We start from the raw sequence: 68,238 nt of genomic DNA on the forward strand, positions 1-68,238 counted from the left end.
TTCTGTGACATGGGAAAATCAAGAGATGTCAACCAAAACACCAGGAAAAGAACTGTGGAGCTCCATAAGTGTGGCTCAATTTTGAATACAATTTGGTGCCATTTACAATTAAGAAATACAGATAGTTTCTCTCTTTACTCTTAAAGTTAACAAATATGTTTTTTATATTTATCAATCTAAAAAAATAAACATTTAGTCTGATTTGATGTTACAATTAAAAAAGTGTTTGTGTTTTGATCTGAAGAGTAAATATCTGGTTTCAACTGTATATTTGATGATTGTCAGCACAAAGAGGGAGAGAGAGGAACAGAGAGGGAGAGAGGAACAGAGAGAGAGAGAGAGGAGAATGAGGACAGAACAGAGATGAACAAGAGCAGGTGAGACACACATGTTAGTCAAACCACATGCATACTACCCTTTAGGGCTAAGCCCGGGACACACCCTGTCTTTGTGGCTAGAAAAATGCTTGTGAAGCATGGGAGTGTATAAATCGAATTGAAACATCTTGCTTTGATCATAGTACAATATTTGACTACCATACAAAAGTAAGACTATTTGAAAAATTAAAAATTTTCATATTGTCCTCTCTCATTTTCCTAATTAAAAAAAAACCCTGAGAACCCATTAAGAGAAACTTGTTTGTTCTTAACATGAATATTACACTGAATTTAAATGTGAATATGTTTTTTTTATGTATGTATGTATGTGTGTGTGCGTGCGTGTGTGTGTGTGTGTGTGTGTGTGTGTATATATATATATATACACACACACACCTTTTGTTTATGTCATATATTATGTCATGTATACCTACCATATGACACAAACAGTTTATGTCATAATTACATTAGAAAAGTAGTTATTTCAAAAACGACCTTAAATGAGGCAAGCCTGTAATTCTACAACAATTTTAAAATTTATCATCAAAGTGATTAAGTTTATAAAAAAAGTTCATAACATTTTTAAATAAATTTTATAAAAATGTTATTGCACTGTATTTTTGTGTCTTTGTGTGGAATAACAATCACCATTGTCAAAAAATAGTTTATTCACAATTACAGGTTGCTTATGTTATTTTATATTATATGTGCTAATTCACATATTGTGTGTTAATTATTATTAATATAATTAATTGTTATTTCATGCATTTAAAAATAACAGAAAAAATAACAGAAATCTGTAATTATTTTATATTGTAAAACATATAGAAAATAATTACAGATCTTTTTTTAGGATGCATCTAAAAGAACAATTGGTAATTGGAAATGTGATAATAAAGTACAATGAAATTTTTTGGTAGATTGACATTTGGTACTTATTCTGTCCTCTCATATTTTGTTTTCCTGCTGGAGTAATGCTCCACAGTAAACTTTCCTTTTTAGATAAATTAATTAATGATAACTCCAGAGGCTGAGATGCAATAACAGACATGAGTGATGCAAACTGATTTATAGTGAACCTTCAATTTCCTTTGATTATTTTAATAGCATAATGATTTTATATGAAATAATAATCTTATTTTTTAAATAATATCTTAATTGTTATTATCTTAATTATTAAGATTAATACTTTTTTTAAACAAATTAAGATCCTAAAAAGGAGTACCAGATATCAGTTCTGCTGGTAGGTTGATGCCCTACAGCTCTGTCCAGCTCTCCTTGTGTTATGGCTCACCTGTTAGTATCTCCTCCATGCTCTGTCAGAGACACAGACTGTGGAGGTAGCTGGACTACCTGTGCAACTTGAATGGGCTGCAGTTACCATGTCATGCTACCAACAGGGACAAGAACACTAGATAAAAGCAAAACTAGAGAAAAATCAGTCAGGGGGAATAAGGACAGTGCAGCTGTCTGTAGCCACCATCTGCAAAACTCTTTCCCTTATGGGAATTCTCTTGTTGCATCTGCAGTGCACCTGTTGTATCTTTCACCTGCACCAAAGAAGATGAATTGGAGTCATAATGGTTTATAGTTCCTAATTGGACAGATTGATAATGATGAATTTAAGCTAATTGTCCTTAAGCTCTTCGACAGGGGCATATACATATATATACACATATATTTACATTAGGGGTGGAGCCGGACCCAAATACTGTATTAGGAAAGGCACGTGTTACGTTCTAAGTCTAGGTGTGCATTGAACGCAACAAGAAATTGGCCCCACTCACGCACCACCCAGGAAAGAACACAAACAGTAGTATCTTTCAAAGTGCTAAGCAGCCAATTATTTGCTTCAGTAGTGAGCAATGCCAAAAATAACAAACAAAACTCCCTAATGGTCCCTATGCTTTCCTACACAAATGAAAACCAACCAAAAAAACAATTCACTTACCTAACTTTCTAAAAGAAAAACAGGAGAAAACTTAATCAACAAAAATGGCTTCTCACGCATACTAGGCTGCTGCAGTGAACAATATATACACAAGGTGAAAAAAAAATACACAATTGCTACTTTAAAAATCTATTTACAGCTATTTACAAGATTAAGGTTCTAATGCCAGACACACACACACACACACACAAGAGGTTATACTTGCAAATCAATGGGCAAAGAAACAACGAATCAAAAACACACGCTCTTTGTTGGATGATGGAGGCTAGGAGAGAGGGGGACCAGGTGGCTGTCATCTGGTGGTTAAATACTGGAGGTGATCAACCAATTATTCAAGGGCGTAGATTTGGTTTTGGCATTGGTGGGGACGGATGATTCAACCACCGAACCCTGCCCTGTTTCTTTTTTTTCCCTTTTCGTCTTTGCTTCTTGATAAAAAAAAAAAAAGGAGAAATATACTTGCCTACATATGCTATTCTACATGCTTTTAAATACATTCATGAGATATACTACACCAACATCTCTTATACATTAGCACTAAGGGAGCACTGAATGACCTGGTGGTTTTTGTCCATAAAACTACTCATCTAAGATGACCACAAAGTAACAGATCTCTTAGCAAAATTATGCAAGATTTTAGGCACACTATTGCCCCTATCAAGTCAGTGAGCTGGGATGTTTTACTCTAAACATGAACTACTGTTACAGCAACAGACATGGACTACTGGTGTCCCACACAGCAACTCAATGTCCACTATGTGAAGGAGCCAAACACATGCCTTCTCCTCTAATTAACTGAGATAAACTGCTGGCATATTTGTTTTACATCTATACTGTCCAGTCTCTCCTGGTGGACATGGCAACACGTTATTCATGGTTACATACAATTTTAGACTGATGTGGGCCAAAGCCTAAAACGATGTGCCGGGAGTTTGCTGTTCTCCCCGGTTCAGATATTTGAAGTTTGCACAGCTACATTCTCGCCTGAAAATTTTTAAACGTTTATTTTGCAACCCAGAAAGAGTAATAAGAGGGGCACTGAAATTCGGGATTGTCCGAGAAAAAACGGGAAGGTTGGCATGTATTGCCTTGCATAGCCTGTAACGTTATTATGATGGACAGATTTTATGAGTGAACTTGACTTTAAGTGACTTACAGGTTTCTTTGAAAAATACTTTCTTATATCCAGGTGTGGATAATAGCAAACACTGAAATACATTTTTTGCACGCAGCAATGAAGTTTGTTCACTCAAATTTAGCTTTTCTTCGCTCAAAATAAAATTCTCCTCAAAATGCAACACTTGCAACTGCAATTTTTTTTTTACGTGCGCTCAAATTTGTTTTTACGTGCGCTCTGAATAGCAGCACAAAAATAACGCTATACTCCTCCCCCCTCTTCCCAGTGCAAAGCACAAGGCTCGCGTGCGGAGTGAAGCGGGAAAAAAAGTGTAAGAGAAAGGGTGAGAGAAAGGGTGAGAGAAAGAAAAAAAACAACAACCCCACGGCTCACGTCGTTCACTTCAAAGAGTTTCGTTCGCGACCGACACATCACTACGGCAAACTAAGTGAGAAGACAGTGCTGCCATCTGGACTAGATATCTGTCAAAAATTTAAACTTACAGTAACGTGAAGACAGTATATTGATCAGGGCATTTATTCCAGATAGTTTAACTACACAGCTGTGACAATGATGCCGGGTCCTGGGGCAGACACTTTGAAGGCTCCAGGATGTGTACACACCCATCATTGAAAGAGTGTTCACTGGCCTGTAGGTGTAAATAGACTGTGGAGTCCTTTGTTGTGCCATGGTCATGACAGTTTGCATATTAATGATCAAGGAACTAACCTCCGAGCCCATTGTTCCTTCAGTGGCGCTAGTTTCAGTCATTATACAAATGTACTGTTTATAAGATTGGGGAAACCTACAGTCAGCTGAGACTGAAGAAGTCACTTGGATGAGTGACAAAACGTTTCTCCCACTGAAAACGCTACGTCCAGATGAACAGAATCACCTTTTGGGGACATAGCTTCTCACATTTCTCTCTCCCTCTCTCTCTCTCTCTTTCTCTCTTTGTGGAACAAACACATGCAGCAGCATGACTGAGAGTGAGAAGAGGAGGTAGACCCTAGCCAGTGATGCTATACTCTCCTGGCTGTGCCTGATGAAGCCCAGAAATGATGAGCAGAGAAAAAGACTTGTAAATCCAATATTTAGATTGCAGTTGCTTGGCCAGGATGAATTGGTAAATGATAAATGGCCTGTATTTGTATAGCGCTTTACTTAGTCCCTAAGGACCCCAAAGCGCTTTACACTATATTCAGTCATTCACCCATTCACACGCACAATCACACACTGGTGATGGCAAGCTACATTGTAGCCACAGCTGCCCTGGGGCGCACTGACAGTCCAGTAGGTAATTAAAATTCAGGTGCAAATCTTTGATCTAATCCATTCTTCAAGATGATCTTTCTGCTGATCTGAGGTCTGGAGAAAAGTTCTTTATAACAGAAGCACCACTTTCTATATTATTCCAGTGATTCCTGAGATTAGGGACAAAACAGGTTTTAATTTTCTAAAATATATTTTTGGATTTTTCAAAAACATATTTACATATAATTGTTACACAAAGTTTTGGCTGTCTCACCATGTTTTGGTACAATCTCCCAGGTGTAACATTTTTTAATAATTTATGTTTTTGCTGGAGAAGTGCAAGGTTTTTCTGAACACCGTCAGACACAAAGAAATGCAAAAATATATATTTTAAATTAAGTTGTTTCAGCTATTTTGACTATTAGCAGCTTCTCTATTCTATTGTTTATGCACATATGTTTTCAAAGTAATTATACCACATTTAAAAGTAAGATTGTTTTGGCTTTTTATTATTAGAGTTACAGTCATACATATTTTCAGAAGCTTGTATTTAATCTGTATAAGAAACAGTCATATTAAGCAGGATGCAAATTACACATTTATTGAGAAAATTACATATTTTTATTGGAAGATCATGAGGGAGGAAACTATATGGTTCTCCACAAGAGAAAAATAAACAAAAACTCCATATTATGGAGTTGACAAGGTGCTGACGGTGGTGACGCAAATCTGACGGTGGTGACACACTAGTAGAAAACAAGATATTATTTCTTTCAAAATGACAATTAAACCTTAACAACCTTTGTAATATCACAAGACACATCATAACAATTCTGTTTTTGCACATGTCAAGTTCTACATCTTAATAGTTCACCAGCAAGTAGCTGCCTACTACTCCTTGATTCCTAAAGTTCTCTGTGGTTGTGTGTTTAGACCCTGCTGGACTTTCTCTCCTTTTGTCTCTCTGTGCTTGTTTCCAAAACCTTCTCTTCTGACTTTTTTCTCTTCCTTTCAGATCACTGGTGTTCTTTATTTTTCTCTTTTTCCCTCTATTTCTCCATCTGTCCCTTTCCTTTATGAGAACCTCTTTCTTCAACTCAGGCTGGCTGTTAATTTTTTCTCTCTTTCTTTTTTGATCATCCCTGTTCCTTCTCTTTCGTTCCTCTACTGACAGGTTCCCCTTTGCTATTTTAGCCTGAAATGTACCATTTTGTAATTACTATCATTTTTCTGAACCTTATGCTTTTTCACAGATTAAGGATGGATATTCACAACACAATTATGCATTAAGCAATAGGAATGCTATCCGGCCATTAAGTTTGATGTCATTAGCCATTTCCAGGTCCAAACTCCGCTGCAGATCCCAAAGTCGAAGGAACTCTGTGGCATCACTGAGAGTTACAAACTGTCTAAATTCTTTCATCTTTAATAAAATGATCAGTGTGGCTCTACCAGGTGTAACATCCAGGCATCCATGAAAGCAGAATATATGAAATTTAACAGAGTTAGAAGTTAGATTGCTTGTTTCCACCTGAACATGATACACCAGCTCTGCTACCACTTCCAACATAAATGGAGACAGAAAACTAAACAGCAGTGACGTTTGTAGGGTTACTGAAGTTGGGCTAGCTGGTATATAGTGATGTGCTACGTGATCGCTAGCAACACAGCTGTGTTAGCATAACATAAACACAGTGAAGCTGGAGGATGAATGCTAACTTTTTTCCACTTGATAAAGGTTTACGTGAGGGTTCCCGATGGTTAGGCTGACAGTGATCACTGGCTGTTTTTAGGGGCTTGTTCAGATGTAATAGAACAAGATAAAAAGCATTAAAACATTTTAACAGCACAACAGGCTTAATAAACACAGAGTAGTTTGGGCCCGGAAGCAGGATTCATACATCATCACTTAAAGAACAGCTCTCGGGGCACAGCTAGCACAGTAGATGCCACATGATCGAAAGGTTGGGTGTTCAAATCCAACGAACAGAGGCTATCCTGGATTGGTAGCTGCCCACTGCATCACTCAGTGAATGGGTCAAATGCAGAGGACTAAGCATTTTCCCACAGGATTAATAATGTATACATAAACAATGCACGGCATCTGTAATCATGACTTGCCGGCAAAAAAAGGTTGGCTGTTTGTCTGTGTTGTTGTTGTTCATGGGAGTCGGGCTGTGAGCTGGAAAGCTACAGCCAACTCAGTGTATTTGTGGCAGCAACCGGAGTACTGTATTTTTCAGACTATAAGGTGTACTTAAAACCCTTTAATTTTCTCAAAACTCGACAGTATGCCTTATAATCCGGTGCGCTTTATGTATGAATTCTGGTTGTGCTTAAGCCGCACCGCTTGATGGATTGTTGGAACATTACGGCTAACAATCGGGAGCCTAGCGGCGTGCTATGTACTGTGCTTCAACAATTATTACTGTATTGTGTGTGTATAAGGACCCCAAATGGCACCTGTTAAGAGACATGCTTACGAAGTGGATTTCAAACTCAAGGCTATCAGTCACGCAGTAGAACATGGGAAGAGAGCAACTGTGAGAGATCAACATTTATGAATCAATGGTGTGTTGAAATGTTTCGTCGTTCAGACAAAATTTACCAGTCAGACTATAATTTACCAGTCAAGATGTGTTTATTTTCCTCTCACACACTAAGTAAACAACCTAACCCTAGTTGAAGAAACCTAGGGTTAGGCTGAGCGGAGAAAAACTCCTCAGTAGTCCTGCTTCTCATGTAATGGTCTCCCCACTGTTGAGAGTGTGGTGAATACGGTACTGCCTATATCTATTAGGGTACCTAACTGAAGGTAAGTGTAATGTTTCACTGAAAAATAAAATTTTGTGCATTTGGCTTTGTAAAGATGGTAAATAACCTGAATATTAGCATAAAAAACAACTGTTGTTCACTGACATCTGAGCTGAGTGCAGCAACAATAAACTCATTATAAATAACTTGGTTTTTGTTTTTTTGTTTTTTTCAAACAGGATCTTTCTACTTCCTCTAATGGAGCACTTAACAGTGTTTGTTCTCCTCACTGGTATCTCGTGCTGCCGTGGTTAATGAATATGTGAAAATCTAAGAGCTTTCCAACCCACATCCTGTCCAACATTAATAAGGAAATGTACAGTTGTCTAGATATTTTTCAAAGATCTCTAAATAACAGTAACTTTAGGACAAGTTGTGCAATCTGACGCATTTTTTTTACATTATTATTTAAACAAATACACCTGAACATGAATTGCTTTTTATTCACTGTCTTTATTGTCTGGATATATCACAAATGCTCCAAAAGAGTGTTTGGATTACTGTAGAGTCCTCTAGTTTCATAGACAAGACCAGAACAATAAAGATTTATTTTTTTCTGTAGTAGAATAAATAAGAAAAAAAAAACCAAGTAAATCTGTGACAACATCTGCTCAAAAAGACAATTTAGTCACTGTATCTTGAAGTTTATTGGGGTTTTTTTTTATTTTGTTTTATTAAAAGCTAATGTTAATGCACTTCAGCTGTTTGGATTTAAATGAAACTGATGTCAGTCTGATTCATTCACTTTTAATGATTAACCCTACTGTCAACAACAAAAACAAAAGCATCTGAAACCTGTCAGAGTAGAGTGCGGACACTTTGGCAGAAAACAATTTTAAAAAATTTATCCAAAGTAGCAAGAAAATAAACTATTCAACCTGACTGATGCTAGGATGATAGAGGCTTGGGCTGTATATCAAGAGTTTGGTTAATAACATGAAGTCATTATTAGTTGCTGTTATATCAGCTGTTATGCTGATGCATAGTGTGCTGATCCCACTGTGTTAGGATCGATATGCGGGTAGAAACACAATTGGGCTTTACATTTGCTCTGAAGAGGGCAGGACAGTGACATCAATAGAGTAGGAAGAATCTCTGAACAGCGCAGAGAGGGTGAAGATGCTCTCTGATCACTCGAGGCTACAATGATTGCAGGTTTCTTCTTGCTGCTGCTACTTGTGGGTAAGCTGAGATCATTCGAATTTAATGCAGATGACAATTTGGACCATTTTAAATAAAATGTTGTATTATATTTTATTCAGCAACACTGTTTTTACTTGGAATAGATAAAACGTATTTCAGCAGAGGGGCTGCTTGGCTCTATAAGTAGCCAGTAAATACATCCTGTTTACTAAATTAAATTCCACATTTAATCAGTTTACTAAAACCAGCATCTTAGACTGAAAAATGAATAAATATTGGTGAATAAGTTGCCTGCCTTCTGATAACCCCGATAGATATTTTCTGTAAAATTTCTGCTGCAACCTCAATACAGGGATAATGAAAACGGTCTATTGGACAACACAAAGCACATAAATACCAACATTTTCAATAGCTCACCTTATGATATGTGCAGATTAGCAGTAGGAGTGTGAATGTTGTCTTTTTCCCTGTGTGCATAGACTACCGCAGTCTGGCGACTTGTGTATGATGCACACTGACTCTGGCACTATGTCAGCTGGTGTAGCCTCCAGCCCCACCAACATCCTGAACTAGATGTGTAAGAAAATAGATGCATGTTTAATTTGGTATGAAATCTTACATCAGTTGGAGTAAACCAGCTTAAGGAGTAGTTTCACTATAAATTTTAGGGACATTTTTTTTTTTAAAGAAACTGAAAATGCAACCGAAAAGAAAAGAAAAAGTCCTGCTGGAGCACAGCTTGCACTGAGATGAAAACAAACAAATATTCTGTTTATTCACATTAGTGGAACAATAGGAACAGAAGCCAGGGCAATAAAATCGGACCTTGGAAATTTGGTTAATAGCTGGGAGCCAGAGGTTATGGCTGGTCCAAGCACAGGAAGGAATAGTTGTTCCTGTAAGCTGCTGTAAGGTCCTATGTTGTGATCTTCACTGTGACAGCAAAGCATTTTATGCCTCAGGAAGCAAACCATCTCAAATGTTTTGAGACAAATATTGTCCTGTTTTTTGTCTAATATGGGATTCTAGCTGATAAACAGTCTTGGCTTTGCTATGTTGTATTTTATGTTCCATGGTGCACCAAATATTTTCATTCGGTGAAAAGTGTGGTCTGCATGGTTGCCAGTTCACCACCTGGATTCGTCTATCATTCTATTATGAAAGATGATATAGATAGAATATGTAAACTTTTGAATATGTGATTGTGTTGCTGAAATATGTAAGGCTTTTCCTTGTAAAGCCATCATCTGGGAGCAAATGTTTATTTAAAAACTGTACATACATTTCTGGATATTTTATACCTTTAGGCATAAATTACTGTACTCTTCCATGCCAGGTGAAAATGGCTCCAGTTCAGAGCTACAAGATGATCAACAGATGATCAATGAAACCACTATCAGAGGTAAAGAGTAAAGACAGTCTATCTATATATCTGTCTGTCTGTCTCTGTGCAAACGTCTGAACCACCCCTTAGTTTGACTGCTTTTTCACTCATTTTCAGTCCAGTCTTTGGACCTAACTATTTTATGAGAAATGTTCTCTTGTTTCTGTGAGCCCACTTACTACTGATCTATGACAAGGCCAATAAAGAGGCAACTTGCGTCTCACAAAAACACAGGATAACACAGTTGAGGACATCAAAAAAAAAAAAAAAATGTTTTCACCAAACAAAGGAATTCTTAAAGAGCTATTAGGCAAAGACATATGTCAGCATGGTGTGCAGTGTGTACTTAAAATCTGAAAAATTTGAAAATGAAACTGATCCTTCAGTCCATTCTGCCATTTTGCCAAAGCCCATCAGAATGGTTTTAGTGGAAGATTGGCTTTGTTATGGTTTATGGCTGTATTTCAGTGAATGGTGTTAGGGATCTTGTCAAAACTGATAGAAGTATGAAGAGTACTGTTAGTCCTGATCAATGCAATGCAATCTGAATAGGCAACAGCTTCATTTTTCAACATGGCAATGATGCCGAATATCCTGCCAGTGCTGAAAAAGCACAACTGGATATTAAAAAACAAAACAAAAAGGGATATTATCAGTCATGGATTTTTGCCTTTCATGAGCCCAAATCACCAATTTATTGAGATAGTATGGGATCATCTTGAAAGAGAATGGACTGAAAGGCAGCAAACCTTCAGAATGCTTTGAATGTCCCCCAAGACGCCCTGATAACTATTTCTGAAGACTACTTGAGGAAATTGCATTAACACTTGCCTAAGAGAGTCCAGATTGTGTTGAAGAATAAAGGTGGTCATACCAAATATTGACTTTCAAGCTTCTTAGAATTTGTTTTGTCTCATATACTGTAATCTCACACATGTTTGTAGTTGTTTCAATAGTATCTCCACCCATTACCCACTTTTTTTTAGCAAAATATAAAGAAAAGATGGTGACTCAAGACTTTTGCACAGTACTAAGCATGACAATAAGTGATGTAGTATTCACTCAGGATCTAATAATCAGCAATACTAAAATATAAAATAATTTTATGTAATGGAGAAAATAATGAAAATCAATGTCTGTAAATATCAATCTATTTAAAATATTTTTATTAAAGGATTGATTAAATAAAACTTAATCATGACCTTTTAGTGAACAAAAGGCCTCTGGATATATCAGGGTTTGATTAAAAGGTTCTGAGGTATTACTTCATCTGTTGCAAATACGCCAAAAGCTAATAAGCAATAATGATGTCTGGTGAGCAACAGACTTCTGAAGTTTGTTTTTTTTGTTGTTGTTGAAAATCAGAAATGGGAGTTTCTTTGTGTTTTTCATCTCATAAAAGAAATCGCTGATATAGAATGTGTTTTGATGTCATTTCAGATAATGAAGTGGAGAAACTCTGTAATTTTCAGGCGATTGTACGCCGCCTGAACCTGAGCAAAGACAGTCTTAAGTACACTATGAGCCGGCCCATTATAAACAACAGCCATCATACAGATGTGTTGCTTGAAATGAAACTCTATGCCATCCTGGATATGGTACATTGTTTAAGCTACGTGCATGTGTGTGTTTTTCTTCGAATGATAATGAATATTTTCATTGCCAAATAGTTTGTGTATGTTTCTTAATGGCAAAAAAACCCATCTGCCAAAGAGGAGATAATCATTTAAACCATCATGTAGTCCTGCTGGAGCCTATCCCAGATACCATAGGCATTAGCAGGGTACAGCCTGGACAGGTTACCAATCTGACAACCATTCCCACTCAAATCTATGGGCAATTTAGAATCACCAATTAACTGAATTAACTAAACAAGAAGCTGGAGTCGGGTTGAAAAGCAGCTTGCAGATAAGCAGCAACAGTGTACAGGTTAAAGAAAATTTTATAGCTTACCCAATATGAGATTCAATTGAATTCACTTTTATTTACACAGCACCAAATCACAACAACAGTTGCCTCAAGGCGGTTTGTATTTTAAGGTAGACCCTACATTAATAATTCACAGAGATGTATTTGCTGATGCTTTAGCTGAATTGTGAAGCTACCTAAATGAACATTGTTATTTTTTTCAGAGAGAAATTGACCAGACCTTAATTTCTTACATTTGGGTTTATTTGGTGAGTTTTCTCTTAGAACTACAATTTTTTTCATTGTTTTGTTGAAATTTAAATTGCTTGAAATTACATCTTTCGATTTTTTTTCTTGATTTGATCACTTTCCTCCCATTGCCCTGTGTAGGAATGGACAAATGAGTACATTAAGTGGGACCCAAATCAATTCTGTGGAATTAAGGATATGACAATTCCTACTGCATATTTGTGGATGCCCGATATAACTATTGTAGAGATGTAAGTTTGACATATATAAGCATAAACTCACACTCAAAGACCCACTCAGTCTCTCCACTTGATTATGTTGAGGTGGGTTGTAATTAAGATGTGGCTGTTCAGTGCATCATGTGATTTGATTCTTGCAGGAAGCCAAAAGTCAAAAGTAGCATTTTTAGTGCTTACAGTCTGTCAATGCTCATAACACGGGAGGAGTGACCAAAAGAGAAGAAAAGAACTAAATGTCATGTATTTGTTTTGTCTTTTTCTGATGCTGCCATTGGTAACATAATCAATTCTCATTTCTTCTCACACAGGACAGAGAAGGATAAAGCCTCTCCGAGTCCTTATCTCTGCGTCAACCACAATGGTGTGATCGAATACAGGAATGACCAGGTGGTGGTGAGCACCTGCAAGCTGCACGTGTACAAATTCCCCTTTGACTTTCAGAAGTGCAACATATCCTTCAAGTCTATTATGTACTCTGGTGAGGACATAACAGGTTCTGTTAATGTATGCTGTTCATAAACACACACTACCACATGCCAGAACATATATTCTTTCCTTCTTGATCTTCTCGCAGTAATTTTTTATGTTCGACTTCAGATGCAGAAATAAAGTTACAGCCCGACAACAGCAATAAAACAGTCACGGAGTGGTCTCGTGACTTTATGCAGACACAGTATGAGTGGCTCTTTGTCAACATGTCAGTCACCAACAGAACTGTCAATGAGTTTGACTTCAATCAGCTTATGGTTGTCTACACTGTAAGTATTTTTGGTAACAGAAACACAGAACACATGAAAGCTGTTCTGTTACCCATTACCCTGGTTTTTGTTTAGAATAGGATGACTCTGGATATCAAGAAGAGAAAGCAAATGAAGACAGAGGCAAGGATTAAATGGTAGAAGTTGAAGAAAGAAGAATGTTGCATAGAGTTCAGGGAGGAGTGGAGACAGTGGGAGAGAAGAGAGTTGTAAAATGAGTGCGAAAGTGCAGATGAAGCAGTGAAAAAATATGAAGCTCTTTCTGCATCTTTACATGTATGAAGTAGGATGATTAACCACCTTATTTCACAGATTACCATGAAGAGGAGGTCTGTCCTCTACATTGCTAATTTCTTGCTGCCAGTCTTCTTCTTCTTGGTTCTGGATATGGCCTCCTTCCTTGTATCAGACAGTGGAGGTGAGAAACTTGGCTTCAAAATCACTGTGCTGCTTGCTGTCACGGTGATGCAGCTTCTTCTCAATGAGATCTTGCCCAGCTCTTCAAACAGAATTCCACTTATAGGTAAAGAAGTGTGGTGTATTTGACTGCATTTAATGAATAAATCATGCTACTGAGTGATCAAGTAATTTATCCACATTAATGCTGGCTGCTTTCCTCAGCTGTCTACTGCATTGGGGGGTTTTCTCTGATGCTGCTCAGCCTCTTGGAGACAATTTTGGTGATGCATCTGCTTGACAAAGACTCTGCAGCCCAAGATAATGAGACAGATGGAATCCAAGGTGTGCTTGATAATAGCAATCACTCTACAAATATTTGGATTTAAACTCTATCGACCACTTTTGCAGATTTGTGTTTAGTGGCAGGTTGTATCCACCAGTTAATTTTAATTGTGTTTGATTTATCTTTGTTTCTCTTACTCCAGACATAAAGAGAAGTAGTCATTGTGCCTCTGTCTCTGGGGTATCTGCTGAGGAAACACCATCTGTGTCTTTGTCTGTATCATCTCTAACCCAAAAGGTTGGAATTCATTTTATTTAATTTCAAAAAAGTATAATATCAAAACTATTGAAAGGGATTATGCTAGCATTATCCTTAACCCTAGCATATATATCAGAAGCAAACACTTTTATTTAATCAACGTGGAAACAAACCAGTGTGTTGAATCAAGAGTTGACCTAAAATCTTGTCAATTACCTTTCTACAAAACCTCCTTTTTTAGGGTAGCAGCAGTAAACTGACAGAGGTGGCCTTTGCTCTGGAAAAAGTGTCAGATGAGCTGCGGGAGACTGGGAAAACAGTGACTCTACTCAGCAGCAACAGGAAGTCTGGCTACTGGACAAGAATGGTTAAAAAAATCAACAAGTATTTTGTGATTTTTTATTTGACAGCAGTCACTGTGTTCTTAGCAATCATGTTTTCAATGTGGATCGATGTTGAAGACTAGCAGGACTAAAGTTTGAAAAACAACATTCAATCATTAACATGAATATGATGTATTAGTCTCTCTTTTATACCTGAAGATTCCATTGGTTACTTGTGGACTTCCTGCTTTGCTAAAAGGTTAAATTTTAGTTATAAAAACCATCACTAAAGTCTCCATTTGGGTCCCTTTGCATGAATTCCAATATATTTGCATTTTATTGGGTGATGAACATAAGTCCACGTTGAACTGACATTAATTCATTGCTTTTATTAGTAAAAAAAAAAGAAAAAAGAAAAAATGAGAGCCTACGGACAAGCATAATATCATATTTGCATTTTTAAACATGCTTTTTTCACTTTAATGTGCTGTCCCAAAGTACTTCTGTTTTTTTCTCCCAGATAACTGCAATTCACAGGGTATTTTGTCTTTTTTGAACCATTCTCTCTAAACCAAACAGATGGCTGTGTGGCAAATTCTAAAATATGTATCCATGTGAAAATATGTTGTAGAAGAAAATTTAATTTAAGGGATTAATAATTTTTTCAGTCACAATTGTTAAAATTATACAACCATATGTAATTGACATAATTATACATTTCAGTCCTAACAGAGTTGTAGTTTGTCTATAGTAATTATAGGCATTTTCACACTGGCTTTTGTTGTTGTTGTTTGTAAAAAAAAAAAAAAAGATCATGTAAACAATATACAAAGTTCATTTGGCAAAGAAAAGAAGAAAAAATGCTACACAAAATAAAGCTAATACATTTCAATATTGCTTTAACTGTTCTGATTCAGTTACATATCGAAAAGGAGTGAGAAGAAGTACACAGTTATTTAATCCCACAGCTTTGCCATAAGTTATCAGCCAATATTTAGTTAGCCTTCTTACTGGTTGTCTTCAAATCACAAATACTACTACTAATAATAGTTGTTAACTCAAAAGACACGACGTCGTACTCTCATTCACAGCGCTTTATTCGTTCCGCCATTTTTCATACGGACCACAACAACAACACTTCGCGGGCAACAGTACTCTCGCGATAAAACAGAAAATAACAAGTTAACAATAGTAATAATATGCTTTTATTCCATTTATTTCTTTCCCGCTTATCCTATTAAAGGTTGCTGGAGCCAAACCTATATCCCTGCTTAGTGATCGAAAAGAAAGTATTTTTACTATCAAATTCCGGTCCATAAGTCTTCATTAATAGGGGTTTTTGACCAACAAAGATCATGCAAAAACTGACAACGAATAAAGGTCTGTTGTTTGATTTAATTGACTGGCTTCGAGTTATCTGGCTAACCTCCACACCGTATGCCCGCTGGACCTGCTAGCCGCTCCTTCCTCGCCAGACTGCTGTTACACTGCGCCTTCTTCACTGTTTTGTCCATGTGAACTGACCATGTGAGATCCTCCACCAGATGTACACCTAGGAAATGGAAGTTGCTCACTCTCTCCACAGCAATGCCGTTGATGGTGATGGGGGTGTGTGCTTTTATACATCTCCAGAAGTCCACTATCAACTCCTTTGTCTTTGTGACGTTGAGGGTAAGCTGGTTCCTTCGGCACCAAAGTGTCAGGGTGCTCTCTTCCTTCCTGTAAGCCAGGGGTGTCCAAACTCCGGCCCGCGGGCCAACTGCGGCCCGCAATCCTTTTTTTTTTTTTTTTTTGTGTCCCATTTGGATATTTAGCCATCAGAATTGTTGTCTTAAGGCCAAGAAAGATGCCAAGCGGATTTATTTTACCAAGTGGATCATCATGGCCTTGCCATATTGGTCCATTTGATTGACCTTTATTATAATTATGAATTTATTTTATTTTCGGTTGCTACAAACGGGACAGACATGACTGGGGGATAGGACAGGGAGAAAGAATGAAAGAAAGAGAGGGAGAGAAAGAAAAACAGAGGGGAGAAGAGACGGTGAGAAAGAGGGGGAAGAAAGAAAAAAAAAAAACAAGACACCTGGATCACGTATATGGAGAAAAAAAAACAGAAGAGAAAGCAAACAACAAAGAGCAACATAAAAAAAACCAGCACCATCACAATAAACTAGCTAGCAGTAGATAACAGTAGATACTAAATATTAAACGATATTGTGCAGCACGCAAGATAGACAGCGCACAATGTGCTTTGAGGCAGCAGCCAAGAAAGGTGTAGTCCACGTCTGTGAACACCCGTGTTTACACCTGTGTGCATACCTGTGTGGATCAGCATGCTTGTATTCCAAAGGTTTTTCCATGTAACGATCTGCTAGGGAGTGTGGGGAGCCATAGCCCCGTCCACCAGGGTATGAAGCAGGTATGGAGGAGATCCAGGCCCCAGATATCCAGAGGCCCCAGAGTACAAGGACCCGAGGAGGACCACCAAAGGGGGGGGAACCGTGCCACCCTCCTGGGAAGAGCTGAGTAGAGCCCCAAACGAGAGGTCACCCCGCAGCTACGGAGCAGAGGCCAGAGGGGGTTGCAGTGGCGTGCCTGCGGGCTCTGCCGGCAGCCAGCTGTGCCAGAGAGGACCGAGCTTCAGGCCCAGAGGCCAGAGGCCTGAGGGCATCCCACCCCCCGGAAGGAGCCCAGCCGGGCCACAGGCGCCCGGCCCTGCCAATCGGCCACCAGGAGTGAGCCGGTACATACATGAGCGCCCAGCCCCAGACGACAAGGACCACCAACACACCAACGTCTGAGGGCATCAAACACCGGCAGGGAGTGTGGTGAGGGGAGACTTTAGAGGGCCTGAGATGTACCCAGAGAGGTTGAGTCTAAGACCCCACCTGACATATAGACACAGACGAACAGGCACACGCGGACACAAACGTGCATTCCCACCCCGTATGCACAACCAAATACTCGGCACTCACCCAACGTGTAGACAGACACAAATAGACACTGCACAGACAGTCGCACTCCCCAAACATACTCTATATCCCAGGTCCAGGTACCCCCGCCCTCAGAGGGGCAAGCCGCACCTAGACCCAGGAGATGTAACCCTTCTCTCTGGGGTGGAGGCAAGCGGACCACCTCCCGCGATCCATTATTGATTGGCCCGCAAGTAATTTTAGAACTAGAATAGAATATGGCCCGCACTTCAACTTTTGCTTGAGTGTATTGCACTTCTTAGTTTTAACACCAGGGGGAGCTACTGTTGATCAAGGCAGTTGCTCCACCAAAAAGGACAATCACAGAAGAAATTTACCCAAAGTTAGTTACTAAACATGGCAGAACCAAAGAAGCGAAAGATAGAAAGTGAATGCAGAAAATTTCAATATTTCTTCAAAGAATTCAAGGGGAAGTGTGTCTGTTTGATCTGCACTGAAATTATGGCAGTTATGAAAGAGTATAATGTACTACGTCATTATGAAACCCAGCATCAGGCCTATGCATCCTACACTGGTGCTGAGCGAGAGCAGAAATTAAAGCAAAGGGTAGCTCTCCTGCGGGGTCAGCAACAGTATTTTCTTCGTGCTCAAAAGGTCCAGGAAAAGGCTCCAATAGCCAGCTATGAGGTCGCCCAACTCATCGCAAGACATGGCAAGCCTTTTTCAGATGGAGAACTCATAGAACACGGCCTCGTTAAAGTCACCGAATTAATGTGCCCGGAAAAAGTGCAGGACTTCAACAACGTCAGTATGTCCAGAAATACAGTTGTGCGACGCATCGAAGACTCGTCAGCCAACATTAAACTGCAACTGTCTGATAAAGCTGTGCTTTTGATTTTTACACCATCGCATGCGATGAGAGCACCGATGCCACAGACACCACACAGCTGCTATTTTTTTGCAGGGTACCCGTGTGTTAATGTGCAGGTACACATGCTTCAAATATCAATAATGCGCATCAATTCTGTCACTACCCTGCTTTTGCACACCACTTTCTTATATGCGCTTTTCTTGTTAACACACAGAGTACACACCGCTGTGCACAGCGCACGCACACGCAAAGTCAGCTGATCTCATCTGATGCAGATTTGCTCCTTGATCAAGTGACATTTGTCCGGATTTTTGGCACGAGTGACGATCAGCACCGCGGCTGGATGGCCCGATTTACACACCCAGCGCAGCTGATACTCCAGAATAATTTACTAAAATTATATGCACTCCTGTTATTAAGTCCAGTTCAGTCTGTTAATGTTGATAACGGTTTCAAACGAACGTTAATAGGTGTGTTGCTAAGCCTAATAACTTAAATAACAAACTTGAAATGTACCCGTCCCATTTTCCCCTTTATTGTTTTTTCTCTGTGCTGTAAATCTTCTGTCTAAGAAGAAATCTGAGGCTGCTGTTCTGAGAATGAGCTACCAAAGCTTTTTCTGAATGAATCAATAAAGATCCATTTATGGAAAGCTGTGATGAAGGCAGTTTTGTCTTTAATTATATTCAACAATATAACATATTCGACCACTTTTAAGTGATTTTTCTAACTTTAATACACTAAAGTTAAGGTTATATACCTCATTTCTAGTAAGTGGCCCAGCCCCTCCTATATTTTTATGTATGTGGCCCTCAGTGAAAAAAGTTTGGACACCCCTGCCCTAGCCTCTTGTGTCACTTAGCAGTTTTGTCTTATTATTGTCTTATTTTTGAAATGTAGGGACTGTGAGCACAAGCAGACGTATTTACTTTAGAAGTGAACATAACCTCATTTTCAGAGTCGTCTCTAACATTTAATGGTTGTGAAATTTGTCAAACATATGCACCATTCTTCAAGGGGTGTGCAAATGATGCCATCTCATATCATATTGCAACTGATTCAACTGTTATTGTATCCTTTCCTGTATAAGACATCTGTTGCTGTTGATAAACCAACATTATATGCTGATGCCTAATGGAAAAGTATTATTTTAATGTCCTTTTAAGATATTTGCCCAGTAACCTAAGTAGAGCCAATAATGTCAGTAATTGACTAAAGTGGATGCATTTATGGTGGTGAAAGTAAATGGCAGCATGAAGGGAACTTGGAAATTGCCATGAAAGATTTTGTGCTTGATGAGGGAAAAAAAACATAGCTGTCTTGCCTTTCTTAAACGTGACCCAGCTGCCTCTTCTGATGGAGCACTTAACTGTGGTCTCTCCCACTTCCCTGTTCTTTCATGTTGCTATTGTGACTGTATGAACTTCTGGAAGCTTTTGCCCACATCTTGAAATCTGTGGCTGAATAGATTTTGAAGTTCTGTATGTGGCTCAGGACCATCGACATGGACACTTTTTACAACCAGTTCCAAAAGTGTTGAGACGTTGTGTAAAATGTTAATAGAATCCAAATTTGGAATTATCTCATAAATCCAACTAATGTTTTTCACAGCTAAAGATAGAAAATATCATGTGTTTAAACTGAGAAACTGTACGATTTTAAGAAAAGAAAACTATTAGGTAATTTTAAAAATGGTGGCACAAACATTGCACAAAAAGTTGGTAGTTTTACTGTGTAATATTACAAAGAAACAGCAGGGGAAAAGTTCTCAAATTGTTAGGTTAACTGGCAAAGGGTCAGTAACAGGTTGAGCAGAGATTCAATCAGCAAGAGCGGTGTCTATAAATTATGGAACAGAATAATGATCTGCAATGTAAAATTGTTAAGACTCTGAATATATAATCTACGCATATTATATCACGGTACCTAATATCAAAGGTCCACTACATTAAAATAGGTATGGTTAACTGGGTATCAATACACTGGCAGAGAAACATTTCCAGACACCACTGGGCTTCATTCACTATTGTTCTTACAAACAAATTCGTTTTCATAGAAAAGCCATCATCAGAAACATGATCTACGTACAATGGCCAGTTTGGTTCTTACAGCTGTGCCTATGTTAATGAATGAGACTCATTCAACTCGATCCACAGGCCTATGCTATCTGCCTACAATTTCCAGTGTGTGCGTCTGATGCCCCAAAGCTGACTCAGAGCTGTAACACCATCAATGGCTGCAGTATGGAACAGATGTGGGTGTGTCCTCATCTCCCAGAGGAGTCCAAATCGTCATCAAACAGCCCTACAGACACAAAAACGTGAAAATATAAACAACCAGACTATCAGCAGTGATTTAACTACTTTAAGACCTCTGTGAAAATCATTTACAGTATATATCACAGAATTTAAGGCTTTTATAATCACAGAGCATACAGAGAAAAGTACTAAACTGAATCAATTTCAGCTTTTGTTTCTCATGATGTATATTGTATTAATAATTACATTTCATTATCTGTGTCTTTACCACACATTTGCCACACAGGTTTAGATACTGTAGGTTCAGTGAATGCTTAAATTGCACTGATTAGAATATACTGAACATTCAAAGCTAAGATTCAGCGCACTGTGTTAGAGGCTGGGATTTGATGACTTCATCATATATACAACCTTTGATCATCGTTTATGTCCAGTTGAGAATGAATCTGTGCACTCACATATTAAATGAACTGAAATCAGCAGTGTGATCTCCAGTCTTGATATAAGGAATGAGAGAACTTACAGCTGTTATTTGAATCAGCCTGTCTCAGTTGTTTTAACTCTAAGTATCACAAAGTAATGTGGTAACATCTGGACTGACGAGTTTACTGTCAGCATTTTAATCACTAGTTTAAAGGCTGTAGGTTGCAGCCATTGCTCTAACACTGTATAAGTGTAACAGGCCTCAGTGCTGGTTCTAATAGTCTGAGCTGCTTCCAGCTTTATTTGTGAAGAGCACAGCAGCTTACTAAACACGTAGCTAGCTCGTACAGCTCCGACGTAAAATTTTCATAAGCTAAGATGACCTTAAAATAACGGGGCGGTGATGCTAGCGTTAGCCATGTTAGCACGTTACCTTCACAGGTGGTCAGACTGCATAAACAGGCACTCAGTCAGAGGTTGAGCTCTCCGTTTCGCTGCAGGGTCCATTCATCCTTCACATATCCGTGTGAGCCGAGTGTAAATCCCGAGGCTGAACGGCCTTTGTACAAGCACACACGCTTCTTAGCAGGCCGAAGATATGAGCTAGAAAAATCCAGGCTGGCAGACAGCCTGTGTCTGACCAACCAATCAGAGAGCTCCTTACATCCCACGTTGTGGCAGGATTTTTAAAATGAAGTTGTTAATCCAACTGCTAATCCACATCTTAATCCCTGAGCGAACAGGAAAGGGAAATGGATTTTGAAATGCACAGAGCTACAGAGAGGTATACAGAAGAACTGTAGTTTGTGAGGAACTTGCGTGTTTCTTTGTTTCCATACAGGACAAATGAACAAAGCTCCTCCAAGTCCTTATCGCACTATCAATGACAAAGGATATGTTGAAGTCCAGAATGACCAGGTGACACTGAAAACTACAACTTGAGGCCAAACATACAGGGAGTGCAGAATTATTAGGCAAGTTGTATTTCTGAGGAATAATTTTATTATTGAACAACAACCATGTTCTCAATGAACCCAAAAAACTCATTAATATCAAAGCTGAATGTTTTTGGAAGTAGTTTTTAGTTTGTTTTTAGTTTTAGCTATTTTAGGGGGATATCTGTGTGTGCAGGTGACTATTACTGTGCATAATTATTAGGCAACTTAACAAAAAACAAATATATACTCATTTCAATTATTTATTTTTACCAGTGAAACCAATATAACATCTCCACATTCACAAATATACATTTCTGACATTCAAAAACAAAACTAAAACAAATCAGCGACCAATATAGCCACCTTTCTTTGCAAGGACACTCAAAAGCCTGCCATCCATGGATTCTGTCAGTGTTTTGATCTGTTCACCATCAACATTGCGTGCAGCAGCAACCACAGCCTCCCAGACACTGTTCAGAGAGGTGTACTGTTTTCCCTCCTTGTAAATCTCACATTTGATGATGGACCACAGGTTCTCAATGGGGTTCAGATCAGGTGAACAAGGAGGCCATGTCATTAGTTTTTCTTCTTTTATACCCTTTCTTGCCAGCCACGCTGTGGAGTACTTGGACGCGTGTGATGGAGCATTGTCCTGCATGAAAATCATGTTTTTCTTGAAGGATGCAGACTTCTTCCTGTACCACTGCTTGAAGAAGGTGTCTTCTAGAAACTGGCAGTAGGACTGGGAGTTGAGCTTGACTCCATCCTCAACCCGAAAAGGCCCCACAAGCTCATCTTTGATGATACCAGCCCAAACCAGTACTCCACCTCCACCTTGCTGGCGTCTGAGTCGGACTGGAGCTCTCTGCCCTTTACCAATCCAGCCACGGGCCCATCCATCTGGCCCATTGTTAGGTTTTGTATTGTTGATTGTCATTTATGCTTAGAAATATCTACTTATATATGCTTAGAGTTTTATAATTAGTTGTAGATTGGTAGAGGTTTGATCCTTGATAGTCTGCAAACTTTGTGTGCATTAGAGAGCACGAGAGAGGTCGTACCTTGTCTTATTGTTTTACGGTAGGATTAACGTAGCTACATCTGTTTTAGTCTAAGTGCTTTTTGTTTAGATGAACTGCTGGACTTCCTCACCGTGTTATCTAGGGTGAACCATCTAGGGTGAACCATCTAGGGTGAGGGGGAGACTACCCTCTTCCTGACCAAGGATGTTTGCTTTTGTGCTTTCATGTTATATGGCCCTTTGATCAGCACTACCCCCCCCCCCCCCCCCCACACACACACACAGAGTATTCTTTGTTCACATGTATACCTATGTAAGATGCTATATGTTAATGACCATATGCATATTCATGTAACCACAATAAAAGGAGTGCTATGGGGAACCTGGCTGAGAGTCTGACGGAGGTCAAGTGGTGGAACGACACTTGGCTCCAGGCAGGTCTCCCTCATGCATGAGTAACAAGAAGAACTTTGCCTACTTCGTGTCTTGCTTGCTGTGTAATTATATTGCCTTCAACGTTCCAGCGAATAGGTTCAAGCTACAAACCTATCACCCATCAAGACTCACTCTCATTTCATCAGTCCATAAAACCTTAGAAAAATCAGTCTTGAGATATTTCTTGGCCCAGTCTTGACATTTCAGCTTGTGTGTCTTGTTCAGTGGTGGTCGTCTTTCAGCCTTTCTTACCTTGGCCATGTCTCTGAGTATTGCACACCTTGTGCTTTTGGGCACTCCAGTGATGTTGCAGCTCTGAAATATGGCCAAACTGGTGGCAAGTGGCATCTTGGCAGCTGCACGCTTGACTTTTCTCAGTTCATGGGCAGTTATTTTGCGCCTTTGTTTTTCCACACGCTTCTTGCGACCCTGTTGACTATTTTGAATGAAACACTTGATTGTTCGATGATCACGCTTCAGAAGCTTTGCAATTTTGAGACTGCTGCATCCCTCTGCAAGATATCTCACTATTTTTGACTTTTCTGAGCCTGTCAAGTCCTTCTTTTGACCCATTTTGCCAAAGGAAAGGACGTTGCCTAATAATTATGCACACCTGATATAGGGTGTTGATGTCATTAGACCACACCCCTTCTCATTACAGAGATGCACATCACCTAATATGCTTAATTGGTAGTAGGCTTTCGAGCCTATACAGCTTGGAGTAAGACAACATGCATGAAGAGGATGATGTGGACAAAATACTCATTTGCCTAATAATTCTGCACTCCCTGTACCTTGCTAACCAGTGTACTCCTCTGGATTATGGGGGTCAGATATGTTTGGGCACAGCAGCCTAGTGTAAGCACACCGTAAAATTAAACATTAAAAAAAAATTATGTGTGGGGTGTATATGTGTGGGGTACATATCAAGTTGAAATAAGAAAAAATAAGACAGACATGTCACGCCTATGGCAGCAGAAATGTGGAGATGTGAGTGAAGGACCCAAAAAATGCAGGCACTGGCTTAGTTGTGATGAGTGAGCTTTATTTACACATGGTGAAAATATAGACAGAAATGGAGAGGCTGAGGACAGAGAAGAAATAACCTAAACTGGGAAAATCTAATAAATGAATCCGAACCCTAAACAGGATTACTTGCAGAGGAACACAGAGTGGAACTTGGGACGATATGCAGAGGTAATACAGACAGACCAGTGACAAGCACAAGAGAACACACACTATAAAAACACATTCGGACAAGGAAACAAGGAAACTGCACACAGGAGGGAGACATGGCTGAACCTAATTAACATGACGAGACAGGGAGGACACAAACTGAACACGCCAACATCAGACATGGACCTTCAAAGTAAAAGAGGAAAGATACACTGACAGAACTCAGAAACACGATACTAACAGAGAACAAAGGGAAGACATGGGCAGATATGACTAGACACTAAACCAAGGAAGCACAGTAACCAAAACCAAAGAACTAGAAAGTCTTAACCAGAATAAACCCAAAATCAAAAGATAATAATAATCAAAATAAAACAACTGAGTCCACAGTCTGTCCTGAGTCTGTGGACAAAACATTATTTTGACATACTCAAGATATATTTATAGAGTTTAGTTTTGCATAAAAAAATCAGCAAGCAAAAGATTCCAAAACATTTTGTATGAAGAGGAAAATCGGATATACAAATTATTTTTTGTTTATTTCAGCTGTGAAATACAAATATTTTTAAATGAGGAATCACTCACATTTGGGGCTATACTCCAGTGGCCACTGAAGGAACTACAATTTTGTGTTGGCTTCTTTTTGCCTCTGCTTGATGTTGCTTGGGTGTACTGTTTATAGCTGACTGACGACTTGTGAACAGCATCTCTCGCAGGCAGGGAGCAGACTCAACATTGGGCGAACGAGGTGATACAGAATGAGCGACCTATGCTGTGGTGTCCTTTCTTTTCCACTTCAGCTCAGGACATTCAGTTGCAGCCAAGTGACAACTCTACAGAAGCGACAGAGTGGTCTCCTCATTTAATGCGGACACAATATGAGTGGCTGTTCATAAACATGACAGTCACTGCCAACAATGCCAGTGATTTAGTTGGCCAAGACAATCTTTGCTCTGATGATGGTCACTAAACGGCTAAATATCAAGGCACAATTGTACACATTTTCAAACATACTTGTGAGGTACAACAAATATCAGCACTAACAGGTAGCGGCAGAGTGTAGATGTTACTTAGATAACTGAGGTGAAGAAGTCGAGAACACAAAGGCAATTTGGAAAACACTTACCTTTGACCCGGTAACAAAGTCTGTCAGGACAGCACGAGTGGGACCAAGCAAATCCAAACAAAGTCCACAACAGAAACCTAGGAACAAACATGGAAAGTGATTTAAGAAGTGAGGAGAACATACACAGGATCTGAACAGATAGACAGACAGTAGACAACAACAAAAAGAAATCACTGTCATTCTCACCTTTTCCAAACAGGGCCTCACTCCCTCTACTGATGGAGCACTTATTACATCTCAAAATGCTGAAAATAAAGATGCAAACATGTAAAAGCATTTACCCACATCCTGATTTTACCCGAGATTGTGAGGAAATGATTTCCCAGATACATTATGAACATCTATCAACTGCAATTACTGCTGTTTTCAAGTTGCTTTACATAAATATCTCAAACACACAGCATGAACATCAGCCTTGAGTGGTTGTTGTGAATTCAAATACTTTTACATTTTAATTTATCATAAGTGCTCTTCAACGGTTGTTTGGATGGTTACTGGAAATTCTGTTATCCTCTTAGAAAAATGCAAGACATGAATGTCTGTTTGTTGCTCGAGCTTGTTATCTGATGTATTACTTTTGAAATTCTACTACTACCTCTACTACTACTACTACTACTAATAATAATAATAATATTAATAATAATTCTTATTTAAGTAGCCACTGCATCACAGAATTTCCATCATCCCCTGCAGTAATTCAGCCAGCTTAAATCAAGGGTGTCAAACTCTATTGCACAGGGGGCCGAAACTCAAGGCGCACTTTAAGTCCAGGCTAGGGATGCACCGATACCACTTTTTTGGAAACGAGTACGAGTACTTGCATTTCAGTACTCGCCGATACCGATACCGAGTACTTAATAAAAACATGATTTAAATTTGCAGGTAACAGCTTTAGTCCTATAATTTAACAAAAAACAAACAAACAAACAAGGGACTAGTTTGGAATTAAGAACATTTATTTAAAATGAAAAGCATGTTGTATGCAACATATTACAGAATAAATAATTATAAAAAAACAAAATTGAATTTTAAATTTGTTCGTCTGTTTCTCTGTTTAGAAGTCTCACTAGCACAGTCACAGCTGGGATGACATCAGAGGCTAGTGCGTCGTAGCTGCTCACTCAGGGAGTTCGTGCACTCGCTTTTGCTCAATGAGGGACTGGAGCATGTAATACGTGCTGTTCCAGCGCATTTGTACGTCCTGCTGCAGTCTCTTTATTGGCTGGTTGAGCTGTCCCTGAATGTCCTCGAGGCGGGAGTAGGCTAAGGCGGAATGTTTAAAATGCCCAACTATTTTCCGTCCCACTGCTATAGCATCAGCTATGCTCCTCTGTGCTAATAAGCGTGGGTAAACTCTTTGTACTCGTTGTTGTGTTGGGATTTTAGGTGCTTGATTAAATTGCTTGTGTTAAATGCGCTACCTTTAGAGCCTCCTCTGGACAATTTCGCTGAGCACAATTTGCAGTCCGCCTTTGTTTTCTCGTCTTCGTTCACTTTGAAATAGTTCCACACAGCTGATATGTCTCGCCTCGCTCTCTCCCCGCTCTGAGCTGCAGCCGGGGCGGGCACTCGGCGCCTATGATTAACCCCTTACATGCCGCTCAAACATAGACAGGTCTCAGACCGTGGTATCGGTCCTCGGTATCGGGGGACTTTTAACGAGTACGAGTACTTTAGAAAATGTGGTATCGAGGCCGATACCCGATACCGGTATCGGTGTATCCCTAGTCCAGGCCAAACAAGATGAACATTTATTGAACACACTAAAACAACGTTTTTTAAACATAAATATGAATAAAAACAGACAAAAATATTATTCCAGAATAAATAAACTTAGAAAAATTAAACTTTAACTTTGACTTTAAATGTTTTGCTCTCCATAAAAATATATCCTGTCAAATTTATGCAAGTTAGAAATATGAACATGCTGCCAAAACCCCAGTAAAAATAAATGAAAATTGTGCTTTTAAGTAAACGGTAAAGTAACAACAAATCAAAACAATGAGTGCAGTGCGCTCAGTTTATCAGAAAACTGCGCATTTGGGAACACTGTTGCGCCGACTTGGTTCAACATTACTTAGCAACGGGGAAAGTGAGGCAAGTGGTGCATTTGTGACTCCCATAGGAGCAGCTTGGCTTCAAATGTCTTCCCACATCATACATGCCATGTCCATGAACTGGCAGGTTTCTTTGCTGAGCTCAAAAACTCTATAAAAGAACTTTTCCCCAACTCAGCCAACGGACCTCTGTATGATAAGGACTCTGAATCTATCTCCTGCACGAAAGAGTGAAATTGACGGTCATTTAAACCTTTAGCTTGGATAAAATTTATGTTTTGCGTTACGTTACTCATTACATGCTCCATTTTTAGGAATTTACCACACAGCGTTTACTTGTGCATGATGCAGTGATATGCTGTTAACTCACCACTTACTCGCATCCTGCCAAGTAGTCCACTTTTTTCACCGCACATTGCCGGCACTCCATCTGTTATAACTCCAACAAGTTTGTCCCAGGGCAGCTTCATGTCGCTACACTTTGACATACGTTTTCAAAAATGTATTTTCCTTTTGTTGTCCCGTGCGTCTATTTAATGTCCAATATTTCCTCTGTAACGAACAAATTGGAGTCCACTCCACGGATTAAGATAGCCAGCTGTGTAAGGTCCATAATGTCTGTACTTTCATCCACAGCAAGAGAGTATGCAATAAAGTCTTTGCTTCTTTCACACAACTGTGTTCTTAAATCAGTGGCCATCTCACAAAATAACAGCAATCGTATTTCTGCTCAGGCTCACTTTTGCCAAAATCTGCATTTTGTCTGGAGACAAGACATCGCACAGCTTCATCATGCAGCTATTTAGAAACTCTCACTCGGTAAATGACTGGGCTGATTTGGCTCTCAATATTTTTTCCAAATTCATGGCAATACAGATCTTAAAACAACACACAATATTTACTTCAAAAATACATGCCAATACACGTGTAAATTTACAAGAACACAGATAAATACCAATTAATAACACCAAAACCATACTCAAGCCTTTTTAAAATTAATCATATCTTTAAAAGATCCCAAGGTAAAGGACTATTATTCTTCTGTTCTAGAGTTTTCCTCCTTCTCAAATCTGCAAAAATGTTCTTGCAAACAGCCACACTGCTGATCATCTTTTGTTCTATGACCACCTTGGCTCTTGTTTTCCAAATGTGGGGGTTGATAATGCACATGACCAGCCAAAAAAGACGACTTTTATTATCATACATTTTTTCCTTAAACAGTCCATACTTAATAGCTTTTATATTTTTGTCAATATCAAAGCCCACTTTAGCCATTTCCTGTCTAATCTCTACCTGTCACGGACCCGGCTCTGGAGGACTCGGGGGTCCGTGAGCAGGATGGACCATTATTGTTATTAGTATTGTTGTTATTTGGGGATGTGTTTTTCTGCACTATGCTGTGTTTGGTGTTCCACTCGTATGTAGAGGCAGGGTGTGTACATGTGTGGCTGGAGGACAGCCACATGCAGGCCTGATGGGTGTGGCCCTGCAGGAGGACTGGCCACACCTGAAGTTCCTGCCACACACCTGTTGGTGATCAGGGCTCGTCGGGGGAGCTACTTAAGAGAGTGTTGGAGCGCCTGCTGGTGTGGGGTCATTAAATGAAGATATCAGTGTCAGTGGCAGGCTTAGTGTTTAACGGCTGCTTCTGTTATTGTCCTGCAGGTGGAACGAGGGACCAGAAGGGCAGCACGCACAGGGTGTGCAGAAACACAACTGCCGGGAGCACGAGCACGGACGTCGGAGGGGAACACACACGGGAGTCTAGGGAGCAAAGGGGATTTATTGTGCATCTGTTACCTTCACTGTAAATAAAGTGCACTGTTTGCATCGCAGAACCATGCGTTTTGGGTCCTCATTCCCCCATATCCCCATGGTCTGCCAGCCAGACCGTGACACTTCTGTTCTATAGCAGGATAACAGGAGGTGTTCCAAGGTTTGGCTCTCTGCTCTGCTAAAATGAAACTTGCTTTCACAACAGCTTCACTTTGTGATTTTGCTCTGGTGAAAAACATCTGCTGAAATGTCAGATTCTTCTTTAGCTCTTCTACTTTCTGTATTTTCTGCTGCGCATTTAGGTTTTTCAGCTTATCCTGTCTCATAGCAATATATGTTTACAGACATGTATTGCTGTAAACATACAGCAATCTACGTGATTGACAGGTCACGTAGATTGCTGTATGTGCCTTATTTAGCAAGGCACTCATCTTCTTGAAGGTGTGTTTGGGGTTGTTATCATGTTGGAATACTATGGCCTCCAAAAGTTGATTCTGTTCATCTGGATGTAGCTTTTTCAGTGGGAGTAATGTTTCATCACTCATCCAAATGACTTCTTCAGTCTCAGCTGACTGCAGGTTTCCCCAACCTTATAAACAGTATATTTGCATAATGGCTGAAACCAGCCCACTGAAGGAACAATGGGCTGGGAGGTCAGTTCCTTAATCTTAATTATGCAAATTCTCATGACCATTGATCAAAGACCACTGATCAATGGTCATCTTATAATGTGATTGCAGCTATTCCCCAATTCTCTGTGAATGGTACTCATGGCCATTGATCAGTGATTTTTGATGTCTTTATATTTACCATAGTGCCACATTTAGACTTTCCTTTCAGAGGATATTATTAAATCAGGTCAGTAGGAGCAAAGCAAAAAATAAAGAAAATAAAAAAATATTATTTTGTTCTCATGGAAAGTTGTCCACAGTGAGCTAAGTGGAGCCAGAAAATGTCTGAACTGATCCATTTTAAAGTTCTGTACATGCCAGTTCCTTAGGGACTGTTCCATCAATACTGATGATTTGATCAACAAAAGGCTGGAAAAGTCGTACTCAAAAGAAAAAAACTGGGGGAACACTTTTTGGCAACAGTTAAGTCACACTGGGTATAAAAAGACCATCTTAGTAAATTGAAATATTTTTCTGTTGATTAAGTTCTATCTGTATCTGTGAGTTGTTATAATTGTCCTTTAATATTCATCATTAAATATGGTTGATTAGTATTAAAAGTTTGGTGCTTCAACTCCATTCACTATGTGATTTGTTCTGTAGTGCTGATATGGCAGTTTGGGGGTTTTTTGCTTTTCCCAGTAGAATTTTGTAGTTAATGAATTTATTTAAACCAGTTTTATGTTGGTGTAACTAGGAGTACTGAGAATAGATAATATGGCCAGGGTAGGATTTTAGGGTTAGGGTCTTTTTTTTTTTTAAGAGGTTATGTAACTGAGATTAAACTCTGGGGGGATATTTATGCTTAAATATTTACTGTTGCCAATGTGAAGAAGGAGAGCAGGGTCCTGACCTGGAGATTGCATCCTCAGAGAGTGACATTATGGTTGATTTATTCCAGTTTATTGTGTATGTAACCCAGAGTAAAATCTGTTTTACTAGAATTTAGTAATTTCCTGCACTTATTTCCTGCCATTGAACGCATCACAAATACATGACTCCAACCACATGACTTTGCTCAGCCAATCGGATGGCATGTAGGTCATAGTAAGCCTGTCCCGGCTTTCTCCCGTCAGATGAGTGGAGGCAAGCCAGGTGACAGAGTTGTTGCAGGTTTGTATTAGCAAACACTTGCTTTTCCGTTTTAATGCATTTTTTTTTTTTTTTTTAAACACCAGCTAACTTATTCGATTTGGACGCTGATTATTGTGAGCCAGAGCCACAGTGCTGTCGTGCACTGAACAGAACGGAATTGGTGAGTTTGAACTTTTAATTGACTGTATTGCTACCAGCTGGTGCTAATTGGCTGCTGCCGGTCCAGACAATTTGATTTTGATTTTTTTATTTGATGATAGTTGTTGAATAACAAATGTTGTGACGCTATATATTATGTATGTAGCAGTTGAAATGTTTTAGTTAAATCCTTATTGGTTAAATATACTGTTTGTTTAATTATTTATAAATTGTGTACCCAGGAACAAGAATAACGTAATGTATTTAGCCTAACTGGCTGACATTTTTTTGTATTCTTGTGATTTCTTATTGGCCTTGTTTATTTAATGCAGGCCAGGTGAACCTTTTTGGGTATGAAAAAGGATGGCGTGAAAAAGGATGGCGAGCCAATGAACGGCTAGGAGCAGGACTCATTCTGCATTGAAGCTTCCACTGGACTGGTAGGAAGCTATCAAAGACGACGCTCTGTCCCGTAATTTCCGAATACACTGATTTCCACAATCATACACACCAGTTTCCCCCGTTTATGGACAATAGCGCTTGGACATCTCTCATGGATATTCAGATAAAACTCATGGACTTCAGTGTGGATCAGTGTTTTCGATGTTAACATGTGTTATTTATGGGGAACTTTTTTTTGAGAATCTATATTGCTTGGTATAAGCCAGAAGAATTTGCTTAGTTGTCTTTGTGCACCCCCACTGGGTTTTTCTATTAATTAAATAGCTACAGCAGGAATGATTATTTAAGCTTTCATTTTCTTTTCTTGTTATTCTTTGCTTTCGGTTAAATACATGGTACCTGCAAAAGCATTTTGTGTTGTGTGTATTTATTACTGCCCATCAGCTCCAGTAGCATTCCTAAATCTTCTGATTAATAATAACCTAATATTTCACTCAATACCTAGCCTGTATTAATTCATTAGCGCTTCATCAGTGTTACATGTATTTAAGGGTATTTCACTTAAAAAGCAAGATGCACTGCCCTGACTGCTGGCTGGAGCAAATGGCCCCAAATGTATCTTTCGCTGCTGCTTCTCTCATTGTCATTTTATTTCTTTCTCATCTGAACTCTAAACTCTGATACATACAGAATCAGCTTTTCTTCATGTTTTCGTGCATTGTGTGGTTGAACTTGGCATAACTTTAGACACTGTCTCTATTGGTTGCGGTGAAGTAATACTGCACAGTGGTAAAATGCTCACCCAGTCTAACCTTTACCGCGACATGCATGAGTACCCCTCGCTGGCATGTTTGCATTTCCGTCGCACTATGATTGGTTCATTTGGTAACTGGTTTAGGATGGAGCAAGCAATAGAAAAAGAATAGGTTTCAGAGCACAACGTACTGCTTTGTATGTTAAAGGGGCTTTTGAGATTTTGGAGAAGTCATTGATTATACTGAAAGTTTCTTGTAATGAGTTATGTGAATCTGATAGATATAATAAATAATTTGCATGGGACTAATTTTGTCTTGTGAATTCTTGTCTTCTGCTTTATTGCTGCAACAAATGGACAAAGAAGGAGAGAGAAAGTATTCCGGTCTGGTTCCCAGTGAAGTGTCAACCTTTGTATCCCTGCCCACCCTCTGCTGCTGTTTGCTAGATTCTTTGGACAATCCGTTTTTACATTTGCCCCACCCTCGTGAGGCATTGACTTAAATGGAGCAAGAAGCATCTTAAGAACCCATAGAGGACAAGGGTGCATACAGATCTCTGTAAGCAACAATGATCGCTGGTTTCTTCTTTCTGCTCATAATCACGGGTAAGCAAACATTATTATATTTTAATTCAGTTATTTCAGCATTTTATTTATATACAAATATATAAATATTAGGGTTGGGACTCAAAAAAATAATCTGATTAATCGCATTTAATCACAGAAGAAAACCTGCCACAAAGTGCAAATGTTTTTTTTTTCATTTAAAAGGGTTTTAGTGGGCAGTAGAATTAAATAATAGACATAAACATGAATATTTTAAACTCAAGCTCTTTTAATTTCTACATTTAAACTGCATTTCAATTCAAAACAGGGAAAGAAAAATAATATCCCTGTCCCACACTAGGCAGACTTAAAAATAAAATGTTATTTTAAGTACTGTAAGTACATTTTCAAAATGGTATTGTCTTTAAATAATAATAATAATAATAATAATAATAATAAGGCTAGGCTAAAACAGTGTGATCATGGAAGAATTTAGTACAAAACATAACAAACCCATTGGACTCAAAATACCCCCTTGCTTGTTTACTATCCATCTCTCTCAGCCAGTTACTTAGGCAAACTAGCATGTTCACATTTTCAGAGCTCAGGGCAGCTCTCCTTTTTGTTACTGTGTGACCTGCAAGTGAGAACAGTCTCTTGCATGGGACATAAATAGCAGGACTAATCAAACGCTTGCGGGCCAGGACAGACACCTGTGGGTGGGTCTCTGCTCAACTGGACTACCACTGCGGTGGGCAGTCTGTCTCGCTGATAGTTGATTCTGCTCTGTACAAACTCAGGGTCCTGTTACACAGGGCTTCCTCATCTAAATCAGAGTCTGGAGACAATGAAGAGAGGAGGCTCTTTGTCTTTGCTGGCTCCTTTGTGGTGGCATCTTTAAAAAGTTCCTGCAGCAAGGCCTCAAGGCTGGTCCAAATCTCTTCTCGCGCTCTCCTTGCAATACACTTTAATTCCTTAAAACGTGGGTCAAGTACAGTGGCTCTTGTGGGTCTTGAGCCACTGATGGTTGAGTGTAGCTAACATTGGGATAGGGAAGGCAGTCTTAAATTTCACCATGTAGTGTGAGTCATCATCAGAGACCTCCATGGTGTCATGCAGGTGGCAGAAAGCAGGTAAAAACACTCCACATGAGACATGTCTCACCTCCAAGAAGTTCAGTCACTAACCTGTAGCAGACAGTTCAAGAAAGTAATTATTAATCTACACAATAACTGCCAACTATAGAGCTTTTTGAAGAAAAAGTAACAGTAAGTTATAGTTTTAATTACCTGAATGGTTACATGAAAGTCATCAGCTTTTTGCGTTTTACCAGCTGTGATGAAGTTATGACTGGCTTGTGCTTTTGTTTGACTAAAGCAGCAAAAACAGCCTCTTGCTGCTTTAGTAGACGAGAAACCATATCCAATTCCACTGTGTGGAAACATCCTTCATGAGTGACTCTGTCTGTTGCCCCAGTGTTACGTTTATGTTTGGCACAAACCTGTTGCTGGAACAGCCAAGATAATTCTACTACAATGGCAAACGCATTGGACACCAGGCACAACTCTTTGTGTGATCTCGTGCACGGGGGAGATAAACGAGACGAGTGCTGTTCCTGTTGCTCAAACCACGGTCACTCTCAGTCAGCTCCCCCGCAGCACTGCTCTTTATTGAGGTTACATGAATATTCACAGGTTCATTAACATACGACATCTTACACAGGCATTCACGTGAACAAAGAGTACCCGTGTGTGGGTCAAGATATGACCCTGTGATTGACTCCCCAAAGCTGGTGTTAGGAGTCCAGCAGACCACCTACACAAAATGCTCTTATACTTAAACAGATACAGAGTAAGTGTCCTCCCATACCATAAATCAGAAAGAGAAGGTACGACCTCTCTCTAGGATGTGTGTGTGTGTGTGTGTGTGTGTGTGTGTGTGTGTGTGTGTGTGTGTGTGTGTGTGTGTGTATGCCAGAGTGCTCTGGAATGCACAGTCTTTGTAGACAACTAAGGATCAGACATCCTATCAATATGCAATAGATTAGATATCTCTAAGCATATATGAGTATATGTTTCTAAGCATACATGACAATCCAACAATTTAAATCTGACACCCAGTCTTGCTTGCTCCTGGTGTAGTTATTTCAAGTTACTTTTCTCAAAATTTTGAGTTAATAACTCAAAATTTCAAGTTGGCTCTGCCAGTCAGTAATCTATGTGAATGACGTAATTTTCTTGTTAGACGGAAGGATCTGGCGCAGAGGAATGTGCACTCAAAGCCAGATTGTGAGCTCACAATGTATAGCAACAAATTGGTGCTTTCAATAGTATGTTTGCTGATATTAACACCATGTGATTCAGCTAATAACACAAGGATTTCATCATTTGTGAAGGTCACACTGAAAATACTCAGCAATTTGTGCATTCATGACTGACTGTAATACTGGTAGCTTAGCTGTAGCATTTGTAACTGACGGCTTCAGTGTCCGAGTAAAAAGGAAATGACGCAATTCACGTAGATTACTGATTTGCAGTGTTAATACAAAATTTCGAGTTATGGATTTTTTTTTTATTATTATTATTATTATTATTATTATTTTTAATTTTTTTATTTATTTTTTTTTAGTGGCGGAAACGGGCTTCCATAGCATGTAAAGTGCAATTAAATGCTTTTTTTTTTTTTTGTTGTTAAATTTTGCCTTCATTAACAGAATTCAGACAAGATTTTATGTATTTACTCTTTTGGAAATCTGAATTGAAGGACTTCAGTTGTTTAAACTGGTATGAAATCTTATATTTTACTAACTGAACCAGTCAAAATATTTAACAGTTGTAATATAGATTTGATCTAGTTTATCTATCTGGTTGAAGAATATTGAATAAAACACAACTAAATCTTTCCGGATGAAACAGTTTGCAGACACTATGGCACAAAACAAACAGACAGACGGACACCTAGTCAACTGTTTATTTGTATTAGCAACGCAATACTAATCAACTGGATTGGTCAAAGGAAATAGGACGCTTGGGCTGAAAAACAGGACTTTGGTTGGTATCTGCCAGCCAAAAGTAAAGCTGATCTAAATACAGCAAGGTGTAGCATGCAGAAGGAAGCCACTGTGGAGAGAAATATAGGAAGTAGAGAGCAGAAATGAGAACGGAAACAGGTGTTGCAAGAGGTCTGGATGCTGGGACTGGGTCAGTTGAGGAACAGCTGAAGTAGACACCACGCTTTTGCAACAAGTAGGGGTGATTAAATTGCAGTTAAACAAAAACAGTGCATTAGAAAAATATGGTAGTTGAAAGATGGCAAAAGCAAGTCGTGTGGTTAATGTGCAATGTATGAAGGTATTTGGAACTGTTGTACTTTTATTTTGTAGTCTATGTGCAAAATGAGCTCTATGTAAAAGTATATTTAATGAGCCATTTTGAATTATTAAACATATTGTGGTGTATTGAAAGCGGCTAGATGTAATGTATCCTCATGACCATAGAACACTGTGTTTGTTGTTGAATTAAAGGGAATTATGTTTACTGTATCTGTTAGCTGGCATAGTTTTACTACTGCCCATCCCACAGTTTGTTTTATGACCTTTGTTTTGTTTTGGAAAGGAAATGTTGCACCACGAGTGAACTTTTTTTTTTTTTGCAGTTTTGATGATCCCCATTTGAAGCACAGTGTCACAAGATGTCCAAATGTGAAATAAATGGCATCAGCTTGTGGATGTGTAAGGGTTGAAGTGACATCTCAAGTACAGTATAAGTCTTTCTGTGAGTTCTTTCGTTAGTGATTCCTCAGGACACTATAATATGTTATTGCTTATATATGTCCAGCGGTTGCTGTTTATTAAAATTCCCAGGTCTGTTTCCAAATCTTGAAATTTTTGGTTTGGTTGTTTGAGCCTTTCCATTTGGCCGAGTCACTTATTTATTTTAATTGTAAGCTGAAAATCTATTTAATTGTTTTTGGGTTTTTTTTTTTGTTTTGTTTTTTTAGGTTTGTTTTTCTCATGTGTTCTTTCAGTTCATCTATAATTATAACCAACACTTATGCACCTAATTTTGTACATATGTATAACTTCTTTTATGTTCTTTCATGTCAGGTGGATATGTCTCCAATGTAGAGCTACCAGATGCTGATAAGCAAAAAAGCAATGGGACAATTACTGGAGGTATTATTAATTTATTCTCTCAAAGCTTATTCGGTGGATTTCAGTTAAATTTGGCTAAAATAAACATGGATATGCAAAAACAGTATGTATATGACACATTTACTGTTTTTCCATTGTCATGTCTACGTCCCTGAGTTTATAAAGTGTATTTTTTTTAACAAAGGAATAAATGGTATTAACATACAAACATGTGACAAAGAAACCTGATACATTAAACCTTAGAAATGAAAGATGTTGTAGATGCTGTATCTTTTATTTTTAAGGTGTAACATAACAAAAAAATAAAAATCATATAGTCCATACCAGGTTCTAACGTTAATTAAACAAAACATCAGATGAACAAAAGCACATGACATTACACCATATTCTGCTAACTATGAGGTCTGCCATAATGTATATCATGCCTTCCTGAGGTGATTGATCTAAAATATAAAACAATTTTATAAAGAGTACGTTACATGTATTCTATGTCCCATTTTTAATATTGACTGATAAGATAAACCTTGCAGACATGGCCTGTTAGTCAACAAAAAGTCCTGTGCATATCAAAAGGTTCTAAATTGGTGCCTACTGCCACTTCTCAGGAATACAGCATTAGTGCAGATGTACATTAGCTTTGATGGATGTAAGCATCCAGTGAGCATGTGGTTTGTTTTGTTGTTGTTGTTGTTGTTGTTGTTGTTTTTAATTGAAAATCATGAATGAAAAGCACAGACGTTGTCTATTATTTTCTAAAATAAATCTCTAATGGAGAATGCATTTTGATATCATTTCAGATAACGAAGATGAAGAGGAGAAAGTCTGTAATTTTCAGGATATTGTCAATCACCTGAATCTGAAAAAAGACGAATTTAAATACACTATGAGCCGGCCCATTATAAACAACAAAAATTATACAGAAGTGTTAATTACAATAAGACTCTATGCCATCTTAGATATGGTAATTTTTTTGGGCATTCTTTTATTATTAATGACAATTAATGTTTTCTGTGTGTGTGTGTGTGTGTGTGTGTGTTCTTGCTCATGAAACACAGTGTCACAGCACTCATCTACAAAAGACCAACTTATTATTATTATTATTATTATTGTTATTATTACTTACTCTGGCTTGTTTTTCTTGCCACGACCCGTTTTCCTGTTTGTAACTTACAGTTTCTTACATCAGTGCTGTTTCATTTTTATTTAGGTATTTTTTGTTTTGTTTTGTTTTAGTTTTTTCTGAGACATTTATTTGACACACAGTACAGAGATATAGGTTGTGAGTTATGACTCCATGCTAATACATGACAGGTATCACTGGATTACTTCTGCTGAAGAAATCTTGAAAAAATTTTAAGCACTACTGTCCATAACTTCCAATCAGACATGATATATGTAGTTAACTGTCTTTGGTTCATGTCTTTATATTATTATCATCATCATTATTATTATTAGTAGTAGTAGTAGTAGTAGTAGTAACAATAATTATATTGCTGCATGAGGAGTTGGCTTGGAGGCAGCTTGCACTTCAGCAGAAACTGTCTATTTACCAGCAAAGGATAACTGCTGAGGCATTAGCTGATAGGAATTAACATTAGCTAACCTGCCTGTTGAGCTTGACATGTGTCTGCCTCAATAAACACTATGTTCAAATTCTTTATTTACAGAGAGAAATTGACCAGACCTTAATTACTTACATTTGGGTTGATTTGGTGAGTTTTCTCTTAAATATATCATAGGTATATATGGTTTTCCCTGTATTGTTAAAATTCTATACTACTATTACTATACTCCCCCCCCCCCCCCCCCCCCCCCAATTATTTTATTTGTTTTTCATCATCTCTTCTCATCTCTTTGCCTTTTTGTACTCTTGAGTGTAGGTTTGGCGCAATGAGTACATTAAATGGAAACAAGATGATTTCTGTGGAATTGAATATATAACAATTCCTACTTCATATCTGTGGATACCAGATATAACTATTGAAGAGATGTAAGTTTGACATATGCAATATGCCCATAAACTCACTCACATATAGTCATTTTATAATCATATTTTAAATATATGCTACTGTAAAAACCATAGGGTGACAGAAAATGTTTTCCTTATTGTAATTCATGAAATAATTTACAAATTGAAGAAGGAAAAATAGCAAAGACATGGTTAGAAATAACCATTTTTACTTAAAATAACTTTATTCAAACAGAGTCAGAGGATTTGAGCAATTATCAGCTGTCTGTTGAATTTATAGGTAATTCATCTCAAGCTGTTTTGAAGCACCTTTCACGAGTTGGATTGGTTAAATAGGCAGTTCACACACTATATTGCCAAAAGTATTAATTTGCCCATCCAAATCACTGAACTCAGTTGATCCAATGACTTCCATTGCCATGTGTGTAAAAATAAATAAATAAATGAAGCAACTAAACAAGCAGACTGTTTCTAATCTGCTCTGATGAACTCAGTGAATTTCACCATGGTACCACAATAGGATGCCACTTGTTCAACAAGTCCAAATTAAACTTGCTTGCTACTAATTAATCCCCAGGTCAACTGTATTATAACAAAGTAGGAACGACTGTAACTAAAATCACATAGGGAGGGGAGGTAAGCAGATGCTGAGGCACGTAGTGCGCAGATGTCACAACCTTTTATGCACATTAAATTGCTACAGACCTCCATACTTCATGTGGCCTTCAGCAAAGCTCAACAGCAGGGCTTTCCAGTGCAGCTTTCCAGTTGCTGCTTCCAGCTCAGCACAAACACATGCAGCTCTCCTGTCGGGTCCCGGCATCCTTTCGAAATGGGAAAGGTATGACCAGGTGATGGAGAATAGCTGTGTGCATCAGCCCCCTCTGACACCACACCCCGAACCCACCCCTCTTTTGAACTTAAAAAAAATATATATATATTTCAACAAAATCTATTACAATTGGATTTTAAATCATATTGGATCATATAATGGAAGACTATTCAGCATACAAAAGCAATGACAAAATATAACACATCTGTCTCTACTGCAATAGATCCTAAGACTGGTTGGAGGATGTGTTTGTGTCAGAAAGGGGGGGATTTTCTTGTAAAACAAAGAAGGGCCTAGCAAAAACTAAGTTTGGGAACCACTGGTTTGGTCAATGGTATCTCTTCACCTCTAGTACTAGCAGGTTTTACTAAGCTAAAATAAGCTATAGCTGCAGACATAATAGTCATTTATAGCATGATGCAAACTGTTTTCCATAGTATGATGATAATACATTGTTTTCATTACAATCATATTCTTTTATACAGGACAGAAAAAGATAAAGCGTCTCCGAGTCCATATCTCAGCATACATCACAATGGTCAGGTTGAGTTCAGGAATGACCAGGTGGTGCTAAGCACCTGCAAGATGCATGTTTACAAATTTCCTTTTGACACCCAGAGCTGCAACCTCTCCTTCAAGTCTATCTTTCATGATGGTGAGTCCATAACAGTTTCTGTTTACATGTCCTTTGTATGGTCTTAAAAGCACAACATTAGATATTTTAACATATACTGCCCGGCCAAAAGGAGGGGCTCTAATTTTCTGTTTCTGCTTCGATGATCTCATGCATAATTTCAGGAAGGTTATCCAATGCCAAAAAACTAATTTTCACCCAAATTTGCACATATTTTGGGCCAACATCTTATTTTGATGATGTTAGAATTGGACAACTGTGTGAAAAGGAATTGGGAATTTCCAAAGAGTCACATGAAACCCTGGAGCTGCTATAGAGAGCCGTACACGTAAGCTGGATCCAGTTCTGTTTAATATTAGTTTTATCTTGTTAAAAACTCCCATTAGAAAGATTGGATGTTGCAAGTAAGCAATAAAATTTGAAATGGGCATTATACAAATGCTGGGATTTAATCAATATTCCACACAACAACTAAACAGAATGAGCATGTTTTTATAACTTTTTAACTTTTAACTTTAGTGATATTACTGTTTTTCTTGTAGTTGAATTAGCTGATCTGCAGTTTTTTACTGAGTTTGGATAAGAACTTCAAAGTCAGGTTAAGTGTCTGAGGTAGTGATGTGTCGGTCGCGAACGAAATGGCTCTTAGTGCCGGATCCTTATCGCAAGCCGTGTTTTTTGGGGTTTTTTTTTTTCCTTCTCTCACCCTCTCTCACACACTTTTTTCCCGCTTCACTCAGCATGTGAGCCTTGTGCTTGCGCTGGGAAGAGGGGGGGGGAGGGGGGGTAGTTACACTCGCAGTAGCACAGGAACAGAGCGGGAGGGAGAGAGAAAGGGAGCCAGGGACAACAACGCAGTGTTGCCAATTTAGTGACTTTGTCGCTATATTTAGCGAGTTTTCAGACCCCTTAGCGACTTTTTTCTAAAAAAAAAGTCGCTAAAAAAAGACGTGAAAGCGTGTATCGCTTTTACTCTCAACAAGCAGCGGGTGCTGTAACGCAGTCAGTTCTTCTTTTACTCTTTTACTCTTATGCTGTTTTGTGGATCACAAGGTGTAAAACTACTTATAAACACACACACACAAAGTAACTCCACCAGAGTGCCTATTTCGGGTCACTTTTGCCGGTCCAAGCCCGGGTAAAGGAGCAGGGTTGGAATTGTGACATTGAAAAAACAATAATTGCTAAAAGAAATTTAGTATATTTACGGTGGCCCCTAGAGACGTGTTTTGTCTCTAGGGGCCACCGCATATATTTATATATAAACATATATAAATAAAACCAGGGGTTTTTTTTTTGTTTTTGTTTTTTGCATTAGTAATTCCTTTTGTGCATAATTTTATATTATTGTTAATAATAAATAAATTAAAGCAACAAAACAACCTGAAGAGCTGGTTCGGAGCCGAAAGAGCCGGCTCTTTTTAGTGAGCCGAGCCGAAGAGTTCTCTAAACAGAGCTGGAAATCCCATCACTAGTCTGAGGTGGAACTGCGAGACAGTGGACAAGTAATCATCAATGAGTGGATCTGTCTGGATTCGTTAGGTTGCTTCTGCTTCAAAAGTGAGACATTTTCCCTGAAACAATTAATAACTCCAACATAACAATCACAAGCATTTATGGCTCAAACACAGATGACCGACCACACATTCTATCATAACTTCTTCACATCATTACAGGATTTCTCCACATCTGCCATAATCATAGGTGGAAACTTTAACACAGTTATCAACCCAACAATAAACAGCTCAACAAACTCACATCATACCCAAAACTGGCATTCAGCCCCAATCATACCATAGCATACCAGCTTTATTTATAAATCACTTTAATATAAAGCCAGGGTTCACAAAGTGCTGTACATATACAAATAGCATAAACAAAATAAAATAAAATAAAACATGTTAAAACAAGTTGATAAAACAAGTTGAGTCAACCCCTTAAAGAGTGCCAAAGGCTTCAGCAAATAACTATGTTTTAAAAAGAGTTTTAAACTCAGAAACAGAAGAAGCCTGCCTAACGTGCAAGGGCATTTCATTCCACAACAGCTACAGCAAAGCCATGGTCACCTCTAAATTTATACTTATTTTTTGTTACCTTAAGGAGCTGCTGATTGGTGGACCTAAGGGAAGGGGCGTAGTGTTGGGGAGTAACAGAATACATGTACCAGTGTTACGTATCTAAAGTACAAAATATGAGTAACTGTATTCCGTTACAGTTACCGTTTAAAGGGGTAGTATTCAGAATACAGTTACTTTGTTGAAATAAAGGGATTACATGACGGTCTTTTCCTGTTTCATATGTTAGGCTACGCCCTCTCTATTGTTGGTAATTCCGCACTGGTGGAAAACCCAAAAAAAACCATGTATTACAGTGGCTTGCAAAGGTATTCGGCCCCTTTGAACTTTTCCACATTTTGTCACATTACAGCCACAAACATGAATCAATTTTATTGGAATTCCACTTGAAAGACCAACACAAAGTGGTGTACACGTGAGAAGTGGAACGAAAATCATACATGATTCCAAACATTTTTTACAAATGAATAACTGCAAAGTGGGGTGTGCGTAATTATTCAGCCCCCTGAGTCAAAACTTTGTAGAACCACCTTTTGCTGCAATTACAGCTGCCAGTCTTTTAGGGTATGTCTCTACCAGCTTTGCACATCTACAGACTGAAATCTTTGCCCATTCTTCTTTGCAAAACAGCTCCAGCTCAGTCAGATTAGATGGACAGTGTTTGTGAACAGCAGTTTTCAGATCTTTCTCAATAACATCACACTAACATCAATACCAAAGCAACAGTTGGAACAACAGAATCTTAGACACCCCACCTACCCCAGAATAAGAAAGAGCACTACAAAAAATGTAAAACAATAAAGCACTTATTCCTTGTTGGTCTGCTCACATTTATATTATTTGTCCTTTATCACATTTCTTTTTATATTCAATTTCAGATAAAGAAATATATTTGCGGAACAACTCTAATCAAAATTCAACGGTCACAGAATTGTCTCGTAAGATGATGCACACGCAGTATGAGTGGCTGTTCATCGACATGTCAGTCAACAACGAAGTTGTTGAAGGTTATGGATTCAATCAAACTGTGGTCATTTACACTGTAAGTATTTCTGAAAACAGAAAGGAAAACTCGTTCTTTTCCCTTTATCCATCTACTCTAGCCACCTGGTTTCAGGTCAAGCACTCATCACGTTTTTTCCACAGCAGGTGATGGATGTGCTGAACCATGCTGCTGTGTTTGGCCCAGTTCAGTTGTAGGGCAATCTTTGAGTTGCCAAGTTTGCAGTGGACAATATGCTATGATGTACATCAATTAAAATAATTTTTATTCATCAGATTTATCAGCCGTATCATTTAGTTATCATAATTTGCAGTATATATTTAGGAGTGTGTAGGATCAGTAATAAAAGTATGTGTAAAAACAATAACCACAAATGGTAAACAAATTGTGCTATACAATAAATAAATAAAAAGATATCTAATTTAATGTTAGACATCTTTTTAATCTAATAACATTCTCACATGCACCCTATCCTTGGGCTGTGCATTTAAAGCCATCCTGTTTCACTAAAACAATACAGGATCATTTATGCACAGTGTATTGTACACTATAATCTGAAAATCAGGTGGTCTCCCTGATTTTAACCATTGATAGCAACGAGTTATCATTGTTAATGTGAGGTTTAAAGGACTTGTATTCAGCTTTAATGGAAGATAAGTCAGGTTTTACTTTTGATACTTTATACTTGGTTTTTAAATAACAGTTTTATTTGTAGTGATATTTTTCACAGTGTTGTTTATTTCCTAAAGGAGTGGTTTGAATTCCTACACCACTTGTCTCTGACCAGCTAATAGCAAATATTTTTTGGTAATATATCAGATATTTATTTAACTATAGAAGTACTTTTTTGCAGTTTTTCAGCCAGGAAGGAGTGCATGACGGTGAAGAACTCCATGTAGAGTGCAGCAATAATTTGTCAAATGTCACTGCACGCCACTGCCTTATATACAGTTGTGTTCAAAATCATAGTAGTGTATGTTAAAATGTGAGTAAAGTTCAAAATCCATATATATTTTTTTAATTTCCCTTCATTTGTAACACTGCACATTATATTTTTCATCAAAAAATGAAGGAAAAAAGTATCAATATTTCAATTACTTGTCTGCATTTTTTCATTACAAACTCAAATATTTACTCAATAAAGTGAAAAAATGTTAAGATTTAGCCTTCCTGTGTATCACTAAACTAATATTTAGTTGTATAACCACTGTTTTTGAGAACTGGTTCACATCTGTGCTACATGGAGTCGATCAACTTCTGTGACCTGTAAACACGTACGCCAGCCCAGGATGATTTGACAACCTTCCACAATTCCTCTGCATTTCTAGGTTTTGCCTCTAAAACTGCATTTTTAATGTCACTCCACAAGTTTTCTATTGGATTAAGGTCCGGGGATTGGGCTGGCCACTACATAACCTTAATTTTGTTGGTCTGGAACCAAGATGCTGCTCACTTACTAGTGTGTTTGGGGTTGTTGTCTTGTTAAAACACCCGTTTCAAGGGCATTTTGTCTTCAGCATCAGGTAGCATGACCTCTTCAAGTATTTTGATATAAGCAAACTAATCAATGATCCCTGGTATGAGATAAATAGGCCCAACACCATAGTAAAAGAAAAAGCCCCTTAAGTTTTTTTCCACATCTCTCTGGTTTGGCTTTCCATTTTAAAGCATTGGAGATCATTTTAGCTGAGCAGCCTAGCATTTTCTGCACTTCTTTATATGTTTTCCGCTCTCCATTCAACATTTTGATTAAAGCATGCTGTTCTTCTGAACAATGTCTGGCACAACTCATCTTTCTAAGGTTTTCAGAGAATATTGCATGTGCAACATGTGCTGGCTTCATCCTTAAATAAGGGCCACATGAATGACACCTGTTTCTTCACATAATGAATGACCTCACTGGTTGGACTCCACACTGCTATTATTGTGAACACGGCCCTTTCACTTAATTATTCAATTGCACAGACTCAGGTGCATTCATATTGTGAATGTTGAGTCTGTTGGTTTCTCTGACTCTACTCACCTACTGGTAAATTATTTGCCATGTAATAAAATGATTCATATCAAAAACACTGATCTGATTCGTCATGTTGGATTGCTATTATTTTGAACACAACTGTACATCCTGTGCTGGTGTTACAGACACCCAAAACAACATTAATAACACTGCATGGTTTGGCACATTTACACCACCCAAAACTTCTCACTTAACTCCTTTCTCTTTACTATTTGAATACAAATTCACATAATACTTCTTTGAGTGTAAATCTGTCTATTGTGCCTAACCACCTGGGGAAACAAATTCACAGATTACCATGAAGAGGAGGTCTGTCCTCTACGTTGCCAATTTCATCCTGCCAGTGCTCTTCTTCTTGCTTCTGGACTTATCCTCCTTCCTGATCTCAGACACTGGGGGTGAGAAACTCGGCTTCAAGGTCACTGTCTTGCTTGCTGTCACAGTGATGCAGCTTCTTCTCAATGAGATTCTGCCGAGCTCTTCAGACAGTATTCCACTTATAGGTAAGGAAGCGTGTTTGACTGCACATATAGTCAATACTTATTTGTCCACAAATTTAATAATACTGTCTGCCCTCCTCAGCTGTCTACTGCATTGGAATTTTTGCTCTGATGCTGCTCAGCCTCCTGGAGGCAATTTTGGTCAAGCATCTGATTGAAAAGGAAGATGAGACAGATGGAGACCGAAGCCTGGGGGAGAACTCTGGGAACAACCAGGGCGGCCACAACTTCTACAGCTGTTTTAGAGGTGAGCTTAATCATAGCAAACATTCCACAAATCTGCATGCAGTTTTAGTTGTGTTGCATTAATCTTTATGCCTAATGTTTTTCCAGAGATTAGGAGACTCAGTCACCACGCCTCTGTTGATGAGGTATCTTCTCATGAAACACCATCTGTGTCTCTGTCCCGAAAGGTTGGGAAAAAATGCACATTTTTTCTCTTTTCAGAAACTCCAGGAAGGGATGTTTGCATTGCAGAGATTATCCTGTATCTTAAACTGTATATCGGAAGCAAACATTTTTTTTATTAAATCAATGTAGAAACAAACCAGTGTGTCAAATGTTAAAGCTATCATGAACCTTATTGGCATAACATCTTGTTGATTGCCTTTCTACAAAACCACTCTTTCAGGGCAGCAGCAGTATACTGACAGAGGTGTCCTTTGCTCTGGAAAAAGTCTCAGATGAGCTGCAGGAGACAAGGAAAACAATGACTTTGCTCAGCAGCAACAGGAAGTCTGGATACTGGACCAGAATGGCTAAAAAAGTCAACAAGATTTTCCTAATTTTTTATTTGACTGCAGTCACTGTGTTCTTAGCATATATGGTTTCATTGTGGAACAGTGCTGAGGGTAAGTAGGGCTAAAGTTAAAAAACCTAAAAGAACTAAAGCAAAAAAGAAAACACACAAACGTATTTCTTACTCTGTGTTATATATTTGCAGTTAATTTCTATTTGTCCGAAACAAAAACATTTTAGAAACCAGAAAAAATTTCTGAAATTGTACTCTGATCTCGAGTGTTAGGAGTGTTGTGATCAGTGTCAGGTCATAGTCAAAAAAGTAATGTATTACACATATTACCCAGAACACTTTTCTTAAAAGTAATGCAATAAATTACTCCAATTATTCTTAAAAGTAATGCAATAAATTACTCCAATTATTCTTAAAAGTAATGCAATAAATTACTCCAATTAGAAAATAATTAATTATACTGGCATTAACATTATTTTCACCTTATTCTGTAAAATAACCTGAAACAAACTTTCATAATAACCATTTAAAAGTATAAACTGAGTCTACAGTCCACCACAGCAACACAAATCCCTATCGCGACAAGGACGCACATATGATCTTTCTCTTAGTATTTAGGTATGAACACAAAGCTGACAGTACAAGCAAAGATGAAAACCAGCACAAAGATTGTAAAAACAAAAAACCATCGCCACAGTGATTCTAGAATTCAGAGAAAAAAGTACGCATTGTTTCACGATTTATAAGATGGAGCATTAGTTGTATATTCATAGAGTTTATTATTTAAGTGTAGCTCCTGACCTGATGCTTCCTTGTACAGTTTGCCCTTGTTGAGTTTGAGTGTATTAGCTAGTTCCACTTTTATTTTTCCTACTTTATTTATTCTTGTGGTATTGTGTTTAGTTCCCTTCCTGTTTCCACTCTCTGTATTTGCAGTGTATTTATAACCTTACCCTTTCTTTGATTTCTATTAGAGTATTTTGTATCAGTATACTACCCAAAGAGCTTTGTTTGTCTAATTAACATAGAAAAAATCACATCATTTAGTGGTCATTAAAGTGTGTTCAGATTTATTTATTTATCACATTTAATATATTTAACTTATTGATGATGATTTATCTCATAAATTGTGAAACAATGCTGACTTTTTTTCTTGGAATTCTGGATGAAAAAAAGATGTCCCCACTTTTTGTTTTGTTTTTTCCAATGTCTCCAGTTCTCTTTTGTACATAAGCTGGTTTTAAAAGTTAAAAAATTCTAAAAAGTTCTAAATCATTAGTTTCAGCCTATCTGAATAAAAGACTGAGTATAACATGTTCTAATATGCTAGTGCTTTCTCAATAGAGAACACAGGGCATAATGTTCAGAGTGAAAATATAGCGGATTGTTATTGTTACATATTTATTACAATATTATTAGAAGAAAATTAGCCTTTTCTTTTACAATTGTAAAAGAAAAGGCTAATTTTCTTCTAATAATATTGTAATAAATATGTAACAATAACAAACAAAACATACGTATACGTAACAATTACACATCAGTCATATAAAAAGGTTCTGTTCAAAATGAATCATAGGTGTTTTCATACTGGCTTTGGCCAAACTTTCCTTGAGCAGTGTCTTTGCATGTTTTATGTACTTGTATACATGTATCCCATAGTCCTTAATTATGTGTCTGTTTCCAGTAGTATGTTTAATATACTCATCTTAAGGATATAATAAAAGGGTATGATAATATTCACTTGATAAGAAATATATACACTGTTGATGTTCTTTTAAATACATAATGAATATGTTTAAAGTATACTGTACTGGAAGTTTAGCCTTTTAATAAACAATTAAACATAAATACGTGGCAATATGAAGTAATGTACTTGTGTGTGCTGTATATCCTTCATTTACATGTGCATCCTACTAGAACATTGCAGTAAACGTTAGAAGCATCTTGCTGCTCCTTTCATTGTATATTTTTGTGTGTGTGTGGCACAACCAACAGATGTAGAGTAATTAGAGTGTAAATTTCCATGAAATGAGGTGCTGCAGGTAAAGGCAAGTTTTTAAACACACAAATTGCATACAGTAATTCCTCCAAACTATTAATGTAAAATAAACTGCTATGGACAGATCCAGATGTGATGAGCTGAGAAATGATTGGCGCCAAAAATTAATGACCTATTTACCTTTAAAAGGTACTTGTAAGGATGTTTGTTTCCTAACATTAGTTTTGTTTTTTGCAACAAAGAATAAAATACAGTCAGTCTCTGATCCTGCATGCCACATCCTTCTTGTTTCATGGTTTGGTCCAGGTGCCAGCGCTCTTACATTATGCCTACTGTCAGTAGGACGGCCCTGTTAAAAGTAAGATCTGTGTTTCAAAAGAGAGAAAGACAGATGGACATTAAAAAATTTCTTAAAAAGAGCAAAATCTCATGAGGTTCATGGATGTACTGTAGTAGGACATGAAGAGGCTTGGTGTGACAAAAGAGGATGCTAAGGATAGAGGTCCACATTTAGAGGTGCAACCTGCCCACCAAGTCTATTGTTACGAAATAAAAACTGTGTGTGACGTATAGCAGAACTATAGATATGTATTTTGCCTGGTAAGGCTTTCAGAACTGTCGCCAAAAGAATTCAAAAGAACGGAATTTAATACTATCCAGCAGTGGTGAGCCCATAATATGTTCTGTTTGCATGTCTTTTTCATGGTTTCTTAATCACATCATCATATATCATGACATTGTTTATATTCCATCTGTAAGATAAACAGAGTTAGAATTAGAATTCATTCAGATTTACCTGCTTAGAGCCTCGTCACATGATGCTGACGTAGACACAGCACAAGTGGTTATTCATCACCATGACAAAGAAATTATACCTGAACCCCCAATTCTGCCATTAGCCACATTTGTTCACACCCTACCAAGTTGTGATCACACATATTTCCAATTTAACCTTCATAATGAAAACAAGTTGCTAACAAAAGTTGCTATAATTTAAGTTAATTTGTTTATCCATTTTCTTCTTATTCAATTCAGGATTGTAGGCAGGCTAGTATTTAAATCCTTAAATACATCAAGGTGATGAATTCATGGAATGTAGGTGTGACGGCCAGTTGAAGGATGGGAAAGAGCCAGTCCATCTCTCCACCTAAGAAAGAGGCAAGAGAGATTAAACAAAAGGAAATAAAGCCAGCCTGTCTAGAAAAGTCTATTCATTTTACAGACAAGCTGCGCTCATAAAATTTTCATACTAGCTCTCACAATGGAATTATCTTGTTATTATTAAACCACCAGCTTCTACCTGAATAAAAAAAAACTTATAGGCAATTAATTTAGGTAAAAATCAGATAACTGCAAAGGTAAACAGCTAAAGGTAATATGTCTATCTGCCAGGTCCTTTTTATTATAACTGCTTCGTATTTTAATGTTGAAACAACACTGCACTGCTTGTCACAGGAGTCACTTTTGCTTCCAGCAGCATGCAAAGGGCTGAGTACTGTATGACAGCTGCTTATTCAGTTCTACTCCAGGCTTTTTTGGTTTTGTTTTTACTTCAGTATAATGTGTCATTAATTCATTGTAAAATGACATTCTGTAAAAATACAGTACAGTGTACTGTATAAATGTGAAGGAATTTTCTCTGTTAGTTATCTACAGGTATTGTATTTCTTAAATATTGCATTGCGGTAGCAAACCCCGAAAGGAGGCAAAAGTAAGAGGGAGGCCAGCCATTGCACTGACAGGCTTCATTTTAGTGCTAAATATTAAAGCTTTTATTAAAATAACGTTTTTTTTTTTCAAAAGACTCAGTGTTTTTATTTAGAAATAATTGTTAATATCTTTGTTAACTGGATCTGCTTGATAAGTCTGGAATATTTTGCTGTCTCTTTTTGAAAATAATCATGATTTAAGTTTAATATGACTTAATCTTTCCATTCTAGCCAATAATACAGTTTTTTTTTTTTATTTTATTGTTTATGATACCACTAGTTTTAGCCGTGAGAGGCTGGTGTTCAGCCATTTTAGCATACAACTCAGAGTAGCATACATTGCATTAATTCGCATATGCATTGTCACCATGTCAATAGGAGCTATCAGTTCGGCATACAGATGACAGACAGTAAGTAAATTATGTTTATTTTAATATAGGCACATTCTTCTTTGACTTGACAGAACACTGGATAAAGCGCAGTATTCATAAATACTATAATTAGCTGCCTGCTTCTCTCTGGGCTTTAAACAGCTTTGACTGCTAGTTGGCTAATAAGCTAAAGTCAGTGTTGTAGATCAGTGTTTCCCAACCACTTGTTGTGCCGTGAGAAATGATCAGGTGTGCCGTGGAACATTACCTGGTTCCACCTCATTAGTACTCTAAGCCAGTGGTTCTCAAACTTTTCACAGTGAGTACCACCTTATAAAATATATGGCTCTTCAAGTACCACCCTTATGACCGACAGTAGTACTGGCCTATTTAACACCACAAACAGTTTACACAGACAATTTTATTCCACATATAAATGTTATTTATTTTAACTGTCATAAACAGGATGTGACACAGGATGTGACAAGTAATAATAATAACAACTGTACTGCATATAAATATTCACAGCAGGTGGGATTATCCTGGTGAACCCTGCTTCTCGTTCAAAATTACTCTGCATTTATTAAGGCTGTTGTTTTTTTGTTGTTGTTGTTGTTGTTGTTTTAAACATGTTTTAATGCTTTGTATTTTGTTCTATTTAATCTGAACAAGCTCCTAAAAAAGTTAGTGATCACTGTTGGTGTTGGGTCTGCGCTTCCACAGGCCCTTGCCACCTTTTATTGAAAACAGTAACAGTACACACAAGCACCACCCATAAGGTACTATGTGTGTATGTGTGTGCACGTGTAAGCAGGTGACCTTCTCCAGTAGGCAGAGGGATCTGGCTGCTTCAGTCACCACCACCATCCACGGGAAGCCAGTGGAGGTAGTTGAGGAGTACAAATACCTGGGAACCATCTTCGACAACCTCCTGAAATTCTCTGCCAACGCAGAGGAGATTCTCAGGAGGTGGCACCAAGACCTTTGTCCCCAAAAGCCACTCTGCTTTTTAACTCCAGCCGATAAGAAGATTTTCCCACACCAGAAACATAAACTACACTCTTCTTACACTACTGACACTTTATTCACTTTTAGTCACTTGCAGTTATTTATTCACCTTCAGTCACTTTAATTTTAAAACTGTATATACTGTATATTCTGTGTATTTATTATCTCACTCTCATTGTCTGTTCTTATTGTCCTTATCTTAAACGTATGCTGCTCGGTTGTTTGTTTATTGCCCCTTGGGGATAAATAAAGTCTTCTGATTCTCTGTGTGTGTGCCTGCCTAGCTATCTATGTGAGGACCAAAATCTGCATTCTACTATACTAGTGAGAACCAACAGTACTTTTTGGCTTCACACCGCTCCATCGTGGTTTGTGCACGTCAAAGCTCAGTTTGCTCTTAGTGGCGTTTCAGCCAATGACATGAAAAAACCATCATGTGGTGGCCTCGCTGGAGCCTCTGTCCACCCGCCATGTGATGACCCTTCTCCGGGATCCCCCCCCATCCAAGGGAAATACACCGCTCTCAAGGCGCTGCAGCTGCGGCGCTACTCCCTCTCCAATGCAGAGCAGGGCAAGAAATTCCTCTCTCTTTTGGGCCTTGGTGATGGTACCGCTCTCAAGCTCATGGAGAGCACACTGCCCTTACAAGGAACGGATGATGGCAGATTCCTCTTCACTCACGTCTTACTCTGACAGATGCCGATGCGAGCTGGCCTCGCCAACTCCCCCGCTGCTGGCCGCGAAGGATTACCGCTGACTCACAGAAGAAGCGGATCGCAGTCTCCTGGCTACTAAGAGATTCGGCATCCAGGCGATAGTTCCCGACTCATCGACGGCATCTCCCGCACCCCCACCGATTCTCCCGGGGGCCTCCAATTCATCAATGATGGCTGGGATCGTGGCACGGTGGTACCACAGAAAACGGCTGTGTTTTTACCATCAGTGACATCGCCGTGCCTGTGCAGTTTTAAGGCCCAGGGAAACAAGCCCACCGGCGCTCTGTAGCGGCCACGACGGCTGGCGATAAGAAAAGGCTAGTTTTCATAGAGGACTCACACTGGGTGAGACATTTTCTAGTTGACTCAAACTCCCAAAAGAGTCTTGGGAACTCTCGTGTTGTTTTTGCATACCTCCACAATGGCATATTATTTAAATTTTTAATTTTTTTGTAGATTTCCCACATACCACCAGAGAGAGCCCAAGATCCACTAGTGGTACGTGTACCACAATTTGACAAAGACTGCTCTAAGCAATCGGCATGAGTAACTATTAATACTTATAGCAAAACCACTGACTGAGTTTGAAAAACTAAAAGCACAAACACTGCTTTGCACTCAGTTTGCTGTTTTGTAACACACACTTTGCAAAACTGTAGGTACAATCCACTGCACAGCACTCTTTTTGCAGAACTGTAAACACAACTCACTGCTTTACACTCAATTTCCAAATGATCAACACACTCCTAGCAAAACTATACACATTTATGGCTATTATTTACACTACTTTACCAACTGCCTGGCACACTGTCACATGTGAAAACTGTTTTAGATAATTAGTTCACTTTGCAATCAGCCTAAGCACTATAAATAAGCTACAGGTAAGCTGTGTGTGTGGAGTACAATGGAGGGAGCAGGAAGAGTGAGAAGAGTGAGAAGTAGAGGAGGCTGAGGAGGCTGAGGAGGCTGAGGAAGAGGACGTGGAGGTGAAGAAGTAGGACGAAGAGGACGACAAGGACAAGGAGGAGCAAGAGGAGGACGAGTAGAAGAAGAAGAATAAGAAATAGAATTACTGATGACATCAGAGCTACAATAGTGGACCATGTAATCAACATGGAATGACCCTGAGGGAAGCTGGCCAACGGGTTCAGCCTAACTTGAGCTGCTACACTGTAGCAAGATCATAAGGACATTTCAAAATGAGAATCGGTTAGTACAGTCACTTTGCACTAAGACTTGTAGCACTGCCATATGCTAATGAGAAACACAACAATACCATAGATGTAAAATTCCAGAAGATAATTTCCCCGGTGCCTTGGACTAGAGGACATTGCATGTGATGTAGACGAAATTTTGTAGCCGGATCCAGAGAGACGGCACAATGTAGACTGATTTCTTTTTTTTCCTCACTGAAATTACTATTTTGTTTTGACTTCGAAATAAACACTTGTGTTTGTTTTGATGTGTGTGAATAAACACCAGTACTTGAAGTTCGGATCCCACTATGTTTACAGACCTTGTGCACAGAAAAGCAAAAGCCAGATGTGGTTTTTATTCATACCATCAGTGTGTAGTTGGTGCATTGTGTGCTTATTAATGTAATGGCTTGTGTTAACTGTTTGATACAAAAATACCATTTTTACGAAGGTTTGGAGAGTTATGCAAGGTTTATTAGCTTTTACAAGAAAACTACAATGTTTTGCTGATTTGGTGAAGGGTTTTCTTAGTTGTGTGCAGAGTTTTGCAAAAACAGCCAATAGTTACAAAAAATGTGCTTAAGCCATCAGAAAAAACTGTAAATGGGTTGCCAACTGCTAGTAAAACTGAAGAAGACAAAGAAGAAATTACATAATAGTCATGCTGTGAGTAAGACAACGCAGCACGTAATAACAATAGATACGTTTTTGAAAAGAAAAAGTAGCCAATCTGACCAGGGTCCTGGAGTAAATTCCGACCCTACCATGAGTAGTGGTAAGAAGAAAGCAAAAAAGGTATACCAGGGCAAAACGCCAAGCCAATTCTGCTATACCTGGTCCGTGGGGGGAAATTATCAATACATTTTTTGTGAAAAAATATTTTCGTGGTGTGCCGTGTGATTTTTTTCAAAACACTAATGTAGATAACTGGGAAAAGTTAAAAATTCATGGTTCCACTTAGGTATAGACAGGAAGGAATAGTTTTAGGACTCTAATAACTTCTACAGTAATACTTGTGTTTTACAGTTGCCTCTACTTTAGACTTTTAAAGGGTTTCAGGCAGAGTTTCACTAAACCCAGTTTTAGCCTCAGACCTGCCTGGCAGATGCAGTTTTACCTCAGCATATTTATCATTATGTCCATGTTGTAGCACATAGAAATATTTAATTAACATTTTCAAGCAGACACATTTTCTCTGCAACTATTTCTTTGTCATGGTCGTTGACCCAGCATTTTGTGTTTAATATGATTATTGTCTTCTGTTCTAGTTTATTCTGATTTTGGTATCCTGTGTCCTCCCCTTGTGGTCGGTTCGTGTCCCTGAGTTTGTGTTGTGGATTTCCTGTTTTATTTTGAAGGTCTGTGTCTGTTGTTACTGTGTTCAGTTTGTATCCTCCAGTCGTCTTTTGTATTAGGATCAGCTGTGCTTCCCTCCTATGTGTGATTACCTGATTACCTTGTGTGTGTGTATATATAGTGGGTGTCGGTCTGTGCTTGTTGTCGGCTCGTCTGCGTTTCATGGTGTTTTGGTTCTCTGTTTTCTCTGCTTCCCTCTGCCCTTCACCCTGTTTTGTCATTATTTTCAGGTTAGCTCTTAGTTTGCCCAGTTTAGGTTCCTTCAGTTATTTGTCATGCCTCAGACGCAACACCTGTTTTGTCACTCCACCACTTTGTAAATAAACATCACTCATATCAACAGTCTACTGCCTGCATTTTGAGTCCTCATTCTCACAACACCTCACGGCTCGCCCCGACAGCCGTGACAGTCTTCATTCTAACTTTTGTTGAAAATGTGTTGTTTGGTATAGTAATCTGTCTTTATCTATTTTTATTTTAATGTTTTATTATGTGGTTTACTATTATATGGGGAACAAGTCAGGCTTGTGTTGAGAGGGCTGTGGTCATCCATCTGTTTTGTTCTAATAACCCAAATTTCAGGAGCGCCTTCTTTAGATCTGTTCAGTTGTATAATTTTCCATTGTATAGTTGAAGTAAATGTCCATAAATAGTACAGAGAGTGTACTGTAAATCTACAGAACTTTCCATTTTACCACTTATGGAAAGGTCCGTGAACTATTCTAAAAACATCATTTTTTTATCTATTTTTTTACAGTGTAACATATGCACCATTCTTCAAGGGGCATGCAAATACCATCTCATATCATATTTCAATTGATTCAACTGTTGTTGTATCCTTCCCTCTATAAGACATGTTTTGCTATTAATAAACCAACATTATATGCTGATGCCTAATGGAAAAGTATTATTTTAATGTCCTTTTAACCCTCTCAAGGCAGGCGTTGCCGATTTGCAACAGTTATAAACGAACAACCTGATTACCCCACATACATATTTTATGAGTTTTTTTTTTTACTCAGAAGTACCACTGCAGGACTTGGTTGTGCATTAGCAACACAAAGTTTAATTTGAGCCTGAGAGGGTTAAGATATTTGCCCAGTAACCTAAGTAGAGCCAATAATGTCAGTAATTGACTAAAGTGGATGCATTTATCGTGGTGAAAGTAAATGGCAGCATGAAGGGAACTTGGAAATTGCCATGAAAGATGTTCTGCTTGAGGAGGGGGGGAAAAACATAGCTGTCTTGCCTTTCTTAAACATGACCCAGCTGCCTCTTCTGATGGAGCACTTAACTGTGGTCTCTCCCACTTCCCTGTTCTTTCATGTTGCTGTTGTGACTGTATGAAAGCTTTTACCCACATCTTGAAATCTGTGGCTGAATAGATTTTGAAATTCTATATGTGGCTCAGGACCATCGACATGGACACTTTTTACAACCAGTTCCAAAAGTGTTGAGACGTTGTGTAAAATGTTAATAGAATCCAAATTTGGAATTATCTCATAAATCCAACTAATGTTTTTCACAACTAAAGATAGATAATATCATGTGTTTAAACTGAGAAACTGTACGATTTTAAGAAAAGAAAACTATTAGGTCATTTTGAAAATGATGGCAGAAATTATTGCACAAAAAGTTGGTAGTTTTACTGTGTAATATTACAAAGAAACAGCAGGAGAAAGACTTTGCAAATTGTTAGGTTTACTGGCAAAGGGTCAGTAACAGGTTGAGCAGAGATTCAATCAGCAAGAGCGGTGTCTATAAATTGTGGAACAGAATAATGATCTGCAATGTAAAATTGTTAAGACTTTGAATATATAATCTACGCATATTTTATGACGGTACCTAATATCAAAAGTCCACTACATTAAAATAGGTATGGTTAACTGGGTATTAAGACATTGGCAGAGAAACATTTCCAGACACCACTCGGCTTCATTCATTATTGTTCTTACAAACAAATTAGTTTTCATAGAAAAGTCATCAACAGAAACATGATCTATGTACAATGGCCAGTTTGGTTCTTACAGCTGTGCCTATGTTAATGAATGAGACTTGTTTGACTCGGTCCACAGGCCTATGCTCTCTGCCTACCATTTGTATTTTATTCCAATTCAAACAGTAGGCAGTGATTTAATACTTGTTGATCTCTAATATGTAACATTACGTCTGCAGCATAAATAAGTATGATGATCTACCCCAGTACCCCATCTTTGTGATGTTGAAAGTTACCTGTTTAACATGAAATCCTGCTGCATAGCACAGACCTCTCAGTGCTGAAAACTATATAAATCACTTTGGCTCGCTTTAATACAGATCTTACTTGCTGTCAAATCTTGTTTATTTAGGGGTTAAGCTAGCTTGGAAGTTGTAGTGGGGTGAGCTAACTTATCTCAACTGTTTATATTTGATTTTAGGAACAGGCAAGTTATTTACTTGGAGGTCTTTCCTTTTACCTTTCTTTATCAGGTATGTCAAATTTTGTGTTGGTGTTTTTTTCATCTTGTGTCAAATATGTTTCATGTAAGTTTGTACTTTATGTTTAATGTAAAAATAAATACGAGCCCTTTTCTACAATTACAATTACCCTGCGGGAGAGGAGCTGGAACGGGCAAGTTATTGACTTGGAGGTCTTTATTTTTATCTTTCACCGTCAGACACAACCCAAGAACACATTGGTTACATAAAGGCATCAGAGAAATATATGCCTACATCCAGATATCTTTTTGGGGGAAATACCTTGCTATTTTACAGAGACAATAGTAAACAACAGTGATGTGCAATACTGCAGATCTTGGTAATAATTTAGCACCAGATACCAAAACTGATACTTATACTTTTAACTTATGAAGGCAGTTTATGCAGGGTACCTTTCAGGTTTTCATGCATTTTGAAACTGGAATTTTTGGAGACCTGAAATGTAAATGTACCTGTCTCTAAAGCACAACTTATGTTGTTTAAATGCAATACACCTCACAGTCAACACAAAAAGATTTAGACATTTTTCATAACTGATGTTTGAGCAATTTTTTTCATAAAAAAAAGCTATTTTGCACAATTCAGCAGGCTATATGTGTGTGTGTGTGTGTGTGTTCAATACAAATACCAATGTTAGTTACGATACTATCAATATTTTAATTGATCTGCCCGCCTCTAGTAAACAACATGCTTTATCTATTACAATAGCATGGCCTCATAATAGAAGAGTCAAGGTTTTGCAGAATCCAGCAGCTAGAATTCTTTTACATCCATTGAACTTTCACTATGCTACCCCAGTACTGAAGTCACTTTATAAGTATAATATATGAAATGCACTATATAAATAAAATATCCATTGGACAGTCCTGCCCGCAGTCCAGACCTTTCACCAAGTCAAAACATTTTGTGCATCATGCAAAGAAAAGTCCTTGAAAGAGTCAAGAGTGTTAAGAAGATAGAATCTTATACTATGTCAGACAAAAATGGGACAACATTCTGCTCCCAAAAGTCCAATAAATGGAATTTTCAGTTCTTAGATTGATGGACTTTTAAGTGGGGACACTATACAGTGGTAAACATGGCCCTGTCTCAGCATTTGAGTTGCTGTCATCAAGTTCAGTTAATGGATCAAATGCACTGAAAAGGCTGTTTTGTTGGGATCAATAGAGGACAATTACTGTTGTTTTTTACATTTGCCCTGCCTAGAAGAGGGCAGGGCAAATGTAAAAAACAACAGTAATAGAACAGCAAGCATCTCGAGAAACCAGAGGACGAGGATGCTCATTAATCTCTGAAAGCCATGATGATAGCAGGTTTCTTCTTTCTGATCTTCTTCACAGGTAAGCTGATAATTCCATCTAGCTTCATAGAGCTGACTTATGGTGCTTTTAAAATGTAAGTAATCAACACTTTATTTTAACTTCATAAAAGTAAGTAGTAAGTATGTAGTTCAGTATAAAGTCTGTTTTCCTCTGAAACCAGCCATTTACCACCAAAGGACAGAAATATCCTTTTGATAAATTACACATTTTTCCGGCTCCTACTAAAACCAGATTTTTAAAAAAGAATATTAATGGATCAGGGCTTTTAAACACATTAATAAAAACAAAATGCATTTATGGGAGGAAGACAAAACAAAAAGCAAGATATTTGATTAAAAATTCAAACATGTGACAAGAAAGTAACAAGAAAAAGCACAGAATAATGGCATGGAAACACATAGGGACTTACTAGATGCTACCAACTGAGAGGAAGAACAAGACTATTTACACACAGAGTAATCAGTAAGTGAGCAGGAGGTAAACAATACACAGCTGAAATCAACAGACAATGGCAGGGGAGGAAATAGAACTCCATGTAAGACACCGGGGACAAATAATTATGAACATTTTTCAAAAGGATGTAAACAACCAAGACTAAATAAAGTTTATCTTAACCATGCTGTTTAAAACAAGAGATAGTGTACACTTGGGAACAAAGCAGACATGGAGACAATTAAAGCAGGGCAGACATTCACGGAAGAAAGTGTGAAAAGTCTTTGTTTTGTCTTTGTTAATCTGTCTTTGTCACTGTAATGCTGGGGTTTGTCGATCACTTTAAAATGGACGGTGTGGAGGAGGGGTTGTTTAATTGAGGTGCACAAGTGATTCACCGAACTGACAGGCTGAAGTTAACTCTGTTCCCTCTAAATGTGCTTTTTGTTCAACAATTTAGTTGTACAGACCAAAAGTGGAATCAGCTGTCAAAGTATATCTCTACAAGATGCGATCAGTACTATTATAAGCAATTTTAAGATATGACTTAACCACCATTTATATCAGGATTAAGTCTTTTGCTAGTTATACCCAACCAGTTTATAACATAATAGGTTACTACATGTAACTACACAACCACCTTAAAACTCTACAATTTCTTTGTCTCCAGCTTTGTCTTTTTCTCCCCGTATACCAGCACTGATTTAGAGCTTTTGTCTAAATGACAACATCATTCAGGACAACACTGCAACAAGAATATAAGCCTTCATTGGAGAGTATCACCATTAAATCAAGGTTGCCTTTTCATTCAGCTGCCTCTCAAACGCACATAAAACCTGAAAGAATAAACTTATGTTGAAACCAAGCACACCATTGTTTTTCTTGTGACATTACCAATAAGTTTGATGTGTCACATGGCCCTCTTCCTATTGAAAACTTCTAAATGGCAACTATGGTCACCACCCATCTTGAGGAGTTTGCCCCCTCACATATACTAATGTGCCACAAACAGGACTTTAATATCACCAATCATTCCCATTTTACTATGGTGTATCCATAGTATATCCATAGTATCCATATAAATGGCCCACCCTGTATAATGCAAATGGAAATTAAATGAATCATTAAGTGAAATACAAACTATAAAGGTCCAAAAAGAATAACTGTGTAAAGCTATATCTTCCTTGGCCTGTTCAACAGCCAGGTCTGGCTAGAGTTAAGAGAATTCATGGGGTATATTGTATATTGCAGCCAATATTTCCACTGCCTTTAGCACTGGTGGAGGTCAGTTAAAAATTGCGTACATTTGAATGAATTCAAGGTATAAATTCATCACCAGTAACACAATAGTAAACCCTATTAGAAGTATGAGTTTGGTAAGTGGGGGCATCTAGAATTGTATAGAAATATATATATATAATGTTATGGAGGGCCTGGCATCATATTGTGCTTTATCTGTGTAATATTATATCATGTGATTTCGCTACAAGAAGTAGCACTGTGTATAAAGAATTAAGAAATGTGATGAAGTGAAATATTCCATGAGTAGGGTTTACTTTCTTTTTTTTTTTACCTCATCCTATAAGTTATATATTTTATAAACTCTAAAATTACAAATGTTACAACATTTAATGCAGTAGAAGTGTATGTTTTTAATCACTATTTAACAAAACATCCAGATTTCATTAATAAAGGGGAAGAAACTGACATGTTCTTGTACTCTTTTCTGCCAGGTGGAAATGCTTTCACTGTAGAGCTACACGATGATCAACAGATGCCCAATGACACCATTACTATAGGTACAGAAAGAGCACTTCAGAAGTTGTCAGGAATTATAAATATATGCATTTTAAATTAATCATCTAGCCAGTTAGCTTTTCTGTTTTACAAATGTATTCATTACTTCTTTTGACTATTTAGATTATATTATTAGATTATATTTATTGTTTATATTGTTAATTTAGTACTTTCTATAGTAAGAAACAGTATATATGTCATGAAGACAATACATGTATATGAGAAACCTGTTTGTCACACACATATATTTCAGATCATCAAGCAAATACAACATTAACATTACACAACAATAACCAGAGTAACTACAAAATGCAGTTTTTAAATGATGATTTCAGGAGGGGGGGGTGTAAGTTATGGACAACCTACCTTTGTCCCACCCTCAGCAGCAAGAATTGCAATCAAGCGTCAAGCAATCACTGTGGGGGAATTTTGGTTCACTCTTCTTTGCTGAGTTGTTTTAATTCAACCACACTGGGGTCTGATTTAAGTCTGGATTTGCAGTATGCAACTCCAAATCTTCATTTTATTATTTGAGCCATTCAGAGAAGTTGGATCAAATACTTCACAGTCCAAGTCTGGTGGCTAGAAATTCTCATTTTGGGTAGAAAAGAGAATTTATGGTTCTATTGATGATGACAAATAAAGCAGCAAAGCAGCCCCAGACTGTCACACTACCACCACCATGTTTCACTGTTTGTAAGATATTGTTGGAATAGGACCAGGTTTGTTCAGAGAACCTTTTTTCCCCTTGATGCATTTCTTATTTATTCAGGTTACTGATCAGAAACAAGTAAGTGTGACAAATATGCAAAAAACTAAGAAATAAGATGGGAAATAAAGACTTTTTCATGGGATTCTACATACATACAGTTGTTATATGCACTCATCATATGCAATAGTATCTATTTATTTATTCCAGGTGGAAATGCCTCTGGTTTATTGCCACAAGATGTTGTTGATGTTGATCAGCAGATATCCAACGGGACCTTTAACAGAGGTACAGGTCTATTTTTAAATACATGTGCAATAATTTGCTTTCTCTGCCAATTTATTTTTGATTCATTAAGCAGACTATCTGAAAATAAACTTCAGATTCAGTCAAAGATTCACTTAAATTTTGTGAAAATAAACTCTATTTATAATTTTCCATATTTTGTTGTACATGACTATCAACAATGAAGGGTAATGTGCAGAGTGGTGATGATTAAATTGATTACTAAAGCCAAGCTATTTCTTCCCCCCTAAGGACCTTGAGAAGCTGATTCATGCATTCATTACTTCGAGACTAGACTACTGTACCTCCCTTTATTTTATTTTGGCCTCCCACACTATTTTCTTAACTGTTTGCAATTAGAATAGATAGAATAGAATGCCTTTATTGTCACTATACACTTGTACAATGAAAGACAGAGCATCTCCTACTCAGTGCAAACATGCTCGGGGGGTCTGCAGCACTACATACATATGGACAGTATTAACAGAGAAAAAATATATGAAATGTACGAATATAGAAGCCAGTTTTACAAAGCAATATGTAATAAACAGTGTTATGTATATACAGTTGGGTTACATAGAGGATATGAACAACCAGGTGCCAGAATGAATGATCATATTACTCCAGTTTTTGCTAACTTACATTGGCTTCCTGTGAAATTTCGTATTGATTTTAAAATTCTTTTACTCACTTATAAAATTTTAAACTGTATGGCACCTAGCTATTTAACAGGACTTCTCCATTTGTGTAACCCAAAAAAAGCACTAAGATCCTCTAATCAGATGCTCTCAATGAAACCCAGGTCTAGCCTGAAAGCCAGAGGCGATCGTGCCTTTGCTATCGCTACACCTAGACTATGGAATAATCTCCCTGTTGCCATTCGTACTTCTGATACTATTCAGTCTTTTAAATCTTGCTTAAAGACTCATCTATTTACTTTGGCCTTGACTCAAGTTAGTTGATTATCATTTGGCAGGCTTCTATGTTTGTCTTGTGTTGCTGTTGTCTCACTGTTGGTTCTTGCTCTTAATTTGTGAAGCACTTTGATCGACATTGTTGTTGTTTTTAAATGTGCTTTATAAACACATTTTGATTTTAATTTAACTTAAATTGTATGGATATCATCATCAGAGTGTCTTGATGCTGTTTCAGAAAAAGAAGAGAACAATAATGGAAACTGTGGTTATAACGATGTTGTAAAGTTTCTAAACTTGAACAAAGGCAATGATAACTACACTCTGACAAGGCCTGTGAAAAACTACAATACTGTTACAGAGATATCACATCTAATGAAAGTTTTTGGGATCCTAGATATGGTAAGTAGTTTCTATTTTTGCTCATGAAGCATCATTCCCTTCTGCCAAACATTAATTCTTTACTCTAGTTATTTGCTATTATTAATGCTCTATACTTATAGTTATTATTATTAGTTAATACTGTTGTGGGTTGTCTTCAGGTTTTGGTCATCTGCTTGCACTCTGAAGTTTAATGATGAGAGATATACATTGCTATGTTTTTAGAGCCCTACAAATTTTGAATTTGTATTTTATACAAGGAAAGGTATTGTGTTTTACATAAGGATGGGTATCGTTTAGGTTTTATCCAATACCAGTGCCAAACCAGTACGTTGCCGGTGCTTAAACGGTGCTTAAAGAATGGAGAACACAAACTTTGTCCAAAAACCTCTCATGTTTAGTCGTTTTCCACTTTTTCTTTGGTCATTTTAGCCTTTTTGGCCAGGGTGACGGGAGTATCTGCCATTAAAACAACAAGACAGCCGCATGTAACTATGACGGTGTTTGCTAGTTCACCTTACATGCATTAATTTAATAACGTGGTTAGCCTACTCAACGTAAATTACACACGAACAACATTAAGCTACTCCCCCAAAGAAGAACAGCTACTGCTGCCATCATCATCCGTCATCATTTCTGCTACACTGGCAGGGTTACGGGCCAGGACTCTACTCTTCGGGTTCTTGGGGGATGTTGATAACTCCGGGTCCGATAACAGGCACCACACCCGCAGTATATGTGCTCGTCGTTCGTCGTCAGATTCGAGGTGTTACCTCCTTTGCACAGTATCACAGTATCATCTTAAAGCACTTGTTGCAGGCTGCTGAGTTTGCATGTTTTGCTGTGAAGTACAGCCAGACTTTTGACCGCTTCGCCTTGGGCATTTTTAATCTGTAGCTCTGCTCTAAAAGAACGTACGCACCTGGGCCCGCCTACTATCCTTGCAAAGGTAAAATGATTGGCTAGAATCCAAAGTGCATGACATCTCAGGAAAAAAAGGACCGAAATAAAGCACCAAAATGTGCGCTGCTTTTCGGTCTGGTTACTACTGTTTATGTCAGAACCGATACTGGTACCCATCCCTAGTTTTACAGCACTTTTGTTAGCTACAGTTTGCTAATTGCATCGCTGGCAAGATATAAGATCCACTGTAAATAAAGAATTGTTATTTCCATCTGGAATAAAAATTATTTGGGTCTGTTTTTGGGACCTCTTCACCATTTCTGTGACCACATATGGAATACTCAGGCACCTAGTCTAATCTAGCGTCACCCTTGATTTCTTTGCACACAGAAAGAAACCGAACAGCTCTTCATTTCTTATATTTGGGTATTTTTGGTAAGTTTTTCATTAGAAATACACAATTTCAAGCTATTGTTGAAATATGGATTTCATCTATTTTTCTTGCTTCCATCCCTCCCTTCTCTTTTACAAAACCTTGTGTAGAGATGGAAAAATGAGCACATTTCTTGGAACCCAAAGGAATTCTGTGGACTTGAATCCATAACAATTCCTACTGAACTGTTATGGATGCCAGATTTAATTATCGAAGAAATGTAAGTTTAATATTAATATGCTTAATATTTATATTCTATCCATACACTCTTAGATGTAGAATAGGAGAATAGAATAAAATAATCCTTTAATTGTCCCACAAGGGGAAATTTGGTTGTATCAGCAGCAAAAAAAACCCAAAAAAACACACATATACAAAAAGAACAGGACATAGGACAGAAAATGCAATTTTTACATATTTACATCATGGACAATAGTTACCAGAGCAGAGCAGAGTACAGTACAGTTGTTAAAATTAGCGTACAGATAGTGTGCAAACAGAGCAGGATAGTGAAAGATGTTTAAATAGTTACGAATATTTAGAATAATTAGAAAAGTGCAGATTGTGTATTGTACCTGTGCATTAAAAAGTAGACATGTAACTTACAATAAGTTAGTGTATATATAGGCTGAGAAAAAGTAATGTGCAGTTATAACAGGAGAAGCACTGATGTAAACATCTGTGTTTGTTGGGAGCAGTTTTGATTGTACAGTCTGACAGCTGCAGGGAGGAAGGACCTGCGGAAACGCTCCTTCATGCATCTAGGATGCAGCAGTCTGTCACTGAAGGAGCTCTGCAGTTCAGCAACATTTACATGCATGGGGTGGGAGACTCTATCCATCAGAGATGTTATTTTGGCCAGAGTCCTTCTGTTTCCCACCACCTGCACTGAGTCCAGGGTGCATCCAAGAACAGAGCTGGCCTTCCTAATGAGTTTATCAACACAATTGTCCATAAAATTCTGAGCTCCACCTAGGGGGGCAGTAGATAAATAGATTATCCACAATAGATAAACAAAAACAAGAAACACAAGAACAACTATTAAAGAGAAATGGTAAATGGCCTGTATTTGTATAGCGCTTTTACTAGTCCCCCCTAGGGACCCCAAGGCACTTTACACAGCCAGTCATCCACACACTGGTGGAGGCCTACAGGCTACAACTGTAGTGTGCCTACAGTTGTAGTGTGCCTACAGTTGTAGCCTGTAGGCACACTACAACTGTAGTGTGCCTACAGTTGTAGCCACAGCTGCCCTATAGGGCAGACTGACAGAGGCAAGGCTGCCATATCGCGCCATCGGCCCTTCTGGCCTGGTAGGTGAAGTGTCTTGCCCAAGGATACAGTGACCGAGACTATCCGAGCCGGGGCTCGAACCGGCAACCTTCCGATTACAAGGCGAACTCCCAACTCTTGAGCCACGATCGCCCCGTGAATACGCAAGGACTCGGTCACTTGGTCGGAATGTATTCACATTCACAGACCCACCAACAGTTATGGTGATGATGTAACATTGTTATTTCATGGAAAAAATATGAAAACTGTGCCTACACTTTGTGTTAAAAAAGAGGGGGGAGACTGTTAGAAAAAATAATTATTTATAAAATGTCCTGCTTGCTTTTGCTTTAATTTCATTTCTCATGGTCTATGATAGATGCTATGGAATTGCACTATACCTCGTGTAAAAATTTGTTTTTCATTTTCATTCAGGACAGAGAAGGATAGAGCTACTACAAACCCTTTTCTGACGATTTATTCAAATGGCAACGTCTCATTTAGGAATGATCATGTGGTAGTAAGCACCTGTAAGATGAATGTGTACAAATTCCCCTTTGACATTCAGAGCTGCAACCTCTCCTTCAAGTCAATGACACATACTCGTGAGTTCATAACAGATTTTGTTTTTCTTGGTCTCAGGAATAGACATCATCAGATACCACGGCATATTTTTCTTCCTTACTGATCTGATTACTGCATTTTCCCACTTCAGCTCGAGAAATAAATTTGAAAACACTGGAAAATGATAAAGTGATAACAAGGTGGTCCAAAGACTTGATAGAAACACAGGATGAATGGGAGTTCCTCAACATTACAGTCAACAACCAAACCAGTGATTTGGACTCATTTCAATCTATGCTTGTTTACACTGTAAGTATTTTGAAAACATTTATCCACTTTGGCCACACAGCATCAAGCCAAACCATATTTCTAGTTTAATTCATTTGTCATGAAAACAAAGGTAATCCATTGTGTAGCTTTTTTTCTCCGGCAGTTTTCAATGCCTAGGTTTCTTCACCACATTTATGATTACTGACACCTACTTCGGTTGCCGCGTTCTTAAGCTCCAACAAAGTAATCTTTGCCCTGTTGATAAAAAAAACTGCACTGGATACTGAATGTACCAAATGTTTATTTATTGCTGATTATTACTTTAATGATTATGGGAAGAAGTATATTGTCAGAAAAGTAATTGTGTTCTAATAGTATACTGCAGCAATTCTACAAAACCAACTAGATCAGTATCAAATAAAATGATTATTATATGATTTTTTTTAATCCAAAAATATTTTAATGTTATTGAACCTCTCCCAGATGGAGAGCAAACAGCTGGCAAATAATCTCTTCCCTCACAGAGGATGTGATCAAACAAGGTATTGTGCCAAAACGTGATTGTCTGCCAAAACATTAGTACAGGAATGTTGTTTGTAGCTCAAGAATCAATATAATTCATCAGAGATACATTTGATATTTGTTTCACATATTATAGGCCAACAAGTCATTAAATACAGGCAATCACGTTTTGACAGATGATCGCTTTTGGGCGCAACGATAGCCTGGTTTAGTCTGGTTAAGCTTTCAAAATAAACTCAAGATGTTGGGTTAGTTGTTAAATATGCCCAAGGCTAATCTAACAAGTGGTCCCACAAGAAAACCAACCATATGGGAAATCATTTGATAAAGCTCAAGCAGGGAGTTCAACCAACAAGGAGCATTGTAACAAAAAGTGGGAGTAAACTTAGAGTGAATGGCCTGCAGGGTAAAATCCATTTGACTAATCTGCTGTGAAGTTGGCTTTAGTTGCTGGACCAAAGCACCGAGAACTTGGTCATACTCACCTAACATGGCCCCATGACGGGGATATGGACTGTTGCCAAGTCTGCTGGGCCTGGAGATTGGCCGGGTTGTTCTATCATGGTTACTGGTGAAATAGACTAAGA

The 68,238-nt window shown here is 38.1% G+C and overlaps 2 protein-coding genes and 1 long non-coding RNA gene across 6 annotated transcripts; all 3 read left to right on the plus strand.

Annotated features, from left to right (window-relative positions):
• Nucleotides 1-9,991: 9,991 nt before the first annotated feature.
• LOC120737915 lies at nt 9,992-12,218 on the plus strand. The gene is made up of 3 exons (XR_005696869.1): nt 9,992-10,058; nt 11,481-11,638; nt 12,173-12,218. It is a non-coding gene; the product is annotated as an uncharacterized LOC120737915 (long non-coding RNA).
• Nucleotides 12,219-12,536: 318 nt separating this feature from the next.
• Nucleotides 12,537-13,929, plus strand: LOC120737898 (5-hydroxytryptamine receptor 3E-like). Its single transcript, XM_040038807.1, has 4 exons — nt 12,537-12,549; nt 12,654-12,914; nt 13,034-13,194; nt 13,507-13,929. The coding sequence occupies exons 1-4, from the start codon at nt 12,537-12,539 to the stop codon at nt 13,738-13,740; spliced, it is 669 nt and encodes a 222-aa protein (XP_039894741.1). The 3' UTR covers nt 13,741-13,929.
• A 16,996-nt stretch (nt 13,930-30,925) lies between these two features.
• LOC120738203 (5-hydroxytryptamine receptor 3A-like) lies at nt 30,926-47,702 on the plus strand. 4 transcript variants are annotated; one of them, XM_040039365.1, is made up of 14 exons: nt 30,926-31,400; nt 31,711-31,818; nt 32,898-33,140; nt 36,735-36,853; nt 37,186-37,254; nt 38,031-38,194; nt 38,901-38,945; nt 39,114-39,223; nt 40,520-40,689; nt 43,622-43,785; nt 46,056-46,266; nt 46,346-46,510; nt 46,597-46,676; nt 46,895-47,702. In XM_040039365.1, the coding sequence occupies exons 4-14, from the start codon at nt 36,790-36,792 to the stop codon at nt 47,120-47,122; spliced, it is 1,470 nt and encodes a 489-aa protein (XP_039895299.1). In that variant the 5' UTR covers nt 30,926-31,400; nt 31,711-31,818; nt 32,898-33,140; nt 36,735-36,789; the 3' UTR covers nt 47,123-47,702. The 4 variants fall into 4 exon arrangements, with proteins under 4 accessions (XP_039895299.1, XP_039895298.1, XP_039895301.1 ...); XM_040039364.1 differs by having other exon boundaries at nt 32,901-33,140; XM_040039367.1 differs by having other exon boundaries at nt 32,901-33,140; nt 46,597-46,634.
• Nucleotides 47,703-68,238: the final 20,536 nt, after the last annotated feature.

This window comes from Simochromis diagramma, unplaced genomic scaffold, assembly GCF_900408965.1.
Source record: "Simochromis diagramma unplaced genomic scaffold, fSimDia1.1 OVJJ01000402.1, whole genome shotgun sequence".
Lineage (NCBI taxonomy): Eukaryota > Metazoa > Chordata > Actinopteri > Cichliformes > Cichlidae > Simochromis > Simochromis diagramma.

Excerpts from the sequence above, each read along its gene's own strand:
- LOC120738203 (XM_040039365.1), top strand. The coding sequence starts at position 36,790 with ATGGCATCAGCTTGTGGATGTGTAAGGGTTGAAGTGACATCTCAAGTA. Across the intron at positions 37,255-38,030 it reads CAATGGGACAATTACTGGAG|ATAACGAAGATGAAGAGGAG; the intron begins GTATTATTAATT and ends ATATCATTTCAG. Across the intron at positions 40,690-43,621 it reads CAAGTCTATCTTTCATGATG|ATAAAGAAATATATTTGCGG; the intron begins GTGAGTCCATAA and ends ATTCAATTTCAG.
- LOC120737898 (XM_040038807.1), top strand. Across the intron at positions 12,915-13,033 it reads CAAGTCTATTATGTACTCTG|ATGCAGAAATAAAGTTACAG; the intron begins GTGAGGACATAA and ends GTTCGACTTCAG. Across the intron at positions 13,195-13,506 it reads AGCTTATGGTTGTCTACACT|ATTACCATGAAGAGGAGGTC; the intron begins GTAAGTATTTTT and ends CTTATTTCACAG.